The sequence below is a fragment of the Paroedura picta genome, chromosome 17 (assembly GCF_049243985.1).
Source record: "Paroedura picta isolate Pp20150507F chromosome 17, Ppicta_v3.0, whole genome shotgun sequence".
In the NCBI taxonomy this organism is placed as follows: Eukaryota; Metazoa; Chordata; class Lepidosauria; order Squamata; family Gekkonidae; genus Paroedura; species Paroedura picta.
This window is the reverse complement of record NC_135385.1, coordinates 2949181-3021269: the sequence shown is the minus strand read 5'-3', so window position 1 is coordinate 3021269 and position 72089 is coordinate 2949181. Positions and strand designations below refer to the sequence as shown.

Sequence of the window (72089 nt, the reverse complement as noted above, 5' to 3'; positions counted from 1 at the left end):
TAGTGTCATTGTAACTCACATATATACCTGCCACGTAGCATGCATGCTAAACTCACTTTAAATACTGGTCTATTACAACGAATGGGATATATACTTGCTGAGCATTGCTTACTTGATCTGCAGATTCATATAGAATGCAACCTTTGGTGTTAACCAAGGCGGTTTACCAATATGTAAACCACATTTTCAAGTGAACGCATCTTATTTTATTATTTTGTAAGTCAAATATAATTGTAACTCACATATTCAACTAGGCCGATTGTATCACAAAAACAACATGCTATTTCCAAATTCTGTATAATTACATAGTAGTATGAAATTCTACCACTGCCTATGAAATAACTACTACTATGAAATAACTACTACCGCCTATGAAAAAAAGTTAAATAACCATAAATACTTGTTGGCTAAGAAATTACTTTGTCATTAATTACGTCCATACAACGAATGAGATATATATCTGCTATATAGCATGCAGGCTAAAGACACATGAAATACTGGACTGAGAAATTATTCTGTGTCATTGATTACATCCGTACAATGAATAGGATATATACCTGCCACGTAGCATGCATGATAAAGTCACCTTAAATACTGGGATAAGCAATCACTATATGTGATTACACCCATACAACGAATGGGATAGATACCTGCTGTTGCTTACATACTGGGCTAAGAAATCACTTTATGTGATGTATTGCATCCATACAACGAATGGGAGCATTGCTTACTTTATCTGTTCTGCAGATTCTTATAGCGTTCATGCTAAAGACACCCTAGGTGGTTTACCGATAGGTAAACAACATTTTCAAGAGAACGTCTCATCTTGTTTTATTATTTTGTAACTCGCATATAATTGTAACTGACATATTGAACTAGTACGGTTGTATCTCAAAAGCAACTAGTTCTATTTCCAAATTCATAGTATGAAATTCTACTACTGCCTATGAAATAACCTTATATACTTGCTGCCTAAGATATTACTTTGTCATTAATGACATTCATACAACGAATGAGATATATACCTAGTATAAAGCATGCATGCTAAAGTTACCTTAAATACTGTGCTAAGAAATCACTATATGAGATTTAGATCCATACAACGAATGGCATATATACCTGGTAAGCATTCCTTACTTGTGCAGGACCTGTTCTGCAGATTCAATATAGACCCTTTGGTGTTAACCAAGGTGGTTTATGGAAATGTAAACATTTTCAAGAGAACGTCTCATCTTGTTTTATTATTTTGTAACTCACATATAATTGTTACTGACATATTGAACTAGTACGGTTGTATCTCAAAAGCAACTAGTGCTATTTCCAAATTCATAGTATGAAATTCTACTACTGCCTATGAAATAACCTTAAATACTTGTTGCCTAAGATATTACTTTGTCATTAATGACATTCATACAACGAATGAGATATATACCTGGTATATAGCATGCATGCTAAAGTTACCTTAAATAATGTGCTAAGAAATCGCTATATAGTGTCATTGTAACTCACATATATACCTGCCATGTAGCATGCATGCTAAACTCACTTTAAATACTGGTCTATTACAACGAATGGGATATATACTTGCTGAGCATTGCTTACTTGATCTGCAGATTCATATAGAATGCAACCTTTGGTGTTAACCAAGGTGGTTTACCAATATGTAAACCACATTTTCAAGTGAACGTCGCATCTTATTTTATTATTTTGTAACTCAAATATAATTGTAACTCACATATTCAACAAGGCCGATTGAATCACAAAAACAACATGCTATTTCCAAATTCTGTATAATTACATAGTAGTATGAAATTCTACCACTGCCTATGAAATAACTACTACTATGAAATAACTACTACCGCCTATGAAATAACCTTACTTTGTCATTAATTACATCCATACAACGAATGAGATATATATCTGCTATACAGCATGCAGGCTAAAGACACATGAAATACTGGACTGAGAAATTATTCTGTGTCATTGATTACATCCGTACAATGAATAGGATATATACCTGCCATGTAGCATGCATGCTAAACTCACTTTAAATACTGGTCTATTACAACGAATGGGATATATACTTGCTGAGCATTGCTTACTTGATCTGCAGATTCATATAGAATGCAACCTTTGGTGTTAACCAAGGCGGTTTACCAATATGTAAACCACATTTTCAAGTGAACGTCGCATCTTGTTTTATTATTGTGTAACTCGCATATTGAACTAGTAACTGACATATTGAACTGACATATTGAACTAGTACGGTTGTATCTCAAAAGCAACTAGTGCTAGGTAAACAACATTTTCAAGAGAACGTCGCATCTTGTTTTATTATTTTGTAACTCGCATATTGAACTAGTAACTGACATATTGAACTGACATATTGAACTAGTACGGTTGTATCTCAAAAGCAACTAGTGCTAGGTAAACAACATTTTCAAGAGAACGTCTCATCTTGTTTTATTATTTTGTAACTCGCATATTGAACTAAAGGTAAAGGTAAAGGTATCCCCTGTGCAAGCACCGAGTCATGTCTGACCCTTGAGGTGACACCCTCTAGCGTTTTCATGGCAGACTCAATACGGGGTGATTTGCCAGTGCCTTCCCCAGTCATTACCGTTTACCCCCCAGCAGTAAGCTGGGTACTCATTTGTCCCGACCTCGGAAGGATGGAAGGCTGAGTCAACCTTGAGCCGGCTGCTGGGATTGAACTCCCAGCCTCATGGGCAGACAGCTTCAAACAGCATTTCTGCTGCCTTACCACTCTGCGCCACAAGAGGCTCTTATATTGAACTAGTAACTGACATATTGTAACTGACATATTGAACTAGTACAGTTGTATCTCAAAAGCAACTAGTGCTATTTCCAAATTCATAGTATGAAATTCTACTACTGCCTATGAAATAACCTTATATACTTGTTGCCTATTACTTTGTCATTAATGACATTCATACAACGAATGAGATATATACCTGGTATATAGCATGCATGCTAAAGTTACCTTAAATACTGTGCTAAGAAATCACTATATAGTGTAATTGTAACTCACATATATACCTGCCACGTAGCATGCATGCTAAACTCACTTTAAATACTGGTCTATTACAACGAATGGGATATATACTTGCTGAGCATTGCTTACTTGATCTGCAGATTCATATAGAATGCAACCTTTGGTGTTAACCAAGGCGGTTTACCAATATGTAAACCACATTTTCAAGTGAACGCATCTTATTTTATTATTTTGTAAGTCAAATATAATTGTAACTCACATATTCAACTAGGCCGATTGTATCACAAAAACAACATGCTATTTCCAAATTCTGTATAATTACATAGTAGTATGAAATTCTACCACTGCCTATGAAATAACTACTACTATGAAATAACTACTACCGCCTATGAAAAAAAGTTAAATAACCATAAATACTTGTTGGCTAAGAAATTACTTTGTCATTAATTACGTCCATACAACGAATGAGATATATATCTGCTATATAGCATGCAGGCTAAAGACACATGAAATACTGGACTGAGAAATTATTCTGTCATTGATTACATCCGTACAATGAATAGGATATATACCTGCCACGTAGCATGCATGATAAAGTCACCTTAAATACTGGGATAAGCAATCACTATATGTGATTACACCCATACAACGAATGGGATAGATACCTGCTGTTGCTTACATACTGGGCTAAGAAATCACTTTATGTGATGTATTGCATCCATACAACGAATGGGAGCATTGCTTACTTTATCTGTTCTGCAGATTCTTATAGCGTTCATGCTAAAGACACCCTAGGTGGTTTACCGATAGGTAAACAACATTTTCAAGAGAACGTCTCATCTTGTTTTATTATTTTGTAACTCGCATATAATTGTAACTGACATATTGAACTAGTACGGTTGTATCTCAAAAGCAACTAGTTCTATTTCCAAATTCATAGTATGAAATTCTACTACTGCCTATGAAATAACCTTATATACTTGCTGCCTAAGATATTACTTTGTCATTAATGACATTCATACAACGAATGAGATATATACCTAGTATAAAGCATGTATGCTAAAGTTACCTTAAATACTGTGCTAAGAAATCACTATATGAGATTTAGATCCATACAACGAATGGCATATATACCTGGTAAGCATTCCTTACTTGTGCAGGACCTGTTCTGCAGATTCAATATAGACCCTTTGGTGTTAACCAAGGTGGTTTATGGAAATGTAAACATTTTCAAGAGAACGTCTCATCTTGTTTTATTATTTTGTAACTCACATATAATTGTTACTGACATATTGAACTAGTACGGTTGTATCTCAAAAGCAACTAGTGCTATTTCCAAATTCATAGTATGAAATTCTACTACTGCCTATGAAATAACCTTAAATACTTGTTGCCTAAGATATTACTTTGTCATTAATGACATTCATACAACGAATGAGATATATACCTGGTATATAGCATGCATGCTAAAGTTACCTTAAATAATGTGCTAAGAAATCACTATATAGTGTCATTGTAACTCACATATATACCTGCCATGTAACTCACATATATACCTGCCATTAAAACTCACTTTAAATACTGGTCTATTACAACGAATGGGATATATACTTGCTGAGCATTGCTTACTTGATCTGCAGATTCATATAGAACACCTTTGGTGTTAACCAAGGCGGTTTACCAATATGTAAACCACATTTTCAAGTGAACGTCGCATCTTATTTTATTATTTTGTAACTCAAATATAATTGTAACTCACATATTCAACTAGGCCGATTGAATCACAAAAACAACATGCTATTTCCAAATTCTGTATAATTACATAGTAGTATGAAATTCTACCACTGCCTATGAAATAACTACTACTATGAAATAACTACTACCGCCTATGAAATAACCTTACTTTGTCATTAATTACGTCCATACAACGAATGAGATATATATCTGCTATACAGCATGCAGGCTAAAGACACATGAAATACTGGACTGAGAAATTATTCTTTGTCATTGATTACATCCGTACAATGAATAGGATATATACCTGCCATGTAGCATGCATGATAAAGTCACCTTAAATACTGTGCTAAGAAATCACTATATAGTGTCATTGTAACTCACATATATACCTGCCATGTAGCATGCATGCTAAACTCACTTTAAATACTGGTCTATTACAACGAATGGGATATATACTTGCTGAGCATTGCTTACTTGATCTGCAGATTCATATAGAATGCAACCTTTGGTGTTAACCAAGGCGGTTTACCAATATGTAAACCACATTTTCAAGTGAACGTCGCATCTTGTTTTATTATTTTGTAACTCGCATATTGAACTAGTAACTGACATATTGAACTGACATATTGAACTAGTACGGTTGTATCTCAAAAGCAACTAGTGCTAGGTAAACAACATTTTCAAGAGAACGTCTCATCTTGTTTTATTATTTTGTAACTCGCATATTGAACTAAAGGTAAAGGTAAAGGTATCCCCTGTGCAAGCACCGAGTCATGTCTGACCCTTGAGGTGACACCCTCTAGCGTTTTCATGGCAGACTCAATACGGGGTGATTTGCCAGTGCCTTCCCCAGTCATTACCGTTTACCCCCCAGCAGTAAGCTGGGTACTCATTTGTCCCGACCTCGGAAGGATGGAAGGCTGAGTCAACCTTGAGCCGGCTGCTGGGATTGAACTCCCAGCCTCATGGGCAGACAGCTTCAAACAGCATTTCTGCTGCCTTACCACTCTGCGCCACAAGAGGCTCTTATATTGAACTAGTAACTGACATATTGTAACTGACATATTGAACTAGTACAGTTGTATCTCAAAAGCAACTAGTGCTATTTCCAAATTCATAGTATGAAATTCTACTACTGCCTATGAAATAACCTTATATACTTGTTGCCTAAGATATTACTTTGTCATTAATGACATTCATACAACGAATGAGATATATACCTGGTATATAGCATGCATGCTAAAGTTACCTTAAATACTGTGCTAAGAAATCACTATATAGTGTCATTGTAACTCACATATATACCTGCCACGTAGCATGCATGCTAAACTCACTTTAAATACTGGTCTATTACAACGAATGGGATATATACTTGCTGAGCATTGCTTACTTGATCTGCAGATTCATATAGAATGCAACCTTTGGTGTTAACCAAGGCGGTTTACCAATATGTAAACCACATTTTCAAGTGAACGCATCTTATTTTATTATTTTGTAAGTCAAATATAATTGTAACTCACATATTCAACTAGGCCGATTGTATCACAAAAACAACATGCTATTTCCAAATTCTGTATAATTACATAGTAGTATGAAATTCTACCACTGCCTATGAAATAACTACTACTATGAAATAACTACTACCGCCTATGAAAAAAAGTTAAATAACCATAAATACTTGTTGGCTAAGAAATTACTTTGTCATTAATTACGTCCATACAACGAATGAGATATATATCTGCTATATAGCATGCAGGCTAAAGACACATGAAATACTGGACTGAGAAATTATTCTGTGTCATTGATTACATCCGTACAATGAATAGGATATATACCTGCCACGTAGCATGCATGATAAAGTCACCTTAAATACTGGGATAAGCAATCACTATATGTGATTACACCCATACAACGAATGGGATAGATACCTGCTGTTGCTTACATACTGGGCTAAGAAATCACTTTATGTGATGTATTGCATCCATACAACGAATGGGAGCATTGCTTACTTTATCTGTTCTGCAGATTCTTATAGCGTTCATGCTAAAGACACCCTAGGTGGTTTACCGATAGGTAAACAACATTTTCAAGAGAACGTCTCATCTTGTTTTATTATTTTGTAACTCGCATATAATTGTAACTGACATATTGAACTAGTACGGTTGTATCTCAAAAGCAACTAGTTCTATTTCCAAATTCATAGTATGAAATTCTACTACTGCCTATGAAATAACCTTATATACTTGCTGCCTAAGATATTACTTTGTCATTAATGACATTCATACAACGAATGAGATATATACCTAGTATAAAGCATGCATGCTAAAGTTACCTTAAATACTGTGCTAAGAAATCACTATATGAGATTTAGATCCATACAACGAATGGCATATATACCTGGTAAGCATTCCTTACTTGTGCAGGACCTGTTCTGCAGATTCAATATAGACCCTTTGGTGTTAACCAAGGTGGTTTATGGAAATGTAAACATTTTCAAGAGAACGTCTCATCTTGTTTTATTATTTTGTAACTCACATATAATTGTTACTGACATATTGAACTAGTACGGTTGTATCTCAAAAGCAACTAGTGCTATTTCCAAATTCATAGTATGAAATTCTACTACTGCCTATGAAATAACCTTAAATACTTGTTGCCTAAGATATTACTTTGTCATTAATGACATTCATACAACGAATGAGATATATACCTGGTATATAGCATGCATGCTAAAGTTACCTTAAATAATGTGCTAAGAAATCGCTATATAGTGTCATTGTAACTCACATATATACCTGCCATGTAGCATGCATGCTAAACTCACTTTAAATACTGGTCTATTACAACGAATGGGATATATACTTGCTGAGCATTGCTTACTTGATCTGCAGATTCATATAGAATGCAACCTTTGGTGTTAACCAAGGTGGTTTACCAATATGTAAACCACATTTTCAAGTGAACGTCGCATCTTATTTTATTATTTTGTAACTCAAATATAATTGTAACTCACATATTCAACAAGGCCGATTGAATCACAAAAACAACATGCTATTTCCAAATTCTGTATAATTACATAGTAGTATGAAATTCTACCACTGCCTATGAAATAACTACTACTATGAAATAACTACAACCGCCTATGAAATAACCTTACTTTGTCATTAATTACATCCATACAACGAATGAGATATATATCTGCTATACAGCATGCAGGCTAAAGACACATGAAATACTGGACTGAGAAATTATTCTGTGTCATTGATTACATCCGTACAATGAATAGGATATATACCTGCCATGTAGCATGCATGCTAAACTCACTTTAAATACTGGTCTATTACAACGAATGGGATATATACTTGCTGAGCATTGCTTACTTGATCTGCAGATTCATATAGAATGCAACCTTTGGTGTTAACCAAGGCGGTTTACCAATATGTAAACCACATTTTCAAGTGAACGTCGCATCTTGTTTTATTATTGTGTAACTCGCATATTGAACTAGTAACTGACATATTGAACTGACATATTGAACTAGTACGGTTGTATCTCAAAAGCAACTAGTGCTAGGTAAACAACATTTTCAAGAGAACGTCGCATCTTGTTTTATTATTTTGTAACTCGCATATTGAACTAGTAACTGACATATTGAACTGACATATTGAACTAGTACGGTTGTATCTCAAAAGCAACTAGTGCTAGGTAAACAACATTTTCAAGAGAACGTCTCATCTTGTTTTATTATTTTGTAACTCGCATATTGAACTAAAGGTAAAGGTAAAGGTATCCCCTGTGCAAGCACCGAGTCATGTCTGACCCTTGAGGTGACACCCTCTAGCGTTTTCATGGCAGACTCAATACGGGGTGATTTGCCAGTGCCTTCCCCAGTCATTACCGTTTACCCCCCAGCAGTAAGCTGGGTACTCATTTGTCCCGACCTCGGAAGGATGGAAGGCTGAGTCAACCTTGAGCCGGCTGCTGGGATTGAACTCCCAGCCTCATGGGCAGACAGCTTCAAACAGCATTTCTGCTGCCTTACCACTCTGCGCCACAAGAGGCTCTTATATTGAACTAGTAACTGACATATTGTAACTGACATATTGAACTAGTACAGTTGTATCTCAAAAGCAACTAGTGCTATTTCCAAATTCATAGTATGAAATTCTACTACTGCCTATGAAATAACCTTATATACTTGTTGCCTATTACTTTGTCATTAATGACATTCATACAACGAATGAGATATATACCTGGTATATAGCATGCATGCTAAAGTTACCTTAAATACTGTGCTAAGAAATCACTATATAGTGTAATTGTAACTCACATATATACCTGCCACGTAGCATGCATGCTAAACTCACTTTAAATACTGGTCTATTACAACGAATGGGATATATACTTGCTGAGCATTGCTTACTTGATCTGCAGATTCATATAGAATGCAACCTTTGGTGTTAACCAAGGCGGTTTACCAATATGTAAACCACATTTTCAAGTGAACGCATCTTATTTTATTATTTTGTAAGTCAAATATAATTGTAACTCACATATTCAACTAGGCCGATTGTATCACAAAAACAACATGCTATTTCCAAATTCTGTATAATTACATAGTAGTATGAAATTCTACCACTGCCTATGAAATAACTACTACTATGAAATAACTACTACCGCCTATGAAAAAAGTTAAATAACCATAAATACTTGTTGGCTAAGAAATTACTTTGTCATTAATTACGTCCATACAACGAATGAGATATATATCTGCTATATAGCATGCAGGCTAAAGACACATGAAATACTGGACTGAGAAATTATTCTGTCATTGATTACATCCGTACAATGAATAGGATATATACCTGCCACGTAGCATGCATGATAAAGTCACCTTAAATACTGGGATAAGCAATCACTATATGTGATTACACCCATACAACGAATGGGATAGATACCTGCTGTTGCTTACATACTGGGCTAAGAAATCACTTTATGTGATGTATTGCATCCATACAACGAATGGGAGCATTGCTTACTTTATCTGTTCTGCAGATTCTTATAGCGTTCATGCTAAAGACACCCTAGGTGGTTTACCGATAGGTAAACAACATTTTCAAGAGAACGTCTCATCTTGTTTTATTATTTTGTAACTCGCATATAATTGTAACTGACATATTGAACTAGTACGGTTGTATCTCAAAAGCAACTAGTTCTATTTCCAAATTCATAGTATGAAATTCTACTACTGCCTATGAAATAACCTTATATACTTGCTGCCTAAGATATTACTTTGTCATTAATGACATTCATACAACGAATGAGATATATACCTAGTATAAAGCATGTATGCTAAAGTTACCTTAAATACTGTGCTAAGAAATCACTATATGAGATTTAGATCCATACAACGAATGGCATATATACCTGGTAAGCATTCCTTACTTGTGCAGGACCTGTTCTGCAGATTCAATATAGACCCTTTGGTGTTAACCAAGGTGGTTTATGGAAATGTAAACATTTTCAAGAGAACGTCTCATCTTGTTTTATTATTTTGTAACTCACATATAATTGTTACTGACATATTGAACTAGTACGGTTGTATCTCAAAAGCAACTAGTGCTATTTCCAAATTCATAGTATGAAATTCTACTACTGCCTATGAAATAACCTTAAATACTTGTTGCCTAAGATATTACTTTGTCATTAATGACATTCATACAACGAATGAGATATATACCTGGTATATAGCATGCATGCTAAAGTTACCTTAAATAATGTGCTAAGAAATCACTATATAGTGTCATTGTAACTCACATATATACCTGCCATGTAACTCACATATATACCTGCCATTAAAACTCACTTTAAATACTGGTCTATTACAACGAATGGGATATATACTTGCTGAGCATTGCTTACTTGATCTGCAGATTCATATAGAACACCTTTGGTGTTAACCAAGGCGGTTTACCAATATGTAAACCACATTTTCAAGTGAACGTCGCATCTTATTTTATTATTTTGTAACTCAAATATAATTGTAACTCACATATTCAACTAGGCCGATTGAATCACAAAAACAACATGCTATTTCCAAATTCTGTATAATTACATAGTAGTATGAAATTCTACCACTGCCTATGAAATAACTACTACTATGAAATAACTACTACCGCCTATGAAATAACCTTACTTTGTCATTAATTACGTCCATACAACGAATGAGATATATATCTGCTATACAGCATGCAGGCTAAAGACACATGAAATACTGGACTGAGAAATTATTCTTTGTCATTGATTACATCCGTACAATGAATAGGATATATACCTGCCATGTAGCATGCATGATAAAGTCACCTTAAATACTGTGCTAAGAAATCACTATATAGTGTCATTGTAACTCACATATATACCTGCCATGTAGCATGCATGCTAAACTCACTTTAAATACTGGTCTATTACAACGAATGGGATATATACTTGCTGAGCATTGCTTACTTGATCTGCAGATTCATATAGAATGCAACCTTTGGTGTTAACCAAGGCGGTTTACCAATATGTAAACCACATTTTCAAGTGAACGTCGCATCTTGTTTTATTATTTTGTAACTCGCATATTGAACTAGTAACTGACATATTGAACTGACATATTGAACTAGTACGGTTGTATCTCAAAAGCAACTAGTGCTAGGTAAACAACATTTTCAAGAGAACGTCTCATCTTGTTTTATTATTTTGTAACTCGCATATTGAACTAAAGGTAAAGGTAAAGGTATCCCCTGTGCAAGCACCGAGTCATGTCTGACCCTTGAGGTGACACCCTCTAGCGTTTTCATGGCAGACTCAATACGGGGTGATTTGCCAGTGCCTTCCCCAGTCATTACCGTTTACCCCCCAGCAGTAAGCTGGGTACTCATTTGTCCCGACCTCGGAAGGATGGAAGGCTGAGTCAACCTTGAGCCGGCTGCTGGGATTGAACTCCCAGCCTCATGGGCAGACAGCTTCAAACAGCATTTCTGCTGCCTTACCACTCTGCGCCACAAGAGGCTCTTATATTGAACTAGTAACTGACATATTGTAACTGACATATTGAACTAGTACAGTTGTATCTCAAAAGCAACTAGTGCTATTTCCAAATTCATAGTATGAAATTCTACTACTGCCTATGAAATAACCTTATATACTTGTTGCATAAGATATTACTTTGTCATTAATGACATTCATACAACGAATGAGATATATACCTGGTATATAGCATGCATGCTAAAGTTACCTTAAATACTGTGCTAAGAAATCACTATATAGTGTCATTGTAACTCACATATATACCTGCCACGTAGCATGCATGCTAAACTCACTTTAAATACTGGTCTATTACAACGAATGGGATATATACTTGCTGAGCATTGCTTACTTGATCTGCAGATTCATATAGAATGCAACCTTTGGTGTTAACCAAGGCGGTTTACCAATATGTAAACCACATTTTCAAGTGAACGCATCTTATTTTATTATTTTGTAAGTCAAATATAATTGTAACTCACATATTCAACTAGGCCGATTGTATCACAAAAACAACATGCTATTTCCAAATTCTGTATAATTACATAGTAGTATGAAATTCTACCACTGCCTATGAAATAACTACTACTATGAAATAACTACTACCGCCTATGAAAAAAAGTTAAATAACCATAAATACTTGTTGGCTAAGAAATTACTTTGTCATTAATTACGTCCATACAACGAATGAGATATATATCTGCTATATAGCATGCAGGCTAAAGACACATGAAATATTGGACTGAGAAATTATTCTGTGTCATTGATTACATCCGTACAATGAATAGGATATATACCTGCCACGTAGCATGCATGATAAAGTCACCTTAAATACTGGGATAAGCAATCACTATATGTGATTACACCCATACAACGAATGGGATAGATACCTGCTGTTGCTTACATACTGGGCTAAGAAATCACTTTATGTGATGTATTGCATCCATACAACGAATGGGAGCATTGCTTACTTTATCTGTTCTGCAGATTCTTATAGCGTTCATGCTAAAGACACCCTAGGTGGTTTACCGATAGGTAAACAACATTTTCAAGAGAACGTCTCATCTTGTTTTATTATTTTGTAACTCGCATATAATTGTAACTGACATATTGAACTAGTACGGTTGTATCTCAAAAGCAACTAGTTCTATTTCCAAATTCATAGTATGAAATTCTACTACTGCCTATGAAATAACCTTATATACTTGCTGCCTAAGATATTACTTTGTCATTAATGACATTCATACAACGAATGAGATATATACCTGGTATATAGCATGCATGCTAAAGTTACCTTAAATACTGTGCTAAGAAATCACTATATGAGATTTAGATCCATACAACGAATGGCATATATACCTGGTAAGCATTCCTTACTTGTGCAGGACCTGTTCTGCAGATTCAATATAGACCCTTTGGTGTTAACCAAGGTGGTTTATGGAAATGTAAACATTTTCAAGAGAACGTCTCATCTTGTTTTATTATTTTGTAACTCACATATAATTGTTACTGACATATTGAACTAGTACGGTTGTATCCCAAAAGCAACTAGTGCTATTTCCAAATTCATAGTATGAAATTCTACTACTGCCTATGAAATAACCTTAAATACTTGTTGCCTAAGATATTACTTTGTCATTAATGACATTCATACAACGAATGAGATATATACCTGGTATATAGCATGCATGCTAAAGTTACCTTAAATAATGTGCTAAGAAATCACTATATAGTGTCATTGTAACTCACATATATACCTGCCATGTAGCATGCATATTAAAACTCACTTTAAATACTGGTCTATTACAACGAATGGGATATATACTTGCTGAGCATTGCTTACTTGATCTGCAGATTCATATAGAATGCAACCTTTGGTGTTAACCAAGGCGGTTTACCAATATGTAAACCACATTTTCAAGTGAACGTCGCATCTTATTTTATTATTTTGTAAGTCAAATATAATTGTAACTCACATATTCAACTAGGCCGATTGTATCACAAAAACAACATGCTATTTCCAAATTCATGAGCCTCTTGTGGCGCAGAGTGGTAAGGCAGCCGCCTGAAAGCTTTGCCCATGAGGTTGGGAGTTCAATCCCAGCAGCCGGCTCAAGGTTGACTCAGCCTTCCATCCTTCCGAGGTCGGTAAAATGAGTACCCAGCTTGCTGGGGGGTAAACGGTAATGACTGGGGAAGGCACTGGCAAACCACCCCGTATTGAGTCTGCCATGAAAACGCTAGAGGGCGTCACCCCAAGGGTCAGACATGACTCGGTGCTTGCACAGGGGATACCTTTACCTTTACCTTTATTTCCAAATTCTGTATAATTACATAGTAGTATGAAATTCTACTACTGCCTATGAAATAACTACTACTATGAAATAACTACTACCGCCTATGAAAAAAACTTAAATAACCATAAATACTTGTTGGCTAAGAAATTACTTTGTCATTAATTACGTCCATACAACGAATGAGATATATATCTGCTATATAGCATGCAGGCTAAAGACACATGAAATACTGGACTGAGAAATTATTCTGTGTCATTGATTACATCCGTACAATGAATAGGATATATACCTGCCACGTAGCATGCATGATAAAGTCACCTTAAATACTGGGATAAGCAGTCACTATATGTGATTACATCCATACAACGAATGGGATAGATACCTGCTGTTGCTTACATACTGGGCTAAGAAATCACTTTATGTGATGTATTGCATCCATACAACGAATGGGAGCATTGCTTACTTTATCTGTTCTGCAGATTCATATAGCGTGCATGCTAAAGACACCCTAGGTGGTTTACCGATAGGTAAACAACATTTTCAACAGAACGTCTCATCTTGTTTTATTATTTTGTAACTCGCATATAATTGTAACTGACATATTGAACTAGTACGGTTGTATCTCAAAAGCAACTAGTTCTATTTCCAAATTCATAGTATGAAATTCTACTACTGCCTATGAAATAACCTTATATACTTGCTGCCTAAGATATTACTTTGTCATTAATGACATTCATACAACGAATGAGATATATACCTGGTATATAGCATGCATGCTAAAGTTACCTTAAACACTGTGCTAAGAAATCACTATATGTGATTTAGATCCGTACAACGAATGGGATATATACCTGGTAAGCATTGCTTACTTGAGCAGGACCTGTTCTGCAGATTCAATATAGACCCTTTGGTGTTAACCAAGGTGGTTTATGGAAATGTAAACATTTTCAAGAGAACGTCTCATCTTTTTTTATTATTTTGTAACTCACATATAATTGTAACACATATTGATCTAGTCCGGTTGTATCGCAAAAGCAACTAGTGCTATTTCCAAATTCTCTATTATTACATAGTATTATGAAACTCTATCTTCTGCTGCCTATGAAATAACCTTAAATACTTGTTGGCTAAGAAATTACTTTATGTCATTAATTTCTTCCATATGTAGCATGCATGCTAAAGACAAATGAAATACTGGGCTGAGAAATTAGTCTGTGTCATTGATTACATACATACAACGAATAGGATATATACCTGCCATGTAGCATGTATGGTAAAGTCACTTTAAATACTGGGCTAAGAAATCACTTTATGTGATGGATTACATCCATACAACGAATGGGATATATACCTGCTGAGCATTGCTTACTTGAACAGGACATGTTTTGCAGATTCATAGAGAATGCATGCTAAAAATACCCTTTGGTGTTAACCAAGGCGGTTTACTGAAATGTAAACAACATTTTTAAGAGAACATCTTATTTTATTATTTTGTAACTCACATAGAATTGTAACTCACATATTGAACTAGTACGGTTGTATCGCAAAAGCAACCAGTGCTATTTCCAAATTCTCAATGATTACACAGTATTATGAAATTCAAGATTCCAACAATGGAAATCTAAATATATATATTTGTTGCCTCTGAAGACAATTCTGGCCCCGCCGCAGTCAAGCAATGAACAACAGGCTCGAAAACTCCCACCGGGAGCTAATTTTACCGGTGCCTGTTGTGAAAAGGGCAAATTCTTGGGGACGCATGATCAAGGAAGCGTGGAAAACTCAGAGGTTCTGAAGGCAATTCGAAGCTGCCGTTTCCTGGGGCTGCCGAGGGTCAAACCCCAAAAAGCCAAAGAGAGGGCTAAGTTAAAAGGAGAAATCACACCTGCTACGCATAGAATTAAACTAAGGGGAAAGATCTCTGTGACCGGAAATACTTAAATAGAATCCAACCTAATACCTCCAGCACAAGATTTTATGGACAGGCAGGCCTTCAATAAGCCCCGTGGCTTCTCTCTTCCTGCAAGCTCTCAAAATGGGGGCCAATGGATTCAAGCAATTCACTTGGTTTCCAAATTCCCGAAGTGCTCGTGGGCTCAAGAAAGTGGGGAGGCGTCTTTAGCAGCGGCCCAGCTAGTCTTGCAGTTGGAAATCTAGGGAGGAAGCGCTGGGTTTTTTAATACCCCGCTTTGGACTTTCAGAAGGAGTCTCAAAGTTGCTTATCCTTCCATTCAAGTGAGACTAAAAAGCTGTGTGTGTTTTTTAAAGAGAAAAATCCCAGGACAAACACTTCCTTTCCATATTGCTCATGCCTGCATGGCGATCACCAGCCGTCCCGTGGGTGGAAAACTGTCCAAAATTCGTGTGCCAAGGTCAAGTTCTGTTTTTCCTTCCTCTTATTTCCTGGGAGGGGGTGTTGAGGTGGAAGTGGTCAGAATGACGTTATCCTCCCACCCCCCTATCAAGGCCCAAGTGGCAAAGCTCTAATTTGTCACGTTCCCATCTCCGGCCACAGTTGACATGAATTCAGAACCATGGACATCCTTTTCGTTTGTGTCCCTCTGTTCACAGGTTGCCGTAAAGAATGGGAAATCACTCATCCGCGCCAACGGCCAAGAATACGCTCCAAAGGATAAAGCCCAAATTTATTATTATTATTATTATTATTATTATTATTATTATTATTATTATTATTATTATTTAATTTCTAGACCGCCCTTCTCCCAATAGGTCTCAGGGCGGTTTACAACATAAATAGTTAAAACACAATAAAATCCCCATAAAACCCCCAATTAAAAGTTACATATAACATATCACATAACATATAGCGGCGGTGGTCACAATTCTGATCTTAGTTCAGCCTGGTGGAGAGAATAATGTTCAGAAGAGGGTGGCACCAGTACAATACATCTAATTTACTTTCACTTTTGATTAAAGGGAAAGAAAAGGGGCATGTGGGGAGGGGTTCTCCAGGCTGAACATTCCCAAGTCCCTCAACCTATCTTCATAGGGCTTGGTCCCTTGGCCCCAGATCATCTTCGTCACTCTCTTCTGTACCCTTTCAATTTTATCTACGTCCTTCTTGAAGTGAGGCCTCCAGAACTGCACACAGTACTCCAGGTGTGGTCTGACCAGTGCCGTATACAATGGGACTATGACATCTTGTGATTTTGATGTGATGCCCCTGTTGATACAGCCCAAAATGGCATTCACCTTTTTTACTGCTGCATCACACTGCCTGCTCATGGTTAGTTTACAATCCACAAGTACCCCAAGGTCTCATTCACACAGTGTTACCTAGAAGCGTATCCTCCATCCAGTAGGCATGCTTTGCATTTTTCTGACCCAGATGCAGAAGTTTACACTTATCTTTATTAAATTGCATCTTGTTCTCATTTGGCCATTTTTCCATTGTGTTCAGATCTCGTTGAACTCTGTCTCTATCTTCCGGAGTATTTGCCAGTCCTCCCAATTTGGTGTCATCTGCAAACTTGATGAGTAGTCCCTCCACCCCCTCATCTAGATCATTAATAAATATGTTAAAAAGTACCGGGCTGAGCACCGAGCCCTGAGGTACCCCGCTACTTGGGTGCAGATGGACAAACTCTAACGAAAGATGCAGAGAAAGCAGAAAGGCTTAGTGCCTATTTTACATCTGTTTTTTCCCACAGGTCAAAGTGTTTAGGCACATTTAGAGATGGCCGTAGCCAAAGGATAGTGTCTGGGTAGCAGGTTAATATGGATAGAGAGGTTGTCGAGAGGCATTTAGCTGCACTGGATGAGTTCAAATCCCCTGGTCTGGATGAAATGCACTCGAGAGTACTCAAAGAACTTTCCAGTGAACTTGCACAGCCCTTGTCCATCATCTTCGGAACCTCTTTAAGGACTGGAGATGTCCCGGAGGACTGGAAAAGAGCAAACGTTATTCCGATCTTCAAAAAAGGGAGGAAGGATGACCCAGGAAACTACAGACCAGTGAGTCTGACCTCTGTTGTGGGGAAGATAATGGAGCAGATATTAAAGGGAGTGATCTGCAAACATCTGGAGGACAATTTGGTGATCCAAGGAAGTCAGCATGGATTTGTCTCCAACAGGTCCTGCCAGACCAACCTAGTTTCCTTTTTTGACCAAGTAACAGGTTTGCTGGATCGGGGAAATTCGGTTGATGTCATTTACTTGGATTTTAGTAAAGCTTTTGACAAGGTTCCCCATGATGTTCTGATGGATAAGTTGAAGGACTGCAATCTGGATTTTCAGATAGTTAGGTGGATAGGGAATTGGTTAGAGAACCGCACTCAAAGAGTTGTTGTCAATGGTGTTTCATCAGACTGGAGAGAGGTGAGTAGCGGGGTACCTCAGGGCTTGGTGCTCGGCCCGGTACTTTTTAACATATTTATTAATGATCTAGATGAGGGGGTGGAGGGACTATTCATCAAGTTTGCAGATGACACCAAATTGGGAGGACTGGCAAATACTCCGGAAGATAGAGACAGAGTTCAACGAGATCTGAACACCATGGATAAATGGGCAAATGAGAACAAGATGCAATTTAATAAAGATAAGTGTAAAGTTCTGCATCTGGTCAGAAAAATGAAAAGCATGCCTACTGGATGGGGGATACGCTTCTAGGTAGCACTGTGTGTGAACGAGACCTTGGGGTACTTGTGGATTGCAAACTAAACATGAGCAGGCAGTGTGATGCAGCGGTAAAGAAGGCGAATGCCATTTTGGGCTATATCAACAGGGGCATCACATCAAAATCACAAGATGTCAGTCCCACTGTATACGGCACTGGTCAGACCACACCTGGAGTACTGTGTGCAGTTCTGGAGGCCTCACTTCAAGAAGGACGTAGATAAAATTGAAAGGGTACAGAGGAGAGCGACGAAGATGATCTGGGACCAAGCCCTATGAAGATAGGTTGAGGGACTTGGGAATGTTCAGCCTGGAGAAAAGGAGGTTGAGAGGGGACATGATAGCCCTCTTTAAGTATTTGAAAGGTTGTCACTTGGAGGAGGGCAGGATGCTTTTTCTGCTGGCTGCAGAGGAGAGGACACGCAGTAATGGGTTTAAACTTCAAGTACAACGATATCGGCTAGATATCAGGAAAAAGTTTTTCACAGTCAGAGTAGTTCAGCAGTGGAATAGGCTGCCTAAGGAAGTGGTGAGCTCCCCCTCACTGGAAGTCTTCAAGCAAAGGTTGGATACACACTTTTCTTGGATGCTTTAGGATGCTTAGGGCTAATCCTGCGTTGAGCAGGGGGTTGGACTAGTTGGCCTGTATGGCCCCTTCCAACTCTATGATTCTATGATTCTATGATTCTATGATTCTATGATTCTATGATTCTATGATTCTATGATTCTATGATTCTATGAAAATGGAGAGGGTTCAAGAGGAGAGCCATGAGGATGATCTGGGGACCAAGCCTGGAGAAGAGGGAAGGACAGGATGGCTCTCCAAGTACTTCTCCAAGGTTCTCACATAGAGGAGGGCAAAGAGCAGTTTCTGTTGGCAGCAGAGGATCGGATGTAGTAGATATTGGTGGGGAGGGGGATTTCCAGTCATAGATCAGCAGATTGGCTGCTAAGGAAGTGGTGAGCTCCCCCTTACTGATGGTCTTCAAGCAATACCTGAACAGATACTTCTCATGGATGCTTTGGGCTGATCCTGCATGGGGTGGACTAGATGGCCTGTATGGCCCCTTCCAACTCTAGGATTCCTTGAAAGTAGGAGGCTGCTCTTCCAATCAGGAAAGGTGTTGCACATCATGGAAGGCTAGGGAAAGTCTCGTCACTGCCTCTGCAGAGGGGCAGCCAATATAGGTCCTGTGACCTCACCTGTGCCCTAAGAGCTCTACACAATTGCTGGATTCAGCTTATTCTGGCTCTGTCTTGGAAGCAGAGGAGCACTAGGAGGATATATAAGTTGGCCACTTCTGGGCTGGTGTATCGCACACAATTCCTCAGGAAGAACTGGCTGTGAGAAGAAAGTTTCCCTTGCAGGTGGTGCTAAACTACTAATTAGTTGACTAAAAGACCCATTTCCTTTTATTAGAGAACATTTTATTGAGCTTCATTGCTGATTGTAGAGAAGAGCCGGAGAAAGCTTGGAAACACATCACAAAGTGTTTAGTTTTTTTAAAATCAGATTTCATTCTGGGGAGGTCATACGGGCTGCCTAAGGAGGTGGTGAGCTCCCCCAGTCCCAGTTAGCAGCAGAGGAGAGGACCCGCAGTAATGGGCTCAAACGATCATAAAGACCGATATGGGCTCGATATTGGGGAAAGATGCTCACAGTCCGAGTAGTTCAGCAGTGGAACAGGCTGCCTGAGGAGGCGGTGAGCTCCCCCTCACTGGCGGTCATTAAGCAGTGGCTGAGCAGATACTTGTCCTCGATGCTTTAGGCTGATCCTTCATTGGGCAGGGGGTTGGACTAGAAGGTCGGTATGGCTCTTTCTGACTCTGTGATTCTGTGATAGGCACTTCTGATGCCAAGAGTGGAAGAAAGATGAAGCAGATAACAAAGGGAAGAAAAGATGAAATATGGGCATGCTTTGGAAATGAAGCCACTGGTTTGTATGCAGAGGGTCATCCATAGTTCCCTTGCCTGACAGCTCTCCAACTGCACTAAGATTGAATCAGATGTAGACCAGAGCTGCCATCTTCACTGAGCTGAACCACAAGCCCCATGGCTCCCATGGGGAGAGTCCCAAAAGAGCCTTCCAGAGACTGCATTCTTTTGCTTTTTTAGAAGTGTGTGTGTGGAACAGTATAGCTGAGCACATGGGAAGAGTCTCCCAAGCAACAGGCCCTCCTTCCACAGGCTGGGAGCAGTTATCATTAGCACTGTCCCTTCCCTCATCTATTAGACAGGAGGGGAGAAATATCTTCATTAAACAAACCGATATGTTGGGGGAGGAACCCCTTCCAATGTATTGATTCACTGATGAGCCATTAATGAGGGATTTCTTGTATGAATATTCTCTTTCGCTCTCCAGGGAGCCTCGTTGCAGCAGTGCCAAGGGAACGGGGCTCATGGGCACCCCGGTTGTTGTAGGAAGCCCCCTATGTCTTTGCTTAAATCAGCCTTTCTCAATTTTCTTACCACGATTGTGGCAAGTTTTTTGGCAGGATTGTGCAGAATATTATTGGGAAGCATAAATGTGCAAACCCCCTCTGGGGCCCCTCTCCCTCCCATCCCCTCCAGGCCATCACTGGCCATTTTGGGAGGGGTGGCTGGGTCAACATGACCCTATGTAGTCATATCAACCAAAGAGTAACAGATTTTTTAAATATATTAAACATGAATTAACATCCACCCATTTGGGAAACCCTTCCAGGGCCATCAAGAAACTCCAGGGTTTCATAAAACACGGGTTGAGAAAGCCTGGCTTAGATTGTGGATTCCCCTCCCCTTAATGGGCCATGAAAAATTATCTTGCCTTGGTGGGCTTTCTCCCCAGCCCTTCCAGAGCCCCAGCCTCTGGCCAGACTCATCCCACCCTTTCAAAACCCACAGGGAGAGTTTCTGATCCAGATTTAATTCTCAAAGGGTCCAATTAGGAAAACCATGACGGGGGGATGTCATTCTGCTTCCACAAAACCCAACCTTTAGGGAGGGAGCCTGAAGATCCGCCCGATATCAGTGAAGAAAAAGAAGAACTGCCACGTGGAATCCAACAGTTTGGGCAAAGTTGCCTCCAGAACTCTAACTTTCAATCGTTTTTGTCAAACTTCCCTGTCACCCTCGTGAACACAATGAAGGGGAGGAAAAAATGCTGGAGTCGCTAAGCTGAAGCCAGTCGGCATGGAGGGCATCTCTGCTCAACGCCAGGACCTGTTTTCAAGGGCTGGATTCCACCATGAACAATAGATAATAGAGGAAAGGATACCCCTGATCACGGGCAGCGTGTTTTCCCTTCAACCCTAAATCAGCACAACCTCCCTATGCAAACTGGTTTTCATATTGATCGACTCCTGCCAGCCGCCCCTGGAACACCATGCATTGGCCTGGAAGTGTCTTCATTTCTGTGCTCATCGTGCTACGGTTGGCACGTGGTTTTCCTTTCTCGGCCCAGCTGGCATTTAAACAGATTCCCGAATCCGCAGTACTTACAGGTGCGCACTAGGGTGTTCTTTGTCCCCCGGGAATTTAAAGTGGTTCGTTCCTGGGGAGAGTTTCGAAAGAAAGAAAGAAAGAAAGAAAGAAAGAAAGAAAGAAAGAAAGAAAGAAAGAAAGAAAGAAAGAAATTGAGCCTGCATTTTGATCTGAAAAAGAATCAGACTGTGTTTTTTGGGTTTTTTTAAAAGCTCTTTGCAAGATCAGTGCACACACTCTGTGTTGATTTCTCTCACTCCTTTTAAATGATATCTGTCAGCTGGAGAGGAGGATGGCATTAAGAAGCCGCTTGGCAGATAAACCGTGAAAACAGCAGCATTTTTGCCACAACACTCTGTAGCCATCCGTTTGCTGTAATTCTGACAGCAGCTCTGTAAGTGGGTTTGGTTATCTCTGTGTGGGAAGCCCCGAGACCATCAAGGGAGCAGAGACATTTCTATTCCAGCCTTCCTGCAAGGAAAGGAGATCAGGGAGGGACCTGCAGCTCTCGCTTTCTTCCTTTCTCTTTAAAAGAATAATTTTTCTTTCTTCAGAAAGATTCTTGAATCCTATTACAGAACAGCTGTTGTAAAAAAATTAACATTTTAAAATACGTATCTTGTTCGTTTACATCATCCTATCACACTCCACGTGCTGCACTTTTTCTAAAGTTTACATTTTCCCCCCACCAGTTTCATGTAGTGGTTAAGAGTGTTGGCTTCTAATCCGGTGAGCTGAGTTTGATTCCCCGCTCCTCCACATGCAGCCGACAGGGTGACCTTTGGCTTGCCACAGCGGTTGTCACATAACAGTTCAGTCAGAGCTCTCTCAGCCCTACATCCCTCACAGGGTGCCTGCTGTGGGTAGAGGAAGGGAAGGCAGCTGTAAGCCACTTTGAGACTCCTTCAGGTAGTGAAAAGTGGGGTATAAAAATCAACTCTTTTTCTATTTCTCTGTACCTCAGTTTTTCTAATCATTATTATTATTATTATTATTATTATTATTATTATTATTATTATTATTATTATTATTATTATTATTATTATTATTATTATTATTATTTCAATTTATTTCCCGCCACTCCCAAATGGCTCGTGGCAGGTTACAGTGTCTTAAAATCCCATTAAAACTCCCATTAAAAGACTTAAAAATATCACAGCATGGCGGCACAATAATACATTCCCCTTCCTAAAAAAAAAGGGGGGGGTGGAGGAGAAGGAGGTCAACGGTGTTCAAGAAGAAGCCCGGGGGAGAGCAGTCGATCTACCTCGCTGGCCTCAGCCTCAAACAAAGACCTGGAGGAAGAGCTCCATCTTGCAGGCCCTGCGGAACGTTGAAAGGTCCCGCAGGGTCTGCAGCTCTCCCGGGTACTCATTCCACCAGGTGGGGGCCAGGACCGAAATGGCCCTGGCCCTGGTCGAGGCTAGGCGTGCTTCCCTGGGGCCGGGAACGACCAGAAGATTCTCATTCGCAGAGCACAGAGCCCTGCGGGGGGCATAGGGCAGTAGGCGGTCCCTCAGGTATGTGGGTCCCAGCCCGCGTAAAGCCTTAAAGGTTAGAACCAAAACCTTGAACCGGATCCGGACAGCAATTGGCAACCAGTGCAGCTGCCTCAGCACAGGCTGGACGTGGGCCTTCCAAGGTGTGTCGGTGAGGACCATAGCAGCTGCATTTTGTACTAGCTGGAGTTTCCGGATCAGAGACAAGGGTAGGCCCGCATAGAGCGAGTTACAGAAATCTAATCTGGAGGTGACCGTTGCATGGATCACAGTGGCCAGGTGTTCGGGGGACAGGTAGGGTGCTAGTAGCCGAGCTTGGCGAAGATGGAAAAATGCCTGGCCGGCTACTTTCCTGACCTGTGCCTCCATAGTCAGGGAGGCATCAATGGTCACACCCAAGTTTCTGGCCTGGGACGCGATGGTAAGATGCGCCCCTGCCACACCCTGGACTTCCTGTTCCCGCCCCCTACTTCCCAGCCACAGGACCTCCGTCTTGGAGGGGTTGAGTTTCAGGCGACTCTGCTCAAACCATTCTGTCACCACTTCCAAACATCTGGTTCTGGGGGAGAGTCCGGGCGGCTATCCATGAGGAGATAGAGCTGGGTGTCGTCAGTGTACTGATGGCAACCCAACCCAAAAGTCCGTACCAGCTGGGCCAGAGGGCGCATAAAGTTGTTGAATAGTGTGGGGGAGAGAACCGCGCCCTGTGGGACCCCACAAGGGAGTCCATAAGGGTGCGAGAGATCATCCCCCACCGCAACCCTCTGGGTCCGGTTCTGGAGGAAGGAGTGTATCCAGCGCAAGGCTGTACACCGTATCCCCGTACCGGCGAGATGGTGGACCAATATCTCATGGTCCACGATGTCGAAAGCAGCCGACAGATCCAGAAGGACCAGCACGGCTGACCCGCCTCTATCCAGCTGGCGACGGAGATCATCCAGCAGGGCGACCAACACCGTCTCCACCCCGTGTCCAGGGCGGAAGCCAGACTGATATGGATCAAGTGCCGAAGTTTCATCCAAGAAAACTAGGATTCTTTTTTTCACCTCGTTGCACACATGATTCTAGCAGCTGTTGCCATATACTTAACAAGCTCTCTGTCAAGTGCAGTAAGAACTCACAACAAGCTTCTATGAAAAGAAAGCGTTTTATTGAGAAGTTACTTCAGGCACCTAAACTAGCGAAGTCAATTCTGCCTACCGTTACATTTGCAGACCCTTTTCAAGAGCATTCTCCCGCCCAAAACTTGAAGGTTCCCAAGGGAGGGGGGGGGGAAAGGAGCACCAGGTGCAATAACCAGGGAGTGTTACTTCTCACACGTCCTTGGGCTGCCCAGCGCCCACTGACAAGATAACTGCTTTTGTTACACAGAGCAGGCTTTGCTGGCCGGTTCAAAAGACAAATCGTTCACAGCAAATCATGATAGCAGGGTACAGCAGACAGGTTTCGATTTCAGGCAGACAGCTAAAAATGTAGAGGGTCGAGGTTACATAGAGACCCAAAAGCGAAAGGTAAAATGCAGGCTAAACAAACATGGAGAAACCCAGGCCAATATAGAGATTCATGGCAGCAAGCAGGCACCGATCCTGACATTCCTCCATTCCAAAAAGGTCCCCCCACCCTTCAACCCGCATCCACAGGTCTAGGGCATAAAGGAAAGGCACGATGGAAAGCGCGGAACAGCCGCGGGGCTTTCACGTCTGTGGCCCACACCCACTCCCTATCACCCATAGGAAAGTCTTTCCACTCCACCAAGTACTGGAGGCAGCCCTTGTGCACCCGAGAGTCCAGGATCTTATCAACTTCATAGTGGGTGTCCTTATCGATGAAAACAGGAACAGGCATCGAGTGCGGAGGGTGCGTCCAGCAGGGGGGCACGTTTCAGCAGGCTGGAATGAAAAATGGGGTACACATTCCTGTAAGTCTTAGGCAAGGCTAGCTCAATGGTCACATCATTAATCAGTCTGGTAATTTGAAAAGACCCCACATATTTGGCCCCCAACTTGTGAGACTGCTGCTGACAGTGGAGGTTTTTTGTAGACAAGTAGACCTCATCCCCCACAGCCCAGGATGGGTTAGCTGCCCGTTTCTTATCAGCTTGGGCTTTGTAAGCCTGTTTGGCCTCCTCCAGGCAAGAGACAATAGAGGGCCAGGCTTTGGAGATCTCACTCGCCCAGTTTTGTACGTCCGGAGCATCAGGGGACGTGAGTTCCCAAGTGGGCACAGCCAACAGGTCTGTGCCATAGACCACCTTAAAAGGGGAGACCCCCGTGGAAGCATGGACCCCATTATTGTAAGCAAATTCGGCCAGCGGGAGCAAAGACACCCAGTCATCCTGTTGTTGATTGGTAAAGCAGCGGAGATACTGTTCCAGTATTTGATTCACTCTTTCAGTTTGGCCGTTTGACTCTGGATGGTACCCGGAAGTCAGGGCTTGCTCCACATCCAGGAGTCTCAAAAGCTCCCACCAGAACTTGGCAACGAACTGGGGGCCCCGATCCGAGAGCAGCCTCCTAGGAAGGCCTCCTATGTAGGCGATATACGTGGGTGACAAACAAGGATGCCAGTTTGGCCGCCGAGGGCATCCCACCACACGGCACGAAGTGGGCTTGCTTGGAGAAAGCATCCACCACCACCCAAATCACGTTTTTTCCCATGACTGAGGGGCAGATCAGTTATAAAGTCCATGACCACGGGCATGAAGGAGTGGGCAATGGGTGTAGCAAACCCCTTTTCTTCCCCCCCATGGGCTTAGAAGTCAAACAAACATTCCTGAACGTATTTCTCCACGTCTACCCGCAGAGAGGGCCACCAATAATGCCGCCGGACTAGATGCAAAGTTTTCACGAAGCCGAAATGTCCGGCTGACTTGGAATCGTGGCACAATTTCAGGACTTCCCCCCGGGCCCCTTTCGGGACATACAATCGATTTTCTTTCAGAAACAGGCCCCCCTTCTCGTCCAGGGAGGGGCGTAGCGCCGCGAACTCCTCGTCTGCCAGGACGTCCTTCTGGGCCCAACCCCCAGGGATGGGAATCCCACCCTTCGCCTTACTGCGCGTCATGGCTACCAATCCCAACTAAGAAGGAGTGAAGACTGTGTCCACCAATGGGTCGCGCTTACTGTTGTACTGGGGGATGCGCGACAGCGCGTCCGCCAAAAAGTTCAGTTTCCCTGGCAGATGCTTGAGAGTAAAGTCGAACTGGGAGAAAAACTCCGCCCACCTCATCTGCTTGGCGGAGAGGGAGTGGGGCTGCTTCAGGGCTTGTACGTTTCTATGATCCGTCCAAACCATGAACGGGACCGCCGCCCCCTCCAACCAATGCCTCCAGGTGGCAAGCGCCAATTTTACGGCCGCAGCCTCTTTTTCCCAAATTGCCCAATTCCGTTCAGGTCCCGAGAATTTTTTAGACAGGTAGGCAATGGGGTGCAACTTGCCATCTCCCCCCTCTTGCAGGATCACGGCCCCCATGGCTACATCCGAGTAGTCTACTTGGATCGTGAATTGCTTTGCTGGATCTGCGTGGGCCAGAACAGGCTCCGAGGTAAACAACTCCTTCAACTTGTCAAAAGCCTCCTGACAGAGTAGAGTCCATTTCAGGGGGCCCCCAGGACATGCAGCTGCTTTCCCCCCATCTTTGGTTTTTAACAAGTCAGTTAGGGGGAGGGCCACCTTAGCAAAGTTGGGGATGAATATTCTGTAGAAGTTTGCGAACCCCAAGAAACTTTGGAGCTGTTTGTGCGTTTTAGGGGGTTCCCAAGCCAGCAAGTCTTTTACTTTTCCCGGGTCCATCTCAATCCCCTCACTGGAAACCCAGAATCCCAAAAACTCCACCGAGCGGCGGTGGAACTCACACTTGGACAATTTAGCAAACAGCTGGTGCTTGCAGAGCCGCCGCAGCACCTCCCGAACCAGAGACACGTGCTCAGCCGGGTTGTCAGAATACACCTAGCGGAGCGGATTAAATAAAGCAGTAAAGGCCCCGAGGGCGGGCTCTGTCCGGGATGAAGAAGGGTGCCGACAGGCCCTTTCCCCTGAACTGACAATTGGAGGGCTTCGCAATTGGTCCCTTGCCGCCGGACTGACGAATCGGGAGGTGCAAAGCTTCCTGTCCTTCCTGTTCGGCCGCATGCAGCTGCCCGCCAGCATTACCTGCCTCGCCTCAGAGAGAACAGGTCGCCGCCTCGCAGCGTGCCCAGGACGGGCCAGTGGCACCGGCTGTGGCGCTGACGCCGCCTCCAGCCGCCTGCTTAACACCTCGCCCCTGGCCCGCGCAGCCGGCAGTGGGCCGCCATGCAACCCACTGGTAGAGGACATGGCCGTGGCGGCCGCGGCGGCAGCAGCACCGCCCACCCCGTTCGTGCACAGACCTGCTCGGCCGCCGCCCCACGTCGCCCGGCAGCCCGCCTGCCGCAGGCTGCGCCACCGCCGACCACCTCGACGCCACAGGCCCAGGTAGGCCGCGCCGCTCGGGGGGGGCACAGCACGAGCCAACTCTGGCTCACACGCCACCCCACGCTCACCCTCGGGTCCGGCCCCTGGCCCACCACACCTGGACAGCCGGCCCATGAGACTCCCGAGCCCTGCTCCCGAGCCCTACTCCCGAGCCCTACTCCCGAGCCCTACTCCCGAGCCCGAAATACAGCGGGCTTATTGACTAGTTTACATCTATAAATCCAATAAATAATAGATTACCAATAAATTAATAATTGCACTGTCCTTATTAATAAATGAAAGCACCATCATTTAATATAGACGTCCAACAATAAAGTGTTTCACGGCGCTGACAAGACTTTTGCAGAGAAGCCAAAACAGCTGTAGGATGTGCCTGTTTTAGCTGGTGTGTTTGAGGGGCTCAAATGCCTTGAGCCCAGGCCTGGGAGCAGCCTCACCTTCCTCTTTCCTTGGACCGGTCTCCGCCTGGACCCTGTTGCCTGACTGGTGGAAGGAATGAGGGGGGTGGGCTTTGGTGGTGGTGGGCTCTGCAGGATGAGAAAATAGGGAGGACTGGCACTTTCCCGGGACTCTCGTGCCTCCAGGATCTCAACTGCTCTCTCCACCAGGTCTCCAAGCCTACTGTCTTCCTGTGTTGTCACGTCCTTCTGGACAAATGAGGAAACACATAGCAAACATCCCCCCTTCAAACACCAGCAGAGAACCACCCACCGATCTGTGTGGGCCCACAGGAGTCCCTGTCCCTGTCTCCCCCCACCGCCCTTGATTCCAGCGGGGAGACTTGGGCCTCTGGGCCAGAGGGCTCTCTTTCTACAGAAGGCACAACACAAATATCAGTCAGGCAAGATCTGCAGACGCCGGGAGAGGATGTCGCATGGAGCTCGGCCTGCATGGGAAAGCTCAATTCAGATCCATTTGAACTCGGGTCTTCTATATATATCTGTAGAGCCTCCTGTGGCACAGAGTGTTAAGGCAGCAGTCATGCTGTCTGAAGCTCTGCCCATGAGGCTGGGAGTTCAATCCCAGCAGCCGGCTCAAGGCTGACTCAGCCTTCCTTCCTTCCGAGGTCGGTAAAAGGAGTCCCCAGCTTGCTACTGGGGGGTAAATGGTGATGACTGGGGAAGGCACTGGCAAACCACCCCGTATTGAGTCTGCCAGGAAAACGCTGGAGGGCGTCACCCCAAGGGTCACACATGACCCGGTGCTTGCACAAGGGATACCTTTACCTTATATATTTGTATTGTGAACATGGGACACCTCAGCTCTGCTGCAGCCTCACAAAAGGTTTTATTGAGCTCTCTGGCTGAGCCTTTTGCAGTCGGCCATTCATCATATCTTACTCTGCTCCAAACTTCGCTTACAGGAGCCTGGCAGGGCCAAAACTCTGAGACCTGCAAAGCAGCCACGTGGCCCCCTAGAGGCTACCTGTAGACATTACAACATTCTCCCCTCTTGAGTTTCCACCGAACTCCCAAGCCAAAATACAGGGACCCTAGATGAGTGCACAGAACATGGACAACTTTATGCAGCATAATCCCTTCGGTGAGGGGGAGCACATCTCCGATGTGGAGAACGATGTACTGGTGGCTCCACAAGGGGTGGTGTTTTCGGTGCCCTGCAACCTGCGTCCAGTTCAAAGGACACCTTCCTATCGTTTGCCTTCAAGGTAATGCAAATAGGATCCACCTGAGGAATTTTTGTCCCAGTCATATGATAAATTGTATATAGGACCTCCTCATCCACACTTGCATGGTCAGACGAGGGTCCCTCCTCTGGATCCTGCAGCCGTGACCGTGGGGCTTGTGACAGGGCCTTCTGCCTCCCCACCTCAAGGCTGCTTCCAACCTGTTTTGGCCTCTGGTCGCCGTCTCCTTCCCCATACATTGCACGCTGCACCTCAAAATAAGGGCAGGTGACTTGAGCAGCACCAGACGGCTTGTTCTGGAAAACACACCGATTGCATTTGGCACACAGAGCTTTTGTCCTGGACCGGCACTCCAGGCCAGTGCTGTGGTGGACAAGGGCTCGCCTCCACATGGCCACCTCTTCAAATACCTCCCTGTTTCGGTGGGAGGATTTAAAGGCGCCTTAGATCCTCTCCTCCCAGAAGATGGCCGTGAGGTCGTGGATCTCCACATCCCTCCAAGTGGGTCCTCTGCCAGTGCCTAGGAGAGCCAGTTTGCTTTAGTGGTTAGGAGTGCAGACTTCTAATCTGGCAAGCCGGGTTCGATTCTGCGCTCCCCCACATGCAGCCAGCTGGGTGACCTTGGGCTCGCCACGCCACTGAGAAGGCTGTTCTGACCGAGAAGTGATATCAGAGCTCTCTCCGGCTGTAAGCCGCTTTGAGCCTCCTTCGGGTAGAGAAAAGTGGCACATAAGAACCAACTCCTCCTCCTCCTCTTCCTCCTCTTCTTTTTCTTCTTCTTCTAGGACAGAGGAGGACTATGAGGCAGAATTCCTGTGGATGCTGTAGTCAGAAAACGGAGGTGCAGAAATCCCTTCTTCCCGCCTAAGAAGGGAATCTGGAGTCTTAGGCTCCTGATTGGATAACAGTCAAAGGGAGAGGCTTTGATTGGACTTCTGTAGTCACGAGTTGCATTCAAAATAATGGGCACATAACATTCTATCAACAGAGAGCCAGTTTGGTGTAGTGGTTAGGACTGCGGACTTCCAACCTGGCGAGCCGGGCTTGATTTTGCATTCCCCACATGCAACCAGCTAGGTGACCTTGGGCTCGCCACGGCACTGATAAAGCTGTTCTGACCAAGCAGTGATATCAGGGCTCTCTCCGGCTCACCTCCCTCCCTCACAGGGTGTCTGTTGTGGGGAGAGGAAAGGGAAGGTGACTGTAAGCCGCTTTGAGACTCCTTTGGGTAGAGAAAACTTCAACAACTCAATTGGCTCCCAATTGAATTCCGGATCAGGCTTAAGGTTTTGGTTCTTACTTTCAAAGCCATACGCGGTCTGGGCCCAGTGTACCTGAGAGAGTCTCTCCGCCTACACCCCCAAAAGAGCATTATGCTCCGCCACTGCCAACTGGCTGGTGATCCCTGGCCCCAAACAAGCATGTCGGTCCTCAACGAGGGCCAGAGCTTGTTCCATCCTGGCCCCCACCTGGTGGCATGAGCTCCCTGAAGAGACCGGGGCCCTGCCTGAACTCCCGCAGCCCCGCAGGGCCTGCAAAAGGGAGCTCCTCCACCAGGCATTTGCCTGAGACCGACCACCGGACCCCCCCATCTCTGACTTTCCCTCCACGGCCTGAAGCAGCCTGACCTCTCTAGGGAGTTTAGCTTGTTATGTTGTTATTGTTGGGATCGCTGAAGTTGTTGTTTAGAACCTCTGTTGGGTTGTTATTGTTGTATATTGACTATGTTGTATGTTGACTCGTTCCATGTATCCCCTATGATGTTGTATGTAAACCGCCCTGAGCCATATGCAAGGGCGGTATAGAAATCAAATGAAAAAAAAATGTCATATAAGAACGAACTCTTCTTCTTTAAAAAAAATGGAGATAAAAGGAGCAGGGCAGACACCTATGTAATGTGTTATGGATCATACAGTGTAAAATTTACAAGACCACAACAAAGACAGCTAAGCAGCAAGAGGATTTATTTAGGATACATGTTTGCAAGCATGGAGAGATGACGAAGGGCGTATAATCTGACCTATCACGGATGGCTATATATCTTATTACAATTTTCTCTCTCGTTTCAAAAACAGGGTTGCACTTACCTGTAACTGTTGTTCATCGAGTGGTGTTCTGTGCAGTCACACATGGGTTCTGCGAAGATCGCAGGCCTGCTTCGGAGAAATAACTAGCTAACTTAAAGCTCAAAACACTCCCAAGAGTGCTAGCCCCTCCCTTCACAGGCTGACTTTCCCGCCCAAAGTCACGTGATGTGGGAGGAGCTAGCAATCTTCCCTCAGTCTTAACCCCTTGCCGCTGGAAACTATTTCCAATCAATATGTAGCGGCCCAGTGGGGATGGAGGGAGGGTTGTGTGACTGCACAGAACACCACTCGATGAACCACAGGTACAGGTAAGTGCAACCCTGTTTTCATCTTCGTGGGTTCTGTGCAGTCCCACATGGGAGATTAACAAGATCACTCACCGTGGAGCTGGGGTGGGCTATGTGCGCAGTAGTGATTGGAGTACTGCTTTTCCCACCGCCGCATCTCTAGTAGAGTCGACGTCCAGGGAATAATGTCGAACAAAAGTCCCCGGCGTCGACCAAGTAGCCGCCTTGCAGATGTCGGCCATGGGAAGCCCTGCTGCGAACGCTGCTGACGTCGCCTGAGCTCTAGTGGAATGCGCGGTTATCCGCCAGGGGCAATCCAGCTTGGAAAGTCTATATGCATGCCGAATCGCCTGTACTATCCAACGCGAAAGTGTCTGAGAGGTAGCAGTTGATACCTCTGAAGCACACAAAAAGTGATTTAACTTTCCTGAATTGTTGAGTTCTGTCCAAATAAAACAAAATGGCCCGTCTAACGTCCAAAGTGTGCATCTGTTTTTCAAAGTGTGATGATGGATTTGGAAAGAAAACCGGAAGGGTCAGGGACTGTCCCAGATGGAATTTAGAAACCACCTTAGGTAAAAAGGCTACACTAGGTCGTAGGATTACCTTGTCCGTAAACAGCTGTAAAAAGGGGGGCTCCATAGACAAGGCTGCCAGTTCCCCCACCCGTCGTGTTGATGTAACAGCCACAAGGAAGGCTACCTTGTATGACAAAAAAGACAGATCCGTTGTAGCCATAGGTTCAAACGGTTTATGGGTGAGAGCAGACAAGACAAGTGACAAACTCCATTGGGGAACCAAAGGGGAAACTGGGGGAAACAAATTCTTTAAACCCTTTAAAAACACACGTGATATTGGATGCGAGAAAACTGGCTTGCCATCCACCCAATCATGGGAGGCCGAAATCGCGGCCAAGTGGATTTTGACCGAAGAGTTGGAGAGGCCTGACTCCTTTAGTGATGTTAAATAAGAGAGTATTTTAGTAATGTCACAAGACAATGCGCTGCAGTCGTTTAAAAGAGCCCATTGCTCAAATTTGAGCCATTTACTCAAATATGAACGGCGAGTTGAAGGCCTCCTAGCTGACTCCAAAACGTGCTTCACTGAAAGGGCACCAGAGGTTGGATGCGCCACGCTGTCAAGTGGAGTGGCTGCGGGTTGGGATGTAGGAATTTCCCCCAATGTAACAGGTTGGCCTGGCATGGTAGGTGCAAAAACTGACCCTGAGCCAGCCGAAACAGGGCAGGAAACCAGGTCTTTTGGGTCCAAAAGGGTGTTATTAGTATGGCGTGAGTGCTCCCTGACAGAAGCCTGGCCACCACTCGCCCTAGGAGACCGAAGGGAGGGAAGGCATAGCAAAAGGACCTCTCCCACTGGCGCTCAAAAGCATCCCCCAGAGATCTGGGGTCTGCTCCCCCTCTGGAGCAAAAACGGAGGCACTTTGTATTTGCGGCCGTCGCAAACAAATCTATCGAGGGTGTTCCCCATCTTTGAAACACTGGTTCGAGGTATTGGGTAGCTAGGGACCACTCTTGTAGTCGGTTGACATCCCTGCTTAGGGCGTCTGCCCAGGTGTTCTGGTCTCCTGCTATGTGGACTGCTGATAACTGAATGTTGGTGAAGGCTGCTAGGTTCCAAAGTCTTATGGCTTCCCTGCATAGGGTTATTGAACTTGTGCCACCTTGTTTCCGGATGTAATATACTGTGGCCACGTTGTCGGTGGTGACTAGTATCCGCTTCCCTCTCAGGATATCTGTAAACGAGAGAAGAGCATTCCTTACTGCCCGAAGCTCTAATAAATTAATATATAAGGATGCTTCATAGGAAGACCAAACACCTTGTGCAGAGAATTGTCCACAGTGTGCGCCCCATCCAAAAAGAGAAGCGTCGGTATACAAAATCAACTCCTCCTTTTGCGGTCCTAGAGGAACGCCCTTTGAAAGGTTTGTAGGATTAGCCCACCAGGACAAGGAGCGTGCCACCTGTCTCGGAATTGAGAAACGCTTCCACATACTGACCAAATGTGGTTTACAAACTGAAAGGAACCATAACTGCAGAGGTCTCATGTGTAACCTAGCATGTGGTGTGACCGCTGCAGTGGAAACCATGTGGCCCAGCAGGGATTGTATCTGATGAACGGTTTGGTACCTGTGAAACCTTGTCCTCTGTGCCATAGCTGAAAGCTTCAGTACTCTGCTGTGTGGCAGAAAAGCCATGTTTGCATTACTGTCCAAAAGTGCCCCAATAAACTCGAGAGATCGAGTAGGAATGAGAGTAGATTTTTGTGAATTAATGTTAAACTCCAACGATGTTAGGAGGTTTACGGAAATAGTGATAGCAGAGCGCAGCTCATCTTCAGAGTGCCCGACAATTAACCAGTCATCTAGGTATGGATAAAGTAATATACCCTGAGTGCGGAGATGTGAGACCACTACGTTTGTGATCTTAGTAAAAACTCTCGGGGCCGAGGATAAACCAAATGGGAGAACGATGTACTCATAATGCAACCCAGCTGCGTAGAAACGTAAGTATTTGGTACAGGCTGGATGGATGGTGATGTGGAAATAGGCGTCTTTTAGATCTACCTTGGCAAACCAGAGGTCTCCAGACAATTGTGGAAGGAGATCAAACAAGGATAACATCCTAAACCGTTTGGGCACAATATATTCGTTAAGGTTTCTAAGATCTAAAATAGGTCTTTTCCCACCATCCTTTTTGTCGACAATAAAATACTTGGAATAGAACCCCGGAGACGAGGGGGATGATCCCAGACATCTGATTGCCTTTTTATGCAATAATTCATCAATCTCATGTGCAATACTAGACTCCAACAAGCTATCCTGCAAGGGTGGTAAATTAAAAGGAGGTGTTCCATTAAATTCCAAGAAATAACCAAAGTTTATTATTGAATGAACCCATAAACTTTGAATAACCAAGGACCATGTTTGCGCAAAACAAGCTAAGGTGCCAACGGGGCATTCAGGAGCGGCCAGTCATTGTGACTGGGTCTGTCTACCCCTAGCATCTCTGTCACCCCCTTGTGGCCGATTACGGGGCCCTCCTCTCCTTTTTGACTGCTGTCAAAATCGCGGAGCAGGGGAGAAAGCCTGGGACCTGTTTTCAAAGAACCGGGAATGAAAAGATTGTGTACGAAAGGAGGGGCGGGGTCCACTGCCGAGGGCGGGATTGGACAGAAGTGGAGCCTCCAACACCCAGCGATCTAACCTGGAGCTTATATTTACGCATTTTTTCTAGGACGTCATCCGTTTGAGGGCTGAACAGCTCATTCCCCTCAAACGGCAAGTCCTCAAGGGCTGTCTTAATATCAGCCGGGAGTGTAGAGGATTTTAGCCACGAATAGCGGCGCATGACCACAGAGGTAGACATAACTCTACCTAAGCAGTCAACTGCATGACGAGAGGCCTTGACTTGCTGTTTGGCCAAGTCCTTCCCTTCAGGCAGCAGGGCCTGAATAAGGGGCTTGTGTTCTTCAGTCAGAGAAGCCAATACAGGTTCCAACCTCTCCCAGAGAGTAGCCTGGTAACGGCTCATGATAGTTTGGAGGTTGGCAATCCTAATGCCTAATGCGGCCGAGGAATAAAGGCGTCTGCCAAAGGCATCCATCTTCCGACCTTCCCTATCTAAGGGTGCCGAATGTTGTTCATTTTTACCCCTGACTGGTAAAATGGCAGAGAACACAGATCACGATTTGGGATGTTTGTACAAATAAGTACAGCCCTCCTCTTGTACTCTATACAGGTGGTCTATTTTCTGTGAGGTAGGAAGGGCAGAGGCAGGCGTCTGCCAGGTCTTCTCCAAGACCTCTGAGACACCTCGAATAAAAGGGAGCGTGATAGGCCCCAAATCAGGGGAGTACAAAAACTCCATTAAGGGGTCTTCAGACTTTTCAGAGACAACCCTATACTGTAGTTTAAGTGCATTCGCCATGCGGATCAACTGCTCGGCATAGGGCTTGATCTCATCCGTCGGGGATTGACCCGAAACAACCCCAACCTCCTCCTGAAAGATCAACAGAGTCATCAAGGTCCTCATAATAAAAGAGTTCGTGTCCTTGTCTCGACGTGGATGTCTCAACGTCGAGGGAGAGACCTGCCATCGGCGTCGAGGTGGCGACGGGATAGAATTACACTCTCGATGTCGATTCGGCGACGACATGCGTGACGGGGACAGAGACGACAGCTGCTCTCGACTCCTCACAGATGGGGGAGAGGACTGGTCCCCATGTCGACCAGGCGACGAAAGTAGGCGATCACCTCGACGTTGATAGGACGGGGAGGAAGAATGCTCCCGACTTCGAAGTGGCAGTTGGTTGCGACGTCGAGCCGTTAGAGAAGAATGCTCTTGTCGTCGAGCAGACAAAGAGGTCTGTCGTCGTTCTAGCCTACGCTCGTCAGAATCAGAGCCTTGAGCCGGCAAGTGCAAAGCCGGAGCCGAAGGTTGAGATCGATGTCCCGAAAAAGTCATGTCTTTAGGCAATGGCCGTCCGCAGCGACTCTCAAGACGCTGGCACCATCATAGGTATCAGGGACTCAGTAGATGACGCCGATGACGACAGTCGATGTTGAGGTCATATGACGTCATCGTCCGACGACGAGGGGGAGAGTTGGCGTCGAAGCGTCGGCGGCGAGCGTCGTAGGTGAGAGCTCGCAGCATCAGGCTGCTGTTCAGGCCGCGGTTCTGAGAGCTCCAGCTGAGGGCCTCTCGACGTCGAAGATTCAGACGTCATATCATGAGGGTCCCTCGATGTCGAGGGCTCAGAAGACTGTGCTGGCGCCAAAGGCTGTAAGGGTGAGTCAGCAGCTCGTACAGCCGTACCTGAGGCAGAAGCCCGGTCTCCCGAACGGCCTCTTGACCCCGATCGCCGTCTCGGTGGCGAGGGAGAGACTTGCCTCGTAATTCTTCTTGATCTCCCCGATGGTAAGAGGGACGAGGCTCTGGAACGTGGGGCAGCCCTCTTTCTCTTCTTCTTTGGTGGTTCTGAGGCTGCCTTGTTCAACCCCTTGCCTCCAGAAGGCCCCTGAGGGGGAGCTGTAGAAGAGGAAGGCCCTGAAGTTTCAGGAGCCATGAGGGATTTCTCCCAAAGAGCTGCTTTTAAACGCCTTGCTCTCTCATCTCTCGTTTTCGGAGTGAGTCTTCTACAAGAAGGGCATGTAGACACTGAGTGTCCTTCGCCCAAACAAAGTAGGCAAGAAGAATGGTGGTCGGATTGAGCCATCTTGGCTCTACATTGACCACATTTTTTAAATAAAGCCATTTTTCAGTCTTCTGGAAAAAAATTTCCTGTCAGAAAGTTATTTTCTCACCTGAGGTGAATAGAAGAGCTAGTTAGGTAGCGTCCTTCTCCTACCAGCGGCAAAAAAAGGACTGAGGGAAGATTGCTAGCTCCTCCCACGTGGCTTTGGGCGGGAAAGTCAGCCTGTGAGGGGAGGGGCTAGCACTCTTGGGAGTGTTTTGAGCTTTAAGTTAGCTAGTTATTTCTCCAAAGCAGGCCTGCGATCTTCGCAGAACCCATGTGGGACTGCACAGAACCCACAAAGATGAAGAATACATTCCTTTATATTGCGGGATGCTACATTCAGGAGCTATCTACTTTTGACAAACTCAAGGTTACTTTGAGAGACAAAGAAATAACTATACACATACATTCTGCCTGACCTAAAAATAAACCATAGACAGACTGTGTCTAAAGGGTGTTCCACAAATCTGTATTTGTGTTCTCAATTGTGTTCCACAAATCTATATAATCTATATCAACTGTGACTAGCCCATGTGGATTAGGGCAGGGGGATATTTCGGTGTCTGTGGCCTAATTCACACAAGAAGGGAAATGATGTTGAAGGCAGAACAGGGAGGAATTGGCTACCATGTAATCTCCCCCTAAGAAGAGTCTCCAGTCTGATTTTCCCTTCACATAGCTGAAGATATGGCTTTGGAATAATGTGACCATATGTCCCCCTCCCCCCAGCCCAGCCGAAAGGCATTTTAGAAGGAAAAAACCCTGTTTGTATTCCTTGCCTCTTTGCCCTGGCTGGAGGTTGGCAACCCCTGGTGTCTCCAAGCTGTGCAGGCCTAGGTTTTTCCCGACCTCCAGGCATAGCCTGGAGGCATAGCCTGGAGGTTGACAACCACTGGTCAATGCTGTCCCTCTTTCTCAGTCTTGAAATCGGGTCACCTTACTCTGGAAAGCTCATCTGTCACCACTAGGCCACCATCCCCAAAGGTCGGTCCTCTCCCACACTCAACTCACATTCCACACCACAGGATCTTGACACCCATCTCTGCACACCCACGCCCTCATTGGCCACCACACCACCACAACCTCCCAAACAACACACACATTCAACCCCATGACCCTACAGACTGGACGACCCCTCCCCTTCCTCTACCCACCGCCAAGCTCTAGTGCCGGTTTCATTCCTGGACACAATGGGCTTAGCCCCTGGTATTTATATAAAAGTCTTTACACCTATTTACAAAGATTAGGCGTTGGAGGCCCCGCTGCAGCCGTATCCTCAGTCCCCCCCCTACACCCCTGGGCTGCTGGTGGTGCGGCTCAGGCCACCCGGGGTGGGGCTGGGGAGGGCTGGCTACGGGGGGCAACTGGGCGCTGGCCAGGTTCTCCTGGGTCACGGGGTTCCGGAGCAAGGCATTCTGGGACGGGGACTTCTCTGCAGGAAAGGGGGCATCTTGTGGGCTCCAGCCAGGCCTCTCCGAAGGTGGGAGGGGCCAGGAGGTCCCTGTCCAGGCCAGCCAATCAACGCTCTGGAGAACTGAGGTTTCCTCAGGCCAGCCAATCAGCATTTGCACAGCCAGCTGGGAAAAGGGTGGGATTCCCTCAAGGGCCAATGAATATGCTCCTTGGAGCAGCAGGATCTTCGGGGAGCGAGGGGAAGCGGTTGCTGCGGGTTTCGGATCCCTTTGGATCTTGTGTCTCTTTCCCGAGCAGGGGGATCCCTGGGAGACTGTGCACCCAACCAGCGGCTTGGCAGGCCGACTTCCCCTGCCTCTGAAGGCCTCTTTTTCTCTCCACAAAAAGCCCCAAACGCTTTTGCCTTCTCTCCTCCGGAGGAGTCCAGCATCTGCCATTTTGGGCTGGTCCTTCCTGATCATTCCCCTGCTCGGAGGGCTCCTTTGGGCAGTGGGGAGCCCGGAGTTATAGGCAGGGCCCCGAAGGGAACACAGCAGCTCTGCCCATCTCCAGGCCAATCCCCTCCCAGGTGGACACGGTTCATCCAGCCAGGGCCAAAGGAACGGGCCCCCTGTTTGCGGACGGACGGTCCAGGCAAGATCAGGCAAGCGCTCCAAGGTGACTCCGGCCCTGAGGACGAGGAACTCTCCGACAGACGGGAAGACGGGAAGATTTTGCCCATCCCACGCAGGACAAGCACCCTCCGGGACATTATCTCAAAGCCCAGATTTAGGCTGGAGGCCAAACGGGCCGCCCTTCTGGGACTGGGGGAGGTGGGTCCACCACTCTTGGTCATCACGTGGCCTGGGGATTGGAGGACTTGGTGGACGGCCGATCTTCTGGAGGGCTAAAGGGAGGAAAAGAAGCTGGGGAGCGGATTCCTGACCCTCTCGGCCTCCTTGCGGCCACTGACAGGAGGGGTGTCTGAGGGCTGGGCTGGGTTCAGCACCAGGAGGCTATGCAGAAGGTCCCCGATTCCGTCCCTGGCCTCTCTGCTTTCAAGGATCTCTGTTCTTGGGAGAAATGTTTCTCTTTCCGTGACCCAGGAGAACCAATGGCAGGAACTGGTCTGACTGTGCAGAAGGCGATCCCAGAGGCTAATCTGGTTTCGCAATGGATCTTTGGTGGCCGGTCGGGTGCGTCTTGCATGCCGAAAACCCCGAGCTCAATCTCCACCTCAAGAAATCCAATGAAGCAGTGAAGTGGACAGCTACAGTGAATTGACATGATGCTCAGCTAAAGCTAAGAGTCAGGCCAGGCACGTGACTCTAAAAAGCACAATGGATTTCGGGGAGGTCCCCTCATTCACTGGTGGGGCACAGAAGCTTCCGTTCAGGTGACCTCCCCCAAAAGACCCTCCGACCCAGACCCCAGCAAGCTGCTGCCAGCCAGAGGAGAGGAGACTACAGGATTGCGCACTCTGACAGCGCATGGGGCAGAGGTCTATGGGGGCTCCTCCCGGCAGCCAGTTTGCCCTTTCGGCCATCCTGCGCTTGGGATGATCTGCCCCTGCTCTTCCGCAAGGATTCCCTGTGACATTTGTTCCTAGGACCTCCACTTCCTAGGAAAAGGAACGCTGTGTTCCTGGGTGTTCCTCCACATTGTCCTCGGCCACTTCTGTTTTGTCTCAGTTCTCAGCCAGCCCTCTCTGGAGCCCGGCAAGGTCTGGCTGCCCCCCGGAGGGCCTGTTCCTTGGAGTCTTCCCTCCATCCCTCTGGCCCATTCACCTCACTGTGCCTCTGGGGATCGGCCCAACATACAACGCATGGAGATTTTACTGTCAGGGGGAAATGGCTATTCAAACCAAGGCCATGCGTCGTGACAGGAATGGCACTTCCATGTTCATGAGCAGTCTGCCTGGGAGCACTGGGAGGAGCTGGGGAAATTAACCAGGCAATTGAGAGATCTCCGGGAAGGACAACTGGGCCCTAGGGGGCAGAGGACAGTTCCCCTGGGGAAAACAGCTGTGGAGTCGGGGGAAATCTGGAGGTCCCTTCCCTTTGAACCCCCTCCCCCCCATGGTCTCCGGCCCCCCAACTCTTCAGATCCTTCCCAGCCCAGTGGTTGGGCACCTGGATTTGGACCATTGTGATGCCTCTGACAGCCCTTCCTTCCTTCCTTCCTTCCTTCCTTCCTTCCTTCCTTCCTTCCTTCCTTCCTTCCTTCCTTCCTTCCTTCCTTCCTTCCTTCCTTCCTTCCTTCCTTCCTTCCTTCCTTCCTTCCTTCCCTCCCTCCCACCCTCCCTCCCTCCCTCCCTCCCTTCCTTCCTTCCTTCCTTCCTTCCTTCCTTCCCCTGAGGGCAAGCTGTGACAGAGGAAGGTCCTACATGGTTGCCCTTTCCCTGCCCTGCCTGCCTGCTCCCTTAGAATCCCAGAATCCCCAACCGGCCTTTCCCAGGCTTTCATGTTGAGCAGAAATCACTTTCCGACAGATCTCGCTCATTCACGAATGAAATCACACCTTCCTTTTGGGCATGGACCGTCTCCAGACCGAGGCCCTGTTTCAAAGAGAGCCCAGCCGGGGGACAGGAAGGGGCTGGGCAGGCAGGGCAGAGAAGGGGCAGAAATGCCTGTCCTTCCCCTGTAGTATCTTGCCCTCAGGCGTCCTCCTGGGAAAGGAAGGGCCGTCGCAGGCAGCACATTCGATCAAGGCCCAGGTGTGCTGACACTCCAGCACAGACCCTGGCCCCAAAGAGAAGAGCCTTGCATCATGGGAGAGCCACTAAAACCCACTTCTTGCTCTCAAGCAGGACTTGGAGCTAGGCTTCCCCAACCCGCTTGCAGTGCGCCTGTGTGTGTGTGTGTGTCAACCTGCATGCCGGATCCTGCGCCTCGCCCCCCCCCCCGGTGCTGGCTGCTTTGGCGGCTGAATCGCACAACCCTAGACTTGGCTCAGGTGTGCCAGTCTGCGGGGGAGAGGTGACTGCCCACATCACAATACGGCTACGTGGGGATTTGAACCTGGGTCTCCCCAAACTTAAAAAAAAGAACAAAGAAAAGGGGAAAGCTGGTTGGTGGTTGGTTCTGCTAACCCCCGTGGCCAGGTGTAGGCAGGCCTATGTCCCATCAGCAAATCTGTCCCCTAACCAAGGTTTTGGCCACTTAGGGGCATAGCCTGGAGGGAGAGTGACCACCCTCTCTCCAAAGCAAGGCTCCTGACACAGCAGCCAAGGCAAATGCAGCCAGGAGCAGGCAGGGCACACCTGAGCAGGAGGGGGGTCCTTCATAATACTCCCTCACCCACAAAGCTAAGAGTCGTTTTTTATACTCCACTTTTCACTGAAGTCTCAAAGAAGCTTACAATTGCCTTCCCTTCCTCTCCCCACAACAGACACCCTGTGTGGTGGGGCTGAGAGAACTCTGAGAGAACTGCTCTTCAAGATCAACTCTAAGAGAACTGTGACTAGCCCAAGGTCACTCAGCTGGCTGCACGTGGAGGAGCAGTGAATCAAACCCGGCTTGCCAGATTAGAAGTCACACTGGCAGGACCTTTTTATTATTATTATTATTATTATTAGATTTATTTCCCGCCACTCCCTTGTGGCTTGTGGCGGGTCACAGAATCCCCATTAAAACCCCATTAAAACAATAATAGCATTACCAATATTACCGGCATGGCAGAGAACAGCAACTCAGCTTCCCCCCCCTCCCACTACTAGCGGGTGGAGAGGAGGTCCTGATGATGTTTACTTTGGGTCCGAATCCCGAGTCCCCGGGGGGGGGGGGGAGCATAGATCTATATTATCGGCCCCGGCCTCAACCATAAACCTTTCTTTCTCTAAGGCAGGGTTACCAGCCCAGGACAAGGTGAAAATACCAATATTAGGATCCCATCAGTGAAAACAACCCATAATTCTCTTGGTCCATTACTTACATCAGATGGTTTCAGAGGGCAGTCCTACCGGCCTACAGCTGGATGCAAAAAAAAAAAAAAAGCTGGATGCATGTCCTGGAGAACCTCCAAGACTAACACTATTTGGCGGGTGTCCAATTTTGAGAGTCAGATACCAATTAAGAGGGCTATAACTCCCGAAACCTTACACCCAAGAATCATGTTTGTCCCTAAGATACTTTTGAATCTAGCTGTGCACGCTTCAAAGTTTGTGCTGCAAGCCTCAGGACATGTATTCTCCAGTCTCGCCACTGAGGCCTTCTGACTGCTAATTGGGTTGAGCTTTCCCTTCTCTCTCCCCTGCTCTCTGTGTTGTCTCCTCATAGAAAGTCTCCACTGAAGATCTCCTCTGCCTCTCATCTTGACTCCAAACCAACAAACACCAGCCCAGCTCCTCTTAGGAACTTGTTAAATGGCTACAAAGGCAAACCACAGTTGTGAATCTGACAGCCTGAGCACTTCCCAGATGCTCCTGCACAGCCCAAGGAGGAGCACTCACCCCACCAGACATACCAGGAGGGAGGGAAATGGGGCTGAGCCCTGCTGCCCCCATATTCTACAGCCAGTCTTATTCAGGCAACCTGGGTAGCAATTATGTTCATAAGAACAACATTCAAGTGCAGCAGCACCTTACAGAGCCACCCATAAGCTATCATGTTCAAAGCCACAGCACCCAAATGTTGTGCAGCTGCTACAGACTAATACAGCGACTCACCTGAAATGCTTTCGCCAGTAGTGCCACCTAAAGGCATAGGGGGAAACAATGAGAAAATCCTAACGCCAGAGTATTAAATAGACTAACTAGGACATTTCCACACCCATTGAATGTTTGCCAACAGAAGCCGCGATATTCCGGCCCCTCCATGTGACGTCACCCACATCCAGCATCTGGGCAGAGACCGGCTCACTCCATCCTCTATTTTAAAGTGCGAGTTTGGGAATCACAAAAACTGATGGACAGCCAAAGTTACCAACAAAATAGTTTTAGAGAGGAGCAAAACAACTTTGTCATCAGAAGGCAAGATATCACGGCTAAAGCTCACTTACTTCGGACACATCGTGCGATCAGACTCCTTAGAAAAATCCTTAATCCTCGGCATGGTCAGTGGCAAAAGGAAACGTGGTCGCCAAAGGATCGGCTGGCTCGACACAATCAAAGCCGATACAGGGAAGACCATGAACCAACTAAAAGAAGCAGCCAGAGATGGAAACGTATGGCAAAAACTTTCCTATAGGTTGGACACGACTGAACGGATAACATCATCATCATCATCACTGGAGAGCCACCAGCAGGCAACCAGCAGAGGGAAGGCACGGAGGCTCAATCATGCTAAAGCCGCCTGCTTCACCCCAGCCTCACCCCACCTTCCTCTCCCTTGTTCCTGGGGACAGAAATTTCTTTTTTTAATGGCTAACTACCTGGAGCAACTAACAGGTGGACAAGTGTGTAGGTGATGCCAGAAATGCCAGAATAAAAGAATATTTCCCCGAAGTTGTAACACAAAGCATGCCTCTCCAAAATCCCTCCTCCACCAAAGTCAGAAACAAGATTAATTTTTAAAAGACTCATGATCCCATAAGGGTTGGCATTCAGAAAGCATTGTGCATCACTCTAGAGGGCGGCTGGAGCAGTCATGAAATCAGACTGCTCCCGCAACTAAACAGGCCCAGCCCAAACACAGCCACCAAAAAACACCCAAATTGATCATACAAAAAAAAGAAAAGGAGAACAAAAAGAATCCCACCAAATTAATCACAGAAACCTCTAAGGAACGCAACAGAACGCAACAGAACAAGATTTCAAAAATCCCACAAAATAGAAAAAAGAGAAAATAACAACCAAGAAGAACGACAAAGAGACAACGAAGAAAGACGGAGACGGAAACGGTAAGAAAATCAACTAGAACAAAAACAGAGGGAAACCAACAGCGGCTGTTGGGCAAAAACCAGTGACTGTCTGCTAGGTCGGGCTACCACGGCTGAAGGAGCTCGGCCGGAGGAACTCTGAGCTCGCGGAAGCAGCTAAAAGGAGCTGATCTCTGAAGCAACCGTCAGCACCAAAGACAAAGCTGCCCGCTACAAAGGGACCGTCCGCAGCCCCTCAAACAAAATCGGACCCTCGTCCGCCGCCATTACATCGCGCCCACTGCCGGGACCTGCAGCCACCGCCGGAGCAGAGCCGGATCAACGCCGCTCCACCGTCACCGAGCAGAGCCGGACCCCGACAACTTCCACCGCTGCTGACCCACACCCGCCCCCTGCAGCCGCCGCCTGAGCAGAGTCTAACTGCTGAAGCTGCCCCACCATCACCACGCCGAGCCCACCTTTTCGCGCTCTCGAGCACCACGTTCCCGACCGCCGCCCACACGCGCTCCATCGACCCGCGCTTCCTGACCACCGCTGAACAAGACTGGCCCTGGTCACAGCCGACCTACCATCCCCAGACTCTGCTGCAGCTGCCCACATCTCAACGCCGCGGGTCCCTGCCGCAGCTGCCGGGGAACAAGGAAAGGAGAGGAAAAGAAGGAAAGGAACACTAACATAATCTAATAAGGAAGAAAGAGAAGTACCAAACCCTCGGGGGGGGGGGAGGGCCCTATAAGGAGGAGGAGGAAGACACAAACAATCGGACATTAATTTAATTAACCAATTCCAGAAAAAGGGGGGGGGATTGTCACGGGGCTACTACAGACTCTGCGAGGGGGGGGGAGAAGAATACAAACGGGCATAACTTGTACCCAGAAGGGGGAAGGGCATCAAACAACTAATAGAAATTAAGCGGGAAAAATTGAGCGGGACAATTGAGCGGGAAGAAAATCAAACGGAGAGGGAAAAGATCACAAACGGAGATAACTCCGTTCCAAGAAGGGGGAAGGGACGGCAAACAAACTACCAGAAACTGGGCGGGAACAAATCGGGCGGGAAGAAAAACCAAGCGGGGAAACTGTAAACAGAAAACGGAGGGGGGGAGGGTAAGGGGGAAGAGAGCGGGGGAGAAAGAAAGACAAGACACCAACCAAACTACCAACAACTGGGAAAAAATCAGGAAGCAACATTGTGATGTGCACAGAAAAGAGGGGAAGGGGAAAGAAGGGAAAAAGGGGAGGGGGGAGGGGAGAAGGGGAGGGGGGGGAAAGAAGGAAAAAAAACGGGAAGGGAAGGAGAAAGCGAGAGGAGAAAGGACTGAAATAAAGAAAAGGGGAGGGGGGAAGGGGAGGGGGGAAGGGGAGGGGGGAAAGAAGGAAAAAAACAGGAAGGGAAGGAGAAAGTGAGAGGAGAAAGGACTGAAATAAAGAAAAGGGGAGGGGGGAAGGGGAGGGGGGAGGGGAGGGGAGGGGAGGGGGAAAGAAGAGAAAAACGGGAAGGGAAAGAGAAAGTGAGAGGAGAAAGGACTGAAATAAAGAAAAGGAGAGGGGAGAGGGAGAAAGGAAATACTCCAAAATCAAAAAAGAGGAGGAATCAAGAGGGAGTCAAAGATAGCCCAACCTTCACTAGCTACCAACCCACACCTGACTTATCCCCACCCCCCTACCCAGCCAAACCAAATTAAATCAACATATCCACCCACCAATCAGCCAGAACAATAAACCCAACACAATTAAACACCATCAACTGACCTACCCCAAACCCACCCAAAACAATTAATTCTACCAATTAAATAACTAATCCCCACCCCAAACAACTGATTCTACCCCAAAACCACCCAAATAACCAATCCTACCAATTAAACAATCAATCACCATCAATTGAACACCCAACCCAGCCTGAGGAAATTAGCTCAATCAACCAATTAGCCCAACTTACCAACCAACCCAATAACTTGCCCCCCACTTACCAAACAACCCTACCATCCAACTGAACCACACCCAATTCATAAACCTCAGTCCCAAGCCAACATGAAATAACACACAGATCACTCATACACCACACACCCCTGGATTGGGCAACCCTGAGGTGCCACAATAGGCGATCGGGACTACCCCTCCAGGCTCCCACAACGATACACATCCTACACCCAACACATAACTACACAAGTGGAACTGGGAAGCCCTGAGAGGCTGTAATTAGCGATCAGGGCCAACCTCCCACAGATACACAAACTCACACACACAAAGACAGAACCGGGGTTTAACAATCAACCCCAGCCAAACCACTGAACCAAGAATTGAACCAACAGTGTCCATAGAGCTCACAATGCCTAACAAATCTGAAGAAGGAGGAAAAGCAGGGGCCTTGATAGGGTCAGGGATCCCAATAATAAGGGGCAAAGGCAGGGACAGCGGATGGCGGAGGTACATCAAACCAAGGGGGCCGAAAACCAAACATACTCAGGCCCCCTCCAGACTCCGCCCCATCCCTCGTGACACTAGGGTGGAGGCAAAGGTAAACAACCCGCCTCTGACACTGGTGCTGTGCAACGCCAGGTCAATAAACAACAAAACCTCTACGCTGCAAAACTACTTTGTAGAGCAAAGAGCGGACCTGGCGTGCTTGACAGAAACCTGGACCAGGGAAGGGGAGACAGTTGCCCTCAAAGACCTAGCCCCTGCTGGGTTCTCTGTCCTCCACCAGTCCCGGACAGCGGGGCGGGGAGGAGGGGTAGCAATCCTAACCCGAGAGGCTTTCTCCTTTAGAGCCCTCCCTGCGCCGTCAATACCAGGCATTGAATGTGTTGGCCTCGGATGGGGATCAACCGAGAGCGTGGCCATCTGGTTAGTATACCGCGCGCCCACTGCACCACCAGATGCCCTGCCTGCCCTGCTAGAGGCGGTGGCGGCCTGGACGCTACAGTTCTCCAGTCTACTAGTCCTGGGGGACTTTAACGTCCATGCTGAGCTACTGTCCTCTAGAACTGGACAGGACCTAGTGTCAACCATGGCAACACTGGGGCTCTCGCAATTTGTTGTTGGCCCCACCCATCAAGCAGGCCACACCCTGGACCTTATTTTCGGCGTAGGTTTGGATGTGGATCTGGTCACAACAACAGCCGTGCCATGGTCAGATCACTATGCTCTAAAGGCTCGGCTAAGGCTTCCACCACCTCCTCAGTTGGGCGCCGAGCAAATTTTAGCTCGCCCGCGGAGACTTATGGATCCAATAGGATTCCTGAACGCTCTGCGGGAACCAATGCCTCCCGGCACTTCTCTCAATGGCCTGGTCAGTGACTGGCATGACAGACTGCTGACTGCCATTGATGAGATAGCTCCCCGACGCCCTCTCCGGCTCCGTCTCAAGCGAGCTCCCTGGTACACCGAGGAGCTTCGCGACAAGAAACGGGAACTGAGACGGCTAGAGCGAGTTTGGAGGAAGACTCGTGACGAAGCCTCGAGAACATCTTATAGAATGCAGATGAAAGCCTATGAGATGGCGGTGAAGTCAGTAAAACGCAATTTTTACTCGGCTACCATCGCATCTGCAGACTCACGCCCAGCTCAATTGTTTAAGGTAGTTCGATCTCTCACTGCCCTGATTGAAGGGCAACAAAACAGTAGCCAATTGGACATCAGCTGTGAGGCATTTGCGAGTCATTTTGCGGACAAAATCTCGACACTCCGCCACGACCTCCCCCCAACCTTAGATACAAAAAGTGAACTAGAGGCCCCTTGGCCGTCTTTGGAGAAAACTATGAGTAACTTCAGACGACTCACGCTGACCGAAGTGGACAGGATTCTAGCGACAACAAGACCAACTACATGCCCACTAGATCCTTGCCCATCCTGGCTCTTGAAAACAGCTGGCATAAAGATAATGGGCCCCCTCCGGGAGATAATCAACCTATCTCTAACAACAGGAGAATTCCCGGAGGGTTTGAAAGAGGCTGTGGTACGTCCACTGTTGAAAAAAACATCTCTAAACCCACAAGAGCCTAACAACTACAGGCCCGTGTCTCACTTAGCGTTTCTGGGCAAGATGATAGAAAGGGCAGTCGCAAACCAACTGACAGAATACCTGGAAGAAGCTTCGGTCCTAGACCCATCTCAGTCTGGCTTCCGGCCTGGCCATGGGGTAGAGACAGCGCTAATCGCCCTGACGGACGACCTCCGTCGCCAGTTGGATCGAGGCGGGTCGGCACTGCTGATATTATTAGACCTCTCAGCAGCGTTCGACACAGTCGATCACGAGCTTCTAGCTCGCCGCCTCATCGATGCTGGAATACAAGGGACAGCCCTTCAATGGCTGATCTCCTTCCTCCAGGGTCGTGGACAGAGGGTTGCAATAGGAGAGAAAACATCAGGCCGCCGGCAACTTACTTGTGGAGTCCCACAAGGAGCGGTCCTCTCTCCTATCCTATTCAACATCTTCATGCGCCCTCTCGCACAGCTGGTACGGACGTTCGGGCTGGGTTGCCATCAATATGCAGATGACACCCAGCTCTTCCTCCTGATGGATGGCCGCCCTGACTCTCCCCCAGAAGCATTAGCCAGCTGCCTGGAAGCAGTGACGAGATGGCTCAAGCAGAGTCGTCTGAAGCTCAATCCTTTAAAGACGGAGGTCCTGTGGCTAGGTAGGAAGGGCCCTTGCGAGGAAGCGCGCCTGCCTACCCTGGATGGCGTGCAGCTCTCCACGGCTCATGCCGCCAGGAACCTAGGCGTGATTCTGGACGCCTCCCTCACAATGGAGGCCCAGATCACAAAGGTAGCGCGGCTGGCATTCTACCATCTCCGCCAAGCCAAACTACTAGCGCCCTACCTGGCCCCGGAACACCTAGCCACAGTGATCCATGCGACGGTCACCTCTAGACTAGACTTTTGTAACTCGCTCTACGCAGGCCTGCCCTTAGCCCTGACCCGGAAACTACAACTAGTTCAAAATGCAGCAGCCAGGATCCTCACGGCAACACCGTGGAGGTCCCATATCCGGCCTATTCTTCATCAGCTGCAATGGCTACCAGTTGAATTCCGGATCAGACTAAAGGTTCTGGTAATTACCTTCAAGGCCATACGCGGTCAGGGCCCAGTGTACCTGAGGGACCGCCTCCCCGCCTATGCCCCCAAAAGAGCTCTACGCTCTACTGCCTCAAATCAGCTAAGGATCCCTGGCCCTAAAGAAGTCCGTCTGGTCTCGACCAGGGCCAGAGCATTCTCTGTTCTGGCCCCTACCTGGTGGAACGAGCTCCCAGAAGAGATCAGGGCCCTGACGGAGCTTAAACAGTTCCGCAGGGCCTGCAAGAAGGAGCTCCTCCATCAGGCATTTGGCCGAGACCAGACGTAATCAACAGCGACCAAGGGCCCCTGCTCCCCCCCCCACCCCCCCTCAGAATTCAATCAATAAACCACCCCTCTCAGAATCCCATCAACAAGCCCTGGACCTGTTTGTATCACAACTGTTTACTGTTATACTGTGTTGTGTTTGGTTGCAATTGTTGGTTATTGATGTATATGTTTTACAGACTGTTTTATGTAAGGTTCCTTGTTATAATGTAAACCGCCCTGAGCCTCCGGGGAGGGCGGTATAGAAGTATGATAAATAAATAAATAAATAAATAAATAAATAAATAAATCTATGATTTTTCGCACAGGCATTGCAACGGAGAAGTATGATTTAAAAAAAATTAGCAGGTATCGCGGGACCTTTAAAACATGGAGAGAGGATTTCGTTGCCTGGATTAATTGACAGGCAGAAGCGTGACGCATATAAGGCGCATTGCTCTCTTCGCCATTTCCATATGCGGAGGGTAAGACGTGAAAAGAAGGCAGACAAGTGTGAGACAGTTGAGGAGGGACTGGGAGGCATGATAAAATTTAGCGCTTTGCCATACAGCTGGCCTAACGCTATTTTTGCTGATGTGCGGAAATTGCCCTGGAATCCTCAGCTAAATTTCCTCAGCAAAGTAAACAGATTACTTCTTACCACAAAGAGGAGATGTTTCACATCAGATTAAACACTGTATTGGCCCATGTCGGAATGTATTAGACAATGCTTACACCTCTATCCTCCTTATGATTCCCTGTGTTTTATCTTCAAATCTTGATTGTGTGCATTTTACATTGGACTGAAATGGCCTATGGCCGTTCAATAAATTGAATGCTGAATACTGTATTGACGACAACCACTTCAAAATCAAATGGCAGCTGGTACAGAAATGTGTTACTTGAATTTTGAATTTAAAAGGATAAAATAATAAGTAACAGAATAATAAAATAGGACAAAAATAACAAAACAGGGTAAAATAAATGAATAAAAATCAAACAACACTGAATGCTTTGTTCCTGGTCACTAATATTAACAAACTAGGGGCAAAGCCTGTTGCAGCCAGGAATGCAGTGGGCACTAGCCCCCCCTTCCCCGCCCTGGGCAGGACAGCTGAGCCCCCCTCCCCGCGGCTCCCCAAAGGGCCTTTTCGGGGGGGGGGAAGCTGGCAGGGATCCTGTACCTCCCTGCGTCGCCCTAGGCAGCCCTGCCAAGGCCTGACATGGCCACGGTCTGAGCTGTTCAAAATGGTGGGATGAGCCCCTGGAACAGATCCTGGCCCTGGCAGAGCCAAAACAGTTCCTCGGGGGCCTGAAAACGGGAACTCTTCCGCCAGGCTTTTGGTTGGGACCAGTGAAATCATGACCACCCATGGGATCCCTCCGTATTTTTAAGACGCCCCAGACTGTATTCTAGCTACAGAAAAACTAAATGCCCTCTATGACTGGGACTGCTGGTTGCAGGTATTCTTGCTCATTTTGTCTTAATTGCTTTTCATTTTTAACTTTTAATTTTAATTAATTGTTTTAACATTATATGCTATGGAATATTGGTGTACATCTCCCTGAGCGAGTTTGCTGGGAGGGTGGAACAGAAGTTAAATTAAGAAATAAAAATCAATAAAGGCATTCAAAGTAAAACCCAAAAGTGCCCTTAACAAACCAGGGCATCAGAACCAGGCAATGTACCAACAGGGCCTCTTCCGCAAGGATCTTGGGGTGGGGGGTGGGGGCAAAACCTGCTTATTTGACCATCTTTATCTCATGCCTATTTTCAACTGCATAAAATGGACCTTAACGATTCTCAGAGAAATCATCACCCAGCCCTTGGAGGAGGAGGTGAGAGGGATGTGGGGACTGGCCTCGAGAGACCATCTCACTACCAGGGGGGCTGTGCGAACACAAACCAGAGCCCCCCCCCCTGAAAGGTCCTTAGATTTTGGTACAAATGGGGCAAATCCCCTTCAGCCTCTCTCAGAACCTAGGTCAGGTTTGAGCGGAGGAACGGGTGGGGCTTGCACCCAGCCACCCAAAAGCCCTTGGGGGCGGGGGTGAGGAGGCAGACTGGAAACATTCAGCGATACCCTGATATTCCCCACCTGCATGGAGGGGCTCCGACAGGGACCTCCCAGCACAGTAGCCCTTCTGGGTGAAGGAGGGACCATTTGCCAGGGACCAGACCAGACCCTCAGCCTCCCTCAGGGCAGGTCAGGGGTGTCACCTCCGATGGCCAGTGGCTGTTCAGAGTCTCAGGCTGAGGCCATTCCCATCCCCCGTTGCCTGATACATGAACTGCAGAGGTCCGAGAGGGAACCTGGGCCCTTCTGCATGCCAAGAAAATGCTCTTCCCACTGAGCTGCAGCCCCTCACCAAACCCTCATTCAGGACATTTTTGTCACCTGGACACATCCTAAAGAAGCCCTGGATACTTTCCACCAGGGACAAAGTCACCGTGTATACGTGCATATAAGCCGACCCGCATATAACCCGAGGCACCGAATCTCCCCCCAAAATGCTGGAAAACGTATTGATTCACATATAAACTGAGAGTGGTGTTTCTGTAGTGGCTTTTTCTCCTTTCCTCCCCTCACGCCTCCCATTTTGAGCAGGATCTTTTCCCCCTTTTCTTCCCACCTTTCTCCTCCCTCTTTCCCTCTGAAGAGTCTTGCCTTTTGATATGCAATCCGGTTCTGCTTCCCCTCCCTTCCCATGCCTTCCTCGAGGGAACTATCCTCCTGATGCTCTCTGCTCAGAGGGCTTGGAGGCAGAAACAGACTAGAAGACAGAAAAAAGGCCAAACTCCAAAGAGACATTGGAGACCTCCTGACATGACATCACAAAGAGCTCACCAGTGTAGAATTGAGAAGAAACAAACCTCTTACTGGCTTTTCGGGCAATCTTTAAACAGACTAAAAGTCAGACAAGGGCCAGAGACGCTGGATACCTACTGACATGACATCACAAAGACCTCACATGTGACCTCACACAACAGAGAGACACATGTGGCCAAACAACAGAGAGACACTGGAGAACTTCTGAGATGACATCACAAAGAGGTCACCTGTGTTACCTTGACAGGAAGAAAACCTCTTACTTGCTTTTGGGGGGATCTTTAAACAGACTAAAAGTCAGAAAAGGGGCCAAACTACAGAGAGACACTGGAGACCTCCTGACGTGACATCACAAAGACCTCACCTGTGTTTAATTGAGAAGAAACAAACCTCTTACTGGCTTTTCGGGCAATCTTTAAACAGACTAAAAGTCAGACAAGGGCCAGAGACGCTGGATACCTACTGACATGACATCACAAAGACCTCACATGTGTATAATTGAGAAGAAAAAAACCTCTTACTGGCTTTTGGGGAGATCCTTGAACAGTCTAGGAGTCAGAAAAGGGGCCAAACTACAGAGAGTCACTGGAGACCTACTGAGATAACATCACAAAGAGCTCACCTGTGTTGCCTTGACAGGAAGAAAAACGTCTTATTGGCTTTTTGGGGCGTTCTTTAAACAGTCTAAAATTCATAAAAGGACCAGAGACACTGGATACCTGCTGACATGACATCACAAAGACCTCACCTGTGTTTAATTGAGAAGAAAAAAACCTCTTACTGTCTTTTGAGGCGATCCTTAAAGCGTCTAGGAGTCAGAAAATGGGCCAAACAACAGAGAGACACTGGAGAACGTCTGAGATGACATCACAAAGAGCTCACCTCTGTTGCCTTGACAGGGAAAAAATGTCTTAGGCTTTTGGGGCAATCTTTAAAGAGTCCAAAATTCATAAAAAGGCCAGAGACACTGGATACCTATTGACATGACATCACAAAGACCTCATCTGTGTTTAATTGAAAAGAAAAAAACCTCTTACTGGCTTATGGGGTGATCTTTAACATACTAAAAGTAAGAAAAGGGGCCAAACGCCAGAGAGACACAGAAGACCTACTGAGATGACATCACAAAGAACTCACCTGTGTTGCCTTGACAGGAAGAAAACCTCTTACTAGCTTTTGGGGGGATCTTTAAACAGACTAAAAGTCAGAAAAGGGGCCAAACTACAGAGAGACACTGGAGACCTCCTGACGTGACATCACAAAGACCTCACCTGTGTTTAATTGAGAAGAAAAAAACCTCTTACTGTCTTTTGAGGCGATCCTTAAACAGTCTAGGAGTCAAAAAAGGGGCCAAACTACAGAGAGAAACTGGAGAACTTCTGAGATGACATCACAAAGAGCTCACCTGTGTTACCTTGACAGGAAGAAAACCTCTTACTAGCTTTTGGGGGGATCTTTAAAAAGACTAAAAGTCAGAAAAGGGGCCAAACTACAGAGAGACACTGGAGACCTCCTGACATGACATCACAAAGACCTCATCTGTGTTTAATTGAGAAGAAAAAAACCTCTTACTGTCTTTTGAAGCAATCCTTAAACCGTCTAGGAGTCAAAAAAGGGGCCAAACTATAGAGAGACACTGGAGAACTTCTGAGATGAGCTCACCTCTGTTGCCTTGACAGGAAAAAAACATCTTATTGGCTTTTGGGGCAATCTTTAAACAGACTAAAATTCATAAAATGGCCAGAGACACTGGATACCTACTGACATAACATCACAAACACCTCACCTGTGTTTAATTGAGAAGAAAAAAAAGCTCTTACTGGCTTCTGAGGCGATCTTTAAACAGTCTAAAATTCATAAATGGGCCAGAGACACTGGATGCCTACTGACATGACATCACAAAGACCTCATCTGTGTTTAATTGAGAAGATAAAAACTTCTTACTGGCTTATGGGGGGATCTTTAACAGACTAAAAGAAAGAAAAGGGGACAAACTCCAGAGAGACACAGAAGACCTACTGAGATGACATCACAAACAGCTCACTGACTAAAAGTCAGACAAGGGCCAGAGACGCTGGATACCTACTGAAATGACATCACAAAGACCTCACCTGTGTATAATTGAGAAGAAAAAAACTTCTTACTGTATTTTGAGGCGATCATTAAACTGTCTAGGAGTCAAAAACGGGACCAAACTCCAGAGAGACACAGAAGACCTAGTGAGATTACATGACAAAGAGCTCACCTGTGTTGTCTTGACAGGAAGAAAACGTCTTATTGGCTTTTGGAGTGATCTTTAAACAGTCTAAAATTCATAAAAGGGTCAGAGACACTGGATACCTGCTGACATGACATTACAAAGACCTCACCTGTGTTTAATTGAGAAGAAAAAAAACTCTTACTGTCTTTTGAGGCGATCCTTCAACAGTCTAGGAGTCAAAAAAGGGGCCAAACTACAGAGAGAAACTGGAGAACTTCTGAGATGACATCACAAAGAGCTCACCTCTGTTGCCTTGACAGGGAAAAAATGTCTTATTGGCTTTTGGGGCAATCTTTAAAGAGTCCAAAATTCATAAAAAGGCCAGAGACACAGAAGACCTACTGAGATGACATCACAAAGAACTCACCTGTGTTGCCTTGACAGGAAGAAAACCTCTTACTAGCTTTTGGGGGGATCTTTAAACAGATTAAAAGTCAGAAAAGGGGCCAAACTACAGAGAGACACTGGAGACCTCCTGACGTGACATCACAAAGACCTCATCTGTGTTTAATTGAGAAGAAACAAACCTCTTACTGGCTTTTCGGGCAATCTTTAAACAGACTAAAAGTCAGACAAGGGCCAGAGACGCTGGATACCTACTGACATGACATCACAAAGACCTCACATGTGTATAATTGAGAAGAAAAAAACCTCTTACTGGCTTTTGGGGAGATCCTTGAACAGTCTAGGAGTCAGAAAAGGGGCCAAACTACAGAGAGTCACTGGAGACCTACTGAGATAACATCACAAAGAGCTCACCTGTGTTGCCTTGACAGGAAGAAAAACGTCTTATTGGCTTTTTGTTTCTCCTATACTAGGAGGTCAAAAAATATCTATTTTACTTTACGCAGATGACATGGCCCTAATTTCCCTCACAAAAATTGGGATGCAAAGACTACTACAACAACTTGGTGCTTATTGTAAAGAAGAAGGTCTTAAAATAAACTACGATAAGACAAAAGTAATGGTCTTTAGAAAAAGGGCCAAAAAGTTCTCTTGGAGCATATCTGGAAATTCTGTTAGCCAGTGCAACTCATTTAAATATCTGGGTATCACATTTAGTGAGAGGCTGAATTGGAAACTTCATCTGGACACCATTAGAGCCTCTGCAACACGCCTAGTGGGCACTATTCTGAAGTTTTATTATACAACAGGAGGCTTCCTCATCGATCCAGCCCTCAAATTATACAAGTGCAAGGTTATCCCCCATCTTTTGTATGGAGTAGAGGTCTGGGGATGGAAGGAAAACTTCATACCTAGGCTAGAATCTGTTCAAAACATATTCTTAAGGCGAATTCTAGCCCTACCTAGGGGAACTCCGGCTGTTTTGATGAGGGCAGAAACAGGTCTGCCTTCTCTTAGTGCCCGAGTACATTTGGCAATTTTAAAACAATGGAAAAACTTTAGGTTAGCCAACATAAACAAATTTAGTCATCAGTCCTTTAATATAATGTTATCTAAGGATCCAGCACGGCATTGCCTTATTAATAGCCTTATTGCACGCTACTCCATCCCCGATGACCTCCTAAATCCTTCAGCTAATAACTCTCACCTTAGAGACTGGATCTTCAAAAATGATGCCCAGTTAGACAGAATGCAAATTTTGGAAATTAAGACAGCAACATGGTTTAAGCGGTTTAAATATGACCATCGTAGATCCTCTTATCTAATGAAGATCACTAACCATAATCTCAGAGTAGCTTTTACATCACTTCGATTCGAAACGATGCCTACAGAGGTACTGGCGGGTCGATTTAGCTGTACGCCAAAAAACCAGCGTTTCTGTATTTGTGGTGCACAAGCTCTGGAGGATTTACCCCACTACATCTTTGACTGCTTACTTTATGCTCAACCCAGAGCCAAATTCCTCAATGAGACCTTACGGGGTTCTAACCTTCACTCCGTTGCTGAAAAGATAATCTATCTTTTATCTGACCAGGTTGATGATGTAACATATAAAACCGCCCTATTTGCCTTGGCTGCAAGGAAAATAAGGGCCAATGTTACAACCACTAAGGCAGCCTCTTAACACTCTTGCACTTTGTATGCTGTTTCAGTTTTTTGGTCTTAAATTTTATATTTTTATACAGTTCCTTTTATTCTATTTTACTGTTTGTAAATTTGTATTTTATATTTTGTAAAGGCCTATGGCTATATACAAATAAATGTATCTTATCTTATCTAAACAGTCTAGGAGTCAAAAAAGAGGCCAAACTACAGAGAGAAACTGGAGAACTTCTGAGATGACATCACAAAGAGCTCACCTCTGATGCCTTGACAGGAACAAAACCTCTTACTAGATTTTGGGGGGATCTTTAAACAGACTAAAAGTCAGAAAAGGGGCCAAACTACAGAGAGACACTGGAGACCTCCTGACGTGACATCACAAAGAGCTCACTTGCGTATAATTTAGAAGAAACAAACCTCTTACTGGCTTTTGGGGAGATCTTTAAACAGACTAAAAGTAAGAAAAGGGCCAGAGACGCTGGACACCTACTAACATGACATCACAAAGACCTCATCCGTGTTTAATTGAGAAGAAAAAAACCTCTTACTGGCTTTTGGGGAGATCCTTGAACAGTCTAGGAGTCAGAAAAGGGGCCAAACTACAGAGAGACACTGGAGACCTACTGAGATGACATCACAAAGAGCTCACCTGTGTTCCCTTGACAGGAAAAATACCTCTTACTGGCTTTTGGGGGTATCTTTAAACAGACTAAAGTCAGAAAAGGGCCAGAGACTCTGATCTTTAAACATTCTAAAAGTCTAAAAAGAGCCAAAGATACTGGATACCTAATGACATGACACCACAAAGACCTCACCTGTGTTTGAGATGAAAAAAACCTATTACTTTCTTTTGAGGCGATACTTAAACAGTCTAGGAGTCAAAAAAGGGGCCAAACTACAGAGAGACACTGGAGACCTTCTGAGATGACAGTCTAGGAGTCAGAAAAGGGCCAGAGACACTGGAGGCCTACTGACATAACATCACAAAGACCTCATCTGTGTTTAATTGGGAAAAAAACTTCTTATTATCTTTTGAAGCGATCCTTAAACAGTCTAGGAGTCAGAAAAGGGCCAGAGACACTGGATGCCTACTGACATGACATCACAAAGACCTCACTTGTGTTTAATTGAGAAGAAAAAAACCTCTTACTGCCTTTTGGGGTGATCTTTAAACAGACTAAAAGTCAGAAAAGGGCCAGAGACACTGGATACCTACTGACATGACATCACAAAGACCTCATCTGTGTTTAATTGAGAAGAAAAAAACCTCTTACTGCCTTTTGGGGCGATCTTTAAACAGACTAAAAGTCAGAAAAGGGCCAGAGACACTGGATACCTACTGACATGACATCACAAAGACCTCACCTGTGTTTAATTGAGAAGAAAAAAACCTCTTACTGTCTTTTGAGGCGATCCTTAAACAGTCTAGAAGTCAGAAAAGGGCCAGAGACACTGGCATAACATCACATAACATGACATAACATCACAAAGACCTCATCTGTGTTTAATTGAGAAGAAAAACACTGAAGACACTGGATGCCTACGGACATGACATCACAAAGACACCATCTGTGTTTAATTGAGAAGAAAAACCTCTTACTGTCTTTTGAAGTGATCCTTAAACAGTCTAGGAGTCAGAAAAGGGCCAGAGACACTGGATGCCTACTGACATGACATCACAAAGACCTCACCTGTGTTTAGTAGACAAGAAAAAAACCTCTTACTGTCTTTTGAAGCGATCCTTAAACAGTCTAGGAGTCAGAAAAGGACCAGAGACACTGGATACCTACTGACATGACATCACAAAGACCACATCTGTGTTAAATTGAGAAGAAAAAAACCTCTTACTGGCTTTTGGGGCGATCCTTAAACAGTGTAGGAGTCAGAAAAGGGCGAGAGACACTGGATGCCTACTGACATGACATCACAAAGACCTCATCTGTGTTTAATTGAGAAGAAAAAAACCTCTTACTGCCTTTTGGGGCGATCTTTAAACAGACTAAAAGTCAGAAAAGGGTCAGAGACACTGGATACCTACTGACATGACATCACAAGGAACTCATCTGTGTTTAATTGAGAAGAAAAACCTCATACTGTCTTTTGAAGCGATCCTTAAATAGTCTAGGAGTCAGAAAAGGGCCAGAGACACTGGATGACTACTGACATGACATCACAAAGACCTCATCTGTGTTTAATTGAGAAGAAAAACCTCTTACTGGCTTTTGGGGCGATCCTTAAACAGTCTAGGAGTCAGAAAAGGGCCAGAGACACTGGAGGCCTACTGACATGACATCACAAAGACCTCACCTGTGTTTAATTGAGAAGAAAAAAACCTCTTACTTTCTTTTGAGGCGATCCTTAAACAGTCTAGGAGTCAGAAAAGGGCCAGAGACACTGGATGCCTACGGACATGACATCACAAAGACACCATCTATGTTTAATTGAGAAGAAAAACCTCTTACTGTCTTTTGAAGCAATCCTTAAACAGTCTAGGAGTCAGAAAAGGACCAGAGACACTGGATGCCTACTGACATGACATCACAAAGACCTCATCTGTGTTTAATTGAGAAAAAAACGTCTTACTGTCTTTTGAAGTGATCCTTAAACAGTCTAGGAGTCAGAAAAGGGCCAGAGACACTGGATGGCTACTGACATGACATCACAAAGACCTCACCTGTGCTTAGTAGACAAGAAAAAAACCTCTTACTGTCTTTTGAAGCGATCCTTAAACAGTCTAGGAGTCAGAAAAGGGCCAGAGACACTGGATACCTACTGACATGACATCACAAAGACCTCATCTGTGTTAAATTGAGAAGAAAAAAACCTCTTACTGGCTTTTGGGGCGATCCTTAAACAGTGTAGGAGTCAGAAAAGGGCGAGAGACACTGGATGCCTACTGACATGACATCACAAAGACCTCATCTGTGTTTAATTGAGAAGAAAAAAACCTCTTACTGCCTTTTGGGGCGATCTTTAAACAGACTAAAAGTCAGAAAAGGGTCAGAGACACTGGATACCTACTGACATGACATCACAAGGAACTCACCTGTGTTTAATTGAGAAGAAAAACCTCATACTGTCTTTTGAAGCGATCCTTAAATAGTCTAGGAGTCAGAAAAGGGCCAGAGACACTGGATGACTACTGACATGACATCACAAAGACCTCATCTGTGTTTAATTGAGAAGAAAAACCTCTTACTGGCTTTTGGGGCGATCCTTAAACAGTCTAGGAGTCAGAAAAGGGCCAGAGACACTGGAGGCCTACTGACATGACATCACAAAGACCTCACCTGTGTTTAATTGAGAAGAAAAAAACCTCTTACTTTCTTTTGAGGCGATCCTTAAACAGTCTAGGAGTCAGAAAAGGGCCAGAGACACTGGATGCCTACGGACATGACATCACAAAGACACCATCTGTGTTTAATTGAGAAGAAAAACCTCTTACTGTCTTTTGAAGCAATCCTTAAACAGTCTAGGAGTCAGAAAAGGTCCAGAGACACTGGATGCCTACTGACATGACATCACAAAGACCTCATCTGTGTTTAATTGAGAAAAAAACCTCTTACTTTATTTTGAAGTGATCCTTAAACAGTCTAGGAGTCAGAAAAGGGCCAGAGACACTGGATGCCTACTGACATGACATCACAAAGACCTCATCTGTGTTTAATTGAGAAGAAAAAAACCTCTTACTGCCTTTTGGGGCGATCTTTAAACAGACTAAAAGTCAGAAAAGGGTCAGAGACACTGGATACCTACTGACATGACATCACAAGGAACTCATCTGTGTTTAATTGAGAAGAAAAACCTCATACTGTCTTTTGAAGCGATCCTTAAATAGTCTAGGAGTCAGAAAAGGGCCAGAGACACTGGATGACTACTGACATGACATCACAAAGACATCATCTGTGTTTAATTGAGAAGAAAAACCTCTTACTGGCTTTTGGCGCGATCCTTAAACAGTCTAGGAGTCAGAAAAGGGCCAGAGACACTGGAGGCCTACGGACATGACATCACAAAGACACCATCTATGTTTAATTGAGAAGAAAAACCTCTTACTGTCTTTTGAAGCAATCCTTAAACAGTCTAGGAGTCAGAAAAGGACCAGAGACACTGGATGCCTACTGACATGACATCACAAAGACCTCATCTGTGTTTAATTGAGAAAAAAACCTCTTACTGTCTTTTGAAGTGATCCTTAAACAGTCTAGGAGTCAGAAAAGGGCCAGAGACACTGGATGGCTACTGACATGACATCACAAAGACCTCACCTGTGTTTAGTAGACAAGAAAAATACCTCTTACTGTCTTTTGAAGCGATCCTTAAACAGTCTAGGAGTCAGAAAAGGGCCAGAGACACTGGATACCTACTGACATGACATCACAAAGACCTCATCTGTGTTAAATTGAGAAGAAAAAAACCTCTTACTGCCTTTTGGGGCGATCTTTAAACAGACTAAAAGTCAGAAAAGGGCCAGAGACACTGGATACCTACTGACATGACATCACAAAGATCTCACCTGTGTTTAATTGAGAAGAAAAAAACCTCTTACTGTCTTTTGAGGCGATCCTTAAACAGTCTAGAAGTCAGAAAAGGGCCAGAGACACTGGCATAACATCACATAACATGACATAACATCACAAAGACCTCATCTGTGTTTAATTGAGAAGAAAAACACTGAAGACACTGGATGCCTACGGACATGACATCACAAAGACACCATCTGTGTTTAATTGAGAAGAAAAACCTCTTACTGTCTTTTGAAGTGATCCTTAAACAGTCTAGGAGTCAGAAAAGGGCCAGAGACACTGGATGCCTACTGACATGACATCACAAAGACCTCACCTGTGTTTAATTGAGAAGAAAAAAACCTCTTACTGTCTTTTGAGGCGATCCTTAAACAGTCTAGGAGTCAGAAAAGGGCCAGAGACACTGAATGCCTACTGACATGACATCACAAAGACCTCACCTGTGTTTAGTAGACAAGAAAAAAACCTCTTACTGTCTTTTGAAGCGATCCTTAAACAGTGTAGGAGTCAGAAAAGGGCCAGAGACACTGGATACCTACTGACATGACATCACAAAGACCACATCTGTGTTAAATTGAGAAGAAAAAAACCTCTTACTGGCTTTTGGGGCGATCCTTAAACAGTGTAGGAGTCAGAAAAGGGCGAGAGACACTGGATGCCTACTGACATGACATCACAAAGACCTCATCTGTGTTTAATTGAGAAGAAAAAAACCTCTTACTGCCTTTTGGGGCGATCTTTAAACAGACTAAAAGTCAGAAAAGGGTCAGAGACACTGGATACCTACTGACATGACATCACAAGGAACTCATCTGTGTTTAATTGAGAAGAAAAACCTCATACTGTCTTTTGAAGCGATCCTTAAATAGTCTAGGAGTCAGAAAAGGGCCAGAGACACTGGATGACTACTGACATGACATCACAAAGACCTCATCTGTGTTTAATTGAGAAGAAAAACCTCTTACTGGCTTTTGGGGCGATCCTTAAACAGTCTAGGAGTCAGAAAAGGGCCAGAGACACTGGATGCCTACGGACATGACATCACAAAGACACCATCTATGTTTAATTGAGAAGAAAAACCTCCTACTGTCTTTTGAAGCAATCCTTAAACAGTCTAGGAGTCAGAAAAGGACCAGAGACACTGGATGCCTACTGACATGACATCACAAAGACCTCATCTGTGTTTAATTGAGAAAAAAACCTCTTACTGTCTTTTGAAGTGATCCTTAAACAGTCTAGGAGTCAGAAAAGGGCCAGAGACACTGGATGGCTACTGATATGACATCACAAAGACCTCACCTGTGTTTAGTAGACAAGAAAAAAACCTCTTACTGTCTTTTGAAGCGATCCTTAAACAGTCTAGGAGTCAGAAAAGGGCCAGAGACACTGGATACCTACTGACATGACATCACAAAGACCTCATCTGTGTTAAATTGAGAAGAAAAAAACCTCTTACTGGCTTTTGGGGCGATCCTTAAACAGTGTAGGTGTCAGAAAAGGGCCAGAGACACTGGATGCCTACTGACATGACATCACAAAGACCTCATCTGTGTTTAATTGAGAAGAAAAAAACCTCTTACTGCCTTTTGGGGCGATCTTTAAACAGACTAAAAGTCAGAAAAGGGTCAGAGACACTGGATACCTACTGACATGACATCACAAGGAACTCATCTGTGTTTAATTGAGAAGAAAAACCTCATACTGTCTTTTGAAGCGATCCTTAAATAGTCTAGGAGTCAGAAAAGGGCCAGAGACACTGGATGACTACTGACATGACATCACAAAGACCTCATCTGTGTTTAATTGAGAAGAAAAACCTCTTACTGGCTTTTGGGGCGATCCTTAAACAGTCTAGGAGTCAGAAAAGGGCCAGAGACACTGGAGGCCTACTGACATGACATCACAAAGACCTCACCTGTGTTTAATTGAGAAGAAAAAAACCTCTTACTTTCTTTTGAGGCGATCCTTAAACAGTCTAGGAGTCAGAAAAGGGCCAGAGACACTGGATGCCTACGGACATGACATCACAAAGACACCATCTGTGTTTAATTGAGAAGAAAAACCTCTTACTGTCTTTTGAAGCAATCCTTAAACAGTCTAGGAGTCAGAAAAGGTCCAGAGACACTGGATGCCTACTGACTTGACATCACAAAGACCTCATCTGTGTTTAATTGAGAAAAAAACCTCTTACTTTATTTTGAAGTGATCCTTAAACAGTCTAGGAGTCAGAAAAGGGCCAGAGACACTGGATGCCTACTGACATGACATCACAAAGACCTCATCTGTGTTTAATTGAGAAAAAAACCTCTTACTGTCTGTTGAAGCGATCCTTAAACAGTCTAGGAGTCAGAAAAGGGCCAGAGACACTGGATGCCTACTGACATGACATCACAAAGATCTCACCTGTGTTTAATTGAGAAGAAAAAAACCTCTTACTGTCTTTTGAGGCGATCTTTAAACAGTCTAAAATTCATAAATGGGCCAGAGACACTGGATGCCTACTGACATGACATCACAAAGACCTCATCTGTGTTTAATTGAGAAGAAAAAAACCTCTTACTGCCTTTTGGGGCGATCTTTAAACAGACTAAAAGTCAGAAAAGGGTCAGAGACACTGGATACCTACTGACATGACATCACAAGGAACTCATCTGTGTTTAATTGAGAAGAAAAACCTCATACTGTCTTTTGAAGCGATCCTTAAATAGTCTAGGAGTCAGAAAAGGGCCAGAGACACTGGATGACTACTGACATGACATCACAAAGACCTCATCTGTGTTTAATTGAGAAGAAAAACCTCTTACTGGCTTTTGGCGCGATCCTTAAACAGTCTAGGAGTCAGAAAAGGGCCAGAGACACTGGAGGCCTACGGACATGACATCACAGAGACACCATCTATGTTTAATTGAGAAGAAAAACCTCTTACTGTCTTTTGAAGCAATCCTTAAACAGTCTAGGAGTCAGAAAAGGACCAGAGACACTGGATGCCTACTGACATGACATCACAAAGACCTCATCTGTGTTTAATTGAGAAAAAAACCTCTTACTGTCTTTTGAAGTGATCCTTAAACAGTCTAGGAGTCAGAAAAGGGCCAGAGACACTGGATGGCTACTGACATGACATCACAAAGACCTCACCTGTGTTTAGTAGACAAGAAAAAAACCTCTTACTGTCTTTTGAAGCGATCCTTAAACAGTCTAGGAGTCAGAAAAGGGCCAGAGACACTGGATACCTACTGACATGACATCACAAAGACCTCATCTGTGTTAAATTGAGAAGAAAAAAACCTCTTACTGGCTTTTGGGGCGATCCTTAAACAGTGTAGGAGTCAGAAAAGGGCGAGAGACACTGGATGCCTACTGACATGACATCACAAAGACCTCATCTGTGTTTAATTGAGAAGAAAAAAACCTCTTACTGCCTTTTGGGGCGATCTTTAAACAGACTAAAAGTCAGAAAAGGGTCAGAGACACTGGATACCTACTGACATGACATCACAAGGAACTCATCTGTGTTTAATTGAGAAGAAAAACCTCATACTGTCTTTTGAAGCGATCCTTAAATAGTCTAGGAGTCAGAAAAGGGCCAGAGACACTGGATGACTACTGACATGACATCACAAAGACCTCATCTGTGTTTAATTGAGAAGAAAAACCTCTTACTGGCTTTTGGGGCGATCCTTAAACAGTCTAGGAGTCAGAAAAGGGCCAGAGACACTGGAGGCCTACTGACATGACATCACAAAGACCTCACCTGTGTTTAATTGAGAAGAAAAAAACCTCTTACTTTCTTTTGAGGCGATCCTTAAACAGTCTAGGAGTCAGAAAAGGGCCAGAGACACTGGATGCCTACGGACATGACATCACAAAGACACCATCTGTGTTTAATTGAGAAGAAAAACCTCTTACTGTCTTTTGAAGCAATCCTTAAACAGTCTAGGAGTCAGAAAAGGTCCAGAGACACTGGATGCCTACTGACATGACATCACAAAGACCTCATCTGTGTTTAATTGAAAAGAAAAAAACCTCTTACTGGCTTATGGGGTGATCTTTAACATACTAAAAGTAAGAAAAGGGGCCAAACGCCAGAGAGACACAGAAGACCTACTGAGATGACATCACAAAGAACTCACCTGTGTTGCCTTGACAGGAAGAAAACCTCTTACTAGCTTTTGGGGGGATCTTTAAACAGACTAAAAGTCAGAAAAGGGGCCAAACTACAGAGAGACACTGGAGACCTCCTGACGTGACATCACAAAGACCTCACCTGTGTTTAATTGAGAAGAAAAAAACCTCTTACTGTCTTTTGAGGCGATCCTTAAACAGTCTAGGAGTCAAAAAAGGGGCCAAACTACAGAGAGAAACTGGAGAACTTCTGAGATGACATCACAAAGAGCTCACCTGTGTTACCTTGACAGGAAGAAAACCTCTTACTAGCTTTTGGGGGGATCTTTAAAAAGACTAAAAGTCAGAAAAGGGGCCAAACTACAGAGAGACACTGGAGACCTCCTGACATGACATCACAAAGACCTCATCTGTGTTTAATTGAGAAGAAAAAAACCTCTTACTGTCTTTTGAAGCAATCCTTAAACCGTCTAGGAGTCAAAAAAGGGGCCAAACTATAGAGAGACACTGGAGAACTTCTGAGATGAGCTCACCTCTGTTGCCTTGACAGGAAAAAAACATCTTATTGGCTTTTGGGGCAATCTTTAAACAGACTAAAATTCATAAAATGGCCAGAGACACTGGATACCTACTGACATAACATCACAAACACCTCACCTGTGTTTAATTGAGAAGAAAAAAAAGCTCTTACTGGCTTCTGAGGCGATCTTTAAACAGTCTAAAATTCATAAATGGGCCAGAGACACTGGATGCCTACTGACATGACATCACAAAGACCTCATCTGTGTTTAATTGAGAAGATAAAAACTTCTTACTGGCTTATGGGGCGATCTTTAACAGACTAAAAGAAAGAAAAGGGGACAAACTCCAGAGAGACACAGAAGACCTACTGACATGACATCACAAACAGCTCACTGACTAAAAGTCAGACAAGGGCCAGAGACGCTGGATACCGACTAAAATGACATCACAAAGACCTCACCTGTGTATAATTGAGAAGAAAAAAACTTCTTACTGTATTTTGAGGCGATCATTAAACTGTCTAGGAGTCAAAAACGGGACCAAACTCCAGAGAGACACAGAAGACCTAGTGAGATTACATGACAAAGAGCTCACCTGTGTTGTCTTGACAGGAAGAAAACGTCTTATTGGCTTTTGGAGTGATCTTTAAACAGTCTAAAATTCATAAAAGGGTCAGAGACACTGGATACCTGCTGACATGACATTACAAAGACCTCACCTGTGTTTAATTGAGAAGAAAAAAAACTCTTACTGTCTTTTGAGGCGATCCTTAAACAGTCTAGGAGTCAGAAACAGGACCAAACTCGAGAGAGACACTAGAGACCTGCTGACATTACATTACAAAGACCTCACCTGTGTTTAATTGAGAAGAAAAAAAACTCTTACTGTCTTTTGAGGCGATCCTTCAACAGTCTAGGAGTCAAAAAAGGGGCCAAACTACAGAGAGAAACTGGAGAACTTCTGAGATGACATCACAAAGAGCTCACCTCTGTTGCCTTGACAGGGAAAAAATGTCTTATTGGCTTTTGGGGCAATCTTTAAAGAGTCCAAAATTCATAAAAAGGCCAGAGACACAGAAGACCTACTGAGATGACATCACAAAGAACTCCCCTGTGTTGCCTTGACAGGAAGAAAACCTCTTACTAGCTTTTGGGGGGATCTTTAAACAGATTAAAAGTCAGAAAAGGGGCCAAACTACAGAGAGACACTGGAGACCTCCTGACGTGACATCACAAAGACCTCACCTGTGTTTAATTGAGAAGAAAAAAACCTCTTACTGTCTTTTGAGGCGATCCTTAAACAGTCTAGGAGTCAAAAAAGGGGCCAAACTACAGAGAGAAACTGGAGAACTTCTGAGATGACATCACAAAGAGCTCACCTGTGTTACCTTGACAGGAAGAAAACCTCTTACTAGCTTTTGGGGGGATCTTTAAAAAGACTAAAAGTCAGAAAAGGGGCCAAACTACAGAGAGACACTGGAGACCTCCTGACATGACATCACAAAGACCTCATCTGTGTTTAATTGAGAAGAAAAAAACCTCTTACTGTCTTTTGAAGCAATCCTTAAACCGTCTAGGAGTCAAAAAAGGGGCCAAACTATAGAGAGACACTGGAGAACTGAGATGAGCTCACCTCTGTTGCCTTGACAGGAAAAAAACATCTTATTGGCTTTTGGGGCAATCTTTAAACAGACTAAAATTCATAAAATGGCCAGAGACACTGGATACCTACTGACATAACATCACAAACACCTCACCTGTGTTTAATTGAGAAGAAAAAAAAGCTCTTACTGGCTTCTGAGGCGATCTTTAAACAGTCTAAGGTAAAGGTATCCCCTCTGCAAGCACCGAGTCATGTCTGACCCTTGAGGTGACGCCCTTTAGCGTTTTCATGGCAGACTCAATACGGGGTGGTTTGCCAGTGCCTTCCCCAGTCATGACCGTTTACCCCCCAGCAAGCTGGGTACTCATTTTACCGACCTCGGAAGGATGGAAGGCTGAGTCAACCTTGAGCCGGCTGCTGGGATTGAACTCCCAGCCTTATGGGCAAAGCTTTCAGACGGCTGCCTTACCACTCTGCGCCACAAGAGGCCCTTTTAAACAGTCTAAAATTCATAAATGGGCCAGAGACACTGGATGCCTACTGACATGACATCACAAAGACCTCATCTGTGTTTAATTGAGAAGATAAAAACTTCTTACTGGCTTATGGGGCGATCTTTAACAGACTAAAAGAAAGAAAAGGGGCCAAACTCCAGAGAGACACAGAAGACCTACTGAGATGACATCACAAACAGCTCACTGATTAAAACTCAGACAAGGGCCAGAGACGCTGGATACCTACTGAAATGACATCACAAAGACCTCACCTGTGTATAATTGAGAAGAAAAAAACTTCTTACTGTATTTTGAGGCGATCATTAAACAGTCTAGGAGTCAAAAAAGGGGCCAAACTACAGAGAGAAACTGGAGAACTTCTGAGATGACATCACAAAGAGCTCACCTCTGTTGCCTTGACAGGGAAAAAATGTCTTATTGGCTTTTGGGGCAATCTTTAAAGAGTCCAAAATTCATAAAAAGGCCAGAGACACTGGATACCTATTGACATGACATCACAAAGACCTCATCTGTGTTTATTTGAAAAGAAAACAACCTCTTACTGGCTTATGGGGTGATCTTTAACATACTAAAAGTAAGAAAAGGGGCCAAACGCCAGAGAGACACAGAAGACCTACTGAGATGACATCACAAAGAACTCACCTGTGTTGCCTTGACAGGAAGAAAACCTCTTATAGGCTTTTGAGGTGATCCTTAAACAGTCTAAAATTCATAAAAGGGCCAGAGACACTGGATACCTGCTGACATGACATCACAAAGACCTCACCTCTGTTTAATTGAGAAGAAAAAAACCTCTTATTGTCTTTTGAGGCGATCCTTAAACAGTCTAGGAGTCAAAAAAGGGGCCAAACTACAGAGAGAAACTGGAGAACTTCTGAGATGACATCACAAAGAGCTCACCTCTGTTGCCTTGACAGGGAAAAAATGTCTTATTGGCTTTTGGGGCAATCTTTAAAGAGTCCAAAATTCATAAAAAGGCCAGAGACACTGGATACCTATTGACATGACATCACAAAGACCTCACCTGTGTTTAATTGAAAAGAAAACAACCTCTTACTGGCTTATGGGGTGATCTTTAACATACTAAAAGTAAGAAAAGAGGCCAAACGCCAGAGAGACACAGAAGACCTACTGAGATGACATCACAAAGAACTCACCTGTGTTGCCTTGACAGGAAGAAAACCTCTTACTAGCTTTTGGGGGGATCTTTAAACAGACTAAAAGTCAGAAAAGGGGCCAAACTACAGAGAGACACTGGAGACCTCCTGACGTGACATCACAAAGACCTCACCTGTGTTTAATTGAGAAGAAAAAAACCTCTTACTGTCTTTTGAGGCGATCCTTAAACAGTCTAGGAGTCAAAAAAGGGGCCAAACTACAGAGAGACACTGGAGACCTACTGAGATGACATCACAAAGAGCTCACCTGTGTTGCCTTGACAGGGAATAAAATGCCTTAGTGGCTTTTCGGCGATCTTTAAACAGTCTAAAATCCATAAAATGGCCAGAGACCTATTGACATGACATCACAAAGACCTCACCTGTGTTTAATTGACAAGAAAAATACCTCTTACTGGCTTATGGGTCGATCTTTAACAGACTAAAAGTAAGAAAAGGGGCCAAACGCCAGAGAGACACAGAAGACCTACTGAGATGACATCACAAAGAGCTCACCTGTGTTCCCTTGACAGGAAGAAAACATCTTATAGGCTTTTGAGGTGATCCTTAAACAGTCTAAAATTCATAAAAGGGCCAGAGACACTGGATACCTGCTGATATGACATCACAAAGATCTCACCTCTGTTTAATTGAGAAGAAAAAAACCTCTTATTGTCTTTTGAGGTGATTCTTAAACAGTCTAAAAGTCAGAAAAGGGACAGAGACATTGGATACCTACTGACATGATATCACAAAGACCTCACCTGTGTTTAATTGAGAAGAAAAAAACCTCTTACTGTCTTTTGAGGCGATCCTTAGTCTTGGAGTCACAAAAGGGGCCAAAATACAAAGAGACACTGGAGAACTTCTGAGATGACATCACAAAGAGCTCACCTGTGTTGCCTTTCTGCTGCGGGAGTTGCACTTTGACACTTATGCTCAAATTAGAGTGGGAATTTCTGGCTCCCTAACCAACAAAATTCCAACATGCAAGGGCGTCAAGCAGGGATGTGTGTTGGCTCCCCTGCTGTTTAATTTATACATTAACAACATTGTAGAAAGACTCTCTGGCCCACAATTTGTTTCTCCTATACTAGGAGGTCAAAAAATATCTATTTTACTTTACGCAGATGACATGGCCCTAATTTCCCTCACAAAAATTGGGATGCAAAGACTACTACAACAACTTGGTGCTTATTGTAAAGAAGAAGGTCTTAAAATAAACTACGATAAGACAAAAGTAATGGTCTTTAGAAAAAGGGCCAAAAAGTTCTCTTGGAGCATATCTGGAAATTCTGTTAGCCAGTGCAACTCATTTAAATATCTGGGTATCACATTTAGTGAGAGGCTGAATTGGAAACTTCATCTGGACACCATTAGAGCCTCTGCAACACGCCTAGTGGGCACTATTCTGAAGTTTTATTATACAACAGGAGGCTTCCTCATCGATCCAGCCCTCAAATTATACAAGTGCAAGGTTATCCCCCATCTTTTGTATGGAGTAGAGGTCTGGGGATGGAAGGAAAACTTCATACCTAGGCTAGAATCTGTTCAAAACATATTCTTAAGGCGAATTCTAGCCCTACCTAGGGGAACTCCGGCTGTTTTGATGAGGGCAGAAACAGGTCTGCCTTCTCTTAGTGCCCGAGTACATTTGGCAATTTTAAAACAATGGAAAAACTTTAGGTTAGCCAACATAAACAAATTTAGTCATCAGTCCTTTAATATAAGGATCCAGCACGGCATTGCCTTATTAATAGCCTTATTGCACGCTACTCCATCCCCGATGACCTCCTAAATCCTTCAGCTAATAACTCTCACCTTAGAGACTGGATCTTCAAAAATGATGCCCAGTTAGACAGAATGCAAATTTTGGAAATTAAGACAGCAACATGGTTTAAGCGGTTTAAATATGACCATCGTAGATCCTCTTATCTAATGAAGATCACTAACCATAATCTCAGAGTAGCTTTTACATCACTTCGATTCGAAACGATGCCTACAGAGGTACTGGCGGGTCGATTTAGCTGTACGCCAAAAAACCAGCGTTTCTGTATTTGTGGTGCACAAGCTCTGGAGGATTTACCCCACTACATCTTTGACTGCTTACTTTATGCTCAACCCAGAGCCAAATTCCTCAATGAGACCTTACGGGGTTCTAACCTTCACTCCGTTGCTGAAAAGATAATCTATCTTTTATCTGACCAGGTTGATGATGTAACATATAAAACCGCCCTATTTGCCTTGGCTGCAAGGAAAATAAGGGCCAATGTTACAACCACTAAGGCAGCCTCTTAACACTCTTGCACTTTGTATGCTGTTTCAGTTTTTTGGTCTTAAATTTTATATTTTTATACAGTTCCTTTTATTCTATTTTACTGTTTGTAAATTTGTATTTTATATTTTGTAAAGGCCTATGGCTATATACAAATAAATGTATCTTATCTTATCTAAACAGTCTAGGAGTCAAAAAAGAGGCCAAACTACAGAGAGAAACTGGAGAACTTCTGAGATGACATCACAAAGAGCTCACCTCTGATGCCTTGACAGGAACAAAACCTCTTA

The 72089-nt window shown here is 44.9% G+C and overlaps 1 long non-coding RNA gene across 1 annotated transcript; it reads right to left on the bottom strand.

The window, feature by feature from the left end:
- Nucleotides 1-24901: 24901 nt before the first annotated feature.
- LOC143827398 (uncharacterized) lies at nt 24902-45992 on the bottom strand. Its single transcript, XR_013227294.1, has 3 exons — nt 45225-45992; nt 43837-43974; nt 24902-25604 (listed from the first exon to the last, which is right to left on the bottom strand). It is a non-coding gene; the product is annotated as an uncharacterized LOC143827398 (long non-coding RNA).
- Nucleotides 45993-72089: the final 26097 nt, after the last annotated feature.